Here is a 72,089-nt window from a genome sequence, read left to right on the forward strand (position 1 = left end):
TTTTTTAATTAAATGTGTTTATTTTGTCTGGTCAAACCTACACAGAACATCTGTTACAGTAGAATCAGTTATTTGCAATGTAAAAATTACATCATTCTTATACAACAATATACATGGAAGTGTTCATCTTTGGTTTCTGACATATATAAGCAAATACACATGACATCAATAAAAGTCTCAAGAGACTGCAACATCCTCAAAAAAAACCCAGATCTGAACAGCATTACCAATATTATTTAATACATTTCTAGGTATAAGCATAGCCCCTGCATTCTATTCATTTTTCTTTTACCAAGGAGGCCACCTCCAGCATCGTATGGTCTATTGTCCCACCAATGATTGTATATTAGCCTTCCCTCTGTATAGATTGGAGATATTGCTTCAGGGGTTCCTAGAAGTCCCGGGGTCTAGATGCTTGGGACATTTCCTCCGCATAGGTCTCCAGAGTTTCTTTACAATAGGACATATCTGTGAGCCAGTCTTTGAACCTAGGGGGGCGTTTACTGCCCCATCTAATAGCAACGCGGCGTTTAGCTAATAGAAATGCTACAGCCAGAAATTTCCGTCGAAATGTAGGTTTGAGCCTGTATATGCCCAATAAACACACCAGTGGAGCATTTGGTATCAGCTCTGCTAACATCTTTGTGAGCGCTCCCATTATATCTTGCCAGTACCTATGTACCTGTGGGCATGCCCATGCTATGTGCAGAAAATCTGCATGTGGCACGTCGCATCTATAACATTTATCATGGGATCGCAGGCCAAAACTGTATAACTGAGTCGGGGTATAATAAAATTGGTGTAGAAATTTAAAGTGTATTATTCGCAAATTGCAGTTTGAGGTCATGAATTGCAGCTGCGTACAGTTATAGTCCCAGTCCCGTTCATCAATGTTATCTCCTATTAACACTTCCCACTTGTGAAGTGACCTGTTCGCGATCCTGCTCTGTTCTGACTGTGACGTGGTGTATATGCGTGTAACTAACTTTTGGCAAGTAGGTGCAATCAATAGTGCCAGCAATGTCTGAAAAGTCTGCGGTTCATCTGGAAATGAGGTATAGAGCTCCCTGATCGCTACTTGTAACCGCAAATTGGCAAACATCTTCAAGGGTGTATTGTGTATACTTAACGACGGGTCATCGCTTTGAATGAATCTACCATGTGAGAAAACGTCTTTCATTGTGGATAAGTTCATTTCCCCCAACAATTTCAACATTTTTTCTCTTGCGTGACTGATATTTTTGGGTGGTTCTCGATAGGGAGTGATGGGGCGTAAATGGGGAGTTTCACCGCCCGGCATGCTTGCGTGTACCACGCTCTTGAGGTGCAGTGTACTGTTTGGATCGTGTCTCTATTGGTGAAGGACTTCGGGGCTGACACATAGGCTACCAGAGGGGTTGGTTGCACACTATCCCGTTCCACCGCTACATGTGGTATATACGCATGTGGCCGAAGCCAATAATGTGCGTGTTGCACTTGTGCACAATAATAATATAATTGTAAATCTAGGGCCCCAAAGCCTCCCATGTGGTACGGTTTTGTTAGTATGTTCTAACTTACTCTAGCCTGTTTTCCCGCCCATGTTAGCCGCTGCATTGCTGATCGCAATTTAGAAAACATCACCTGTGTTAGCCAAATGGGAACATTGAGAAACAAATACAGAAATATAGGCAGGACTATCATTTTTGCAGAGCTATCCTGTCTGCCATCGAGAGGGGAATCTGTATCCATCTATCAATCTGCTCCTCCAATTTGGTCATCGCCCTACCATAATTTTCCCTGAGTACTAGTTCCGGGTCCCCATGTATCCATATGGATACATACCCAGGTATTTTACCGGATCGGTTTGCCAGTTCAGGGAATAATCTAAGTACGGCTGGGTTGTTGCCAATGTAAGGGGAATAACCACCGACTTATCCAAATCTATTCGCAATCCTGAATATTGTTCAAATCGGACATATTCTCTTATAAGGTTATTCAAGTGTATGTCAGGATGTCGAGTGAAAAGCACCATATCGTCAGCATATAGTGAAATGCTGAGGGGGCGGAGGTGGAACTGTAATGCTGCCTCTGAGTGTCGCTGACGAATCATACACATTAGGGGCTCCAGAATCAGCATGAACAAAATAGGTGAGAGTGGACAACCCTGTCTCGTCCCCCTGCTTATACTAATGGGGTTAGACGTGTGTCCGTTAATTCTGATTAGAGCCGGGAAGCCCATTCTATGTAATACTGTAAACATATACACCCACTCCATGGAATCAAAAGCTTTTGCAGTGTCCAACAGGGCTGCTGCTGCTGGTAGCTCTGGATCTAGATGGTGCTACAGTGCAAAGATGGTGCGTATATTTTGAGTGGTGGATCTGGTTGGTACAAACTCAGCTTGATCAGGCAATACCAGCTTCTCCTGTAGTAGCTGTATTCTGGCAGCAATGACCTTCGCTAGTATCTTTACATCGATATTTATTAACGATAATGGACGGTAAGAGTCACATTTGGTAGGGTCCTTGTCTGGTTTGGGGCGCGCCACTAGAAGTGCTTCCCGTAGTGAGACAGGAAATCTACCCTCTTCATATGCCTCTTCATACATTTCGGCCAAGTGTGGTATCAACAAGTCCTGGTAAGCCTTGTAGAACTCCCCAGGGGGGCCCATCCAGCCCGGGACCTCTGTTATTGGGCAACGAGTTTATTGCATCTTTAAGTTCATCTTTGGTTACATGAAGATTTAGGAATTTGCGGTGGGTGTCCGATAGCCATGCAATAGCCACATCCTGTAAATATTGGTCGATGTCCGTTGGAGTGGTATTCGTTCTTTTTTCATAGAGTTGGAAGAAATAGGCCTTGAAACAGTTCAGAATGGATGGGGTATCGTAGAATGTTTGATAACCTTCATCCGTGATCTGTGTTATGTAAGATGCTGTGGGTGTCAGCTTAATTTTACTGGACAAGGCACTGCCTGGTCTATCGCCCTCCCCATAGTTTCGCGATGTATATCTGCGTGACTTATATTTTATCTCATCAGCAGCATATTTTTGGTAATCATCCATCCGCTCCCATATTGTCGCCAATAAAGCAGGATTTTGCATGTTGGTGTGTTCTCCCTCCAGTTGTCTAATATCTCTTTCTATCATTTTTAATTGTTGCTGAATGTCCTTCAGTATCCCAGCATGTTTACTAATACAATGGCCTCTAATTGTAACTTTAAACGCTTCCCATAACGTCCCTGCACTATCCACCGACCCTGCATTTAAATCAAAATAGTCTCTTATGGCTTGTAGTAGCTCGCTGTGGAAGACCTGATCTAGAAGGGCACTCCCCTGCATCCTCCAAGTGAATTGCCTAGGTATGTATGTAGGGACCTCTAGTGAAAGGCCGACAGGAGAATGGTCCGATAGCGTCTTGGGTAAATGTTCTATCGTTTTTGTCCATGTACATGCATCTTGTGTGAGCATCCAATAATCTATCCTCGACCATGTGTTATGTGTTGTCGATGTGCATGTCCCCTCCTTACGTCCTCTATGTCTCAACCTCCATATATCAGACATCGCCCACACCTCCATGCCTTCTCTCAAGACTTTGGCCGCTTGCTTACCATACCGTTCGTTCCCAGTTGACCTATCTAGGGCTGGGTCTAGACACGTGTTGAAATCCCCACCCCATATTATTGTTGTACTTGGCAAGTCCCTGAGTTTGGAACATGTTTCTGCATAAAAACTGGGGTCAACGACATTTGGGCCATAGGAATTAATTATCGTCAGTACTGTACCTCCAAAATTCCCTTGTATTATAACATATCGGCCTTGGTCATCCTTAATAGTGTGGATAGGTTGGAATGGTGTGCTACGCCTAATTAACAGCAGTACTCCTCTAGCATACGTTGAGAATGAGGAAACCATACGGTATGTTGCCCATTTCGTGCCCACCCGTGTTTCATTGATGGATGTGAGGTGTGTTTCTTGTATACATGCTACATCTATGCCATGTCTATCAAAATATGCAAGTACTTTGCTTATTTTCTGCGGGTTTTGAAGTCCGTGAACATTCCACGTTATAAACGTTAGTTTTCGGGTACTGGAGGTAATGTCAGCCATTCCTGTCATCACTTATATCGAGTAAGCACCTCCACTGCCAAATCCAAATGTGGAGAAAATCCTGTGTTTGCAATATGTCATTGTTGACCAGACTTTTTCTACCTTCCCTCTCCCCTCCCTCCACCCACTCCGTCCATTCCCCCTTGACGGAGCCAATTCCAACTTGGTTTGCCATAAAACCCAACTGTCCCTCCCTCCCTCCCTCCCTCAGAAAATAAAATTAACCCCAAAAAAATATAACCTGGTGTGGAGCACACAGAGGGGCGAGAACTTCCAACCCATTTCCTGTGGGCTATCCCGCATGGACGGACACCCTATACACTTATATACCAAGAACTCAAAATAACTTGTCATACCTACACATTATTAACCAATAAGACATTTGTCAACAATTACGGTACGTCGTAAGGAGCCTAAATCTAACCATGAGCTAACATGTTTAACATTGCAATGTTATAGTAAGGTACATTCTTATGCAGTCATCTGACTTATCTGTAGTGTACTTAGCGGTTTTTGTCCCACAGCCATTCTCCGGCAACGTGCGTTCCCAGTCCACAACCAGAGGTGATACACTCCATACTGTAGCCGGCTGCTGCATACGTGCAACTGTTTGTTGTTGAGTAGTGGACATCCCCCACTCCCTGCAGCAACTCCTCTTGGCCACTGATGCCGGGCTGCACTACCATTCAACATTGTTTTTCCCATTCTGAAGAGGTTTACCACTTACATGACCAGTTTGTAGTTATTCAATGTCAGATGTAGTAGATTATTCATCCTGATCTCCTCTTGGGGATTTTCTCCTCAGGCGGCGTTGACCTTTCTGTTGGATACATTCCAGCACATCTTGAGGTTCAGTGTAAAACTTCCTCTTTCCGTCATCCGTGACCTTGAGTCTAGCGGGGTACATCATGGCATATTAAATATTCAAATCTCTAATTTTTTTCTTCGCCTGGCCAAACTTCTTCCTTGCTTCTTGGACAGATGCCGTAAAGTCAGGGTATAGAGAGATATCCATGGTTCAATTTCCCTAGCTCTCTGCCCTTATGAAGCGCTGCGTCATGATCCCTGTAATTCAGCACTCGAGCTATGATCGGTCTCGGTCTTGAGCCAGTCGGTGGTTTTGGTGCCAAGGATCTATGCGCTCTTTCAATAAGGAATATTTTGGAGAACGTCTCCCATCCCAGCAGTGAGATAAGCAAGTTCTCGATGTAACGCTCCATAGGCCCTGTATTTGTAGTTTCCGATATCCCCGTTAGGCGAATATTGTTTCCGTGGAATCTCGCTTCCAAGTCCTCTGCCTTCGCAGCTAGGGCCGCCAGGTGCTTATCCATCTTTCCCTGCTTCGTGTCTATCTGTACTTGAGCATCTTCGGCCTCGGAGATTCGACGCTCAGCCATATCCAGCCTTTCCGTGTGTTTGTCCAGGTGTTCTGACATCCTGTCGACCCAGTACGTCAGAGAGTCTATTTTACCATCAATATTCGTCAGTGCTGCCTGGATCGTGGTGAACATGGCCTGCACATCGTCGTTTGTGACTCCTCCTCCCGCTCCCGTCGCCATATGCACCTGCTGCTGGTCCTCAGCTCCTTGATCCGATTGTTTCTTTGCTTGTTCAAATGTAAGTTTGGGCTGGCTCGTGTCCGCCTTGCCCATTGTGCCAGCTGTGCCCTTCTTCTGTGCCAGGCACCACAAACTGGAAATCAATCGCAGATAAGTGCTCAGCAGAGCTATTACAGAGGCTGCATCAGTGTTGGTGCATACCCGTTATGATATGCCGCCCACTGCGTGAAATGGGGGGAAATGTGGCAATGTAGTATTGGATTGTTGGTACATCATGAAATACTGCTATGTAATGTGGAGCTGCATTCCATGTGTGTCAGTTACCCCAGGGCCCCTGCTGTATGGGCGTGTGTCTTCTCAATCAATAACACACTTTGATAACTTCAACTTGTGTGGAAGAAATCGCTACAGGTGTCCTACAAGAGATAAGGTATTACCCACATCCTTTTAGTGCATAACTACAGAACTACATCTGCTGTTATGCTCCCTTAGTTTCATCATCTGTTTGCATAGCAATGCCCTGCCTGGGTATACCATTTGAGTGTGCCCAAGAGATAAAAAAAAAATACCACGCAATACATGTCACACAGATTGCACAGTACCACTGAGTCCACTAGCAAACACACTTTTCTTTACAGTATTTTCACAGATGGGTTCTGGGGATTCTTAACATTTGTGAAATTCATATCGAAAACAATTCCAGCATTAGGTAATTAGCATTGCACAAACACCTGAAACATTTACCCTCTGCCTCGTGTTCTTAGAATACTAGCTATTATTATTAATTGATATTCATCATGCCAATAAGTTACTGCTCATTTGTGCATATGCATTTTTAAAAATTTCAAGATGTGTTTATGTACTTTGTGGTTACTTGTTGAACTCCTTAGAAACACCATCTAGCTTTTCTTTGGTTGATGTTTGATGTTAATTATTCATATCTATTGTTTGTTTGTTTCAAAGATGTATCCCATAGTGCACATATACATTTTCAAGGTTCCAAGAGAATACATTCATGAAAAATGAATTCACCAAACCCTTTACCCTTATTGTGTACTGATAACACATTCTATATCACAATTGCTCAAACATTTGGTGTCAGTTGCAGATTTACACATACAAATAATGAATACACAGATACAGAAGACTGGTTGCAGTTGAGATGGTTGTTGGTTATTGGTTATTCAAGTTCAAACATCCAATATATCTTATTTTCCAAACCCCAGGTGCTACAAAAGGGGAAGAGTGGCTACTGCAACACTCCACGACAGGTATGTTCCACACAGTTTTATTAGACACCTTTGAGTCCTCCTCTGACATTGTAGTCCAAGATTGAAAGTTCTTCCAACTTTCTTTTAATTCAGTAGGTTGTAGTTCTGCTCTGCTACCGCGATGGAGTAAGGACGTTGATCGTCTCCAGTCGTATAAATTACGCTATGCCCCGGATTGCCTGATTCATTCAGCCAACTCTTGCCACGCATAAGGGCCTGAATATTACATTACATGGATGGTCTGGGCACCACCGTCATGGTTTATATCTACTGAATAAGGGGATTTGTCCTTAGTTGGTCCTTGCCACTTTGCATGCATTGGTGTAACCAGGTGTTGGACTCCAATAGAGCATTGCAAGATTGATGAGGGTCACTTCACCTGTCCCCTTGCCCTGAGGAAGATCCGCATGGCTGAGGTATTAAAGTCCCTCGTTTTGCTGATAAGCCGTATCGAATCGTCGACGCTATCCCCCACCGCACCTGGACCAATTTCCCCTTCCCCATTACCCCTGTTTACAGCCTTAAGGAAACTCTCCTTACATTTTTAGAAAATATAATTCAAATGAATAATTTGCATGTGGCCAGGTTGCATCTAACTGTTTATTGGATATTCGTTCTGTACAGTCTTGTAAATATCTGCCCTTTACTTTTCTACACACTTTGAGCTCTCTTGACTCCCTTATATACACTTGAATACTCTTTCTTACACATTCCCTAGAACATTCTCCTACCTTCTTGACTCTCTAGTGATTGTTCCTTTAAATGACAAAATAAATATATTGTAATAATACCTAGTGGTTTTTCTGCACATTTGTTTGTTTTAATTATTTTCACGATTTACAGACCTTTGTGAGCTGATTAATGTAAGCTCAAATAAGTTGATAATTCTGCTAAACTAACTCTTCCTCGAATAACTGGTCCAGGACCATTGTTTCTTTATAATAGTAGTTCTGCTCTGGGCAACACATGTTTCATCATCACTGACTTCTTTACGGCTAGAAAACCATATGATATACAAATTTACATTTATGCATTTATCAGCTTCCACATTAAATTCCATCCATTATGTTAGCTGTAGCATACAACCAACTAAAAAGTCCCAAAGAACCTGTATGTGTGTACACAAATATGAGAAAGCTGATTCCAGAAGTGGGAACAGGGAACTGTGACTATAACGTACTAAAGTTAGCTGGATTATGAAGTTAAGAACTGTTGAACAGGGTCTGAATATTGACCAGAATCTTCATTACATTTTATATGACTAAATCAATCCCACTGTTAATTGAAGCAACAGTTCCTTTTCAACATCACTTTAATAGATCATTGAACGGTATAGAAAAGAGAGATATTGAAGTTCAGTATTAATTTTAATTACTTGAGTATGGCAAATCCTGGAATTTATATTATTTATTTTGGAAGTAGTTGTAACTTCAAATTGTAAATAATAGATTAGGAATATGACACACATACCTTTGATGGTAATGACAATCACAGGAGTTTGACAGTTTTCTTAGAGGTTTAGGATTAATAATGTACCATTTTAAAATGGTATCCGTTACTTGAGGGGACGTCTTATAAAAAGAATACCCTCTGACAGTAGTGTATTACCGTGTTAGAACTGTAAGCCTTTGGGTATTTTTCCCTCAAGCTTTTTGCCTTCCTACCATTACATTTACTGAACTTCTTTTTGCTGGCATTAGGACTCTGCACATTTTATCACTGCTAACCATTTCTAAAATGCATGTGCTCACTCATGAAACATGGTAACATTGGCATAACCACAATTGTCATATTTAGTATACTTGTAAATCCCTAGTAAGGTGGGTCTACATGCACCCAGTGTCTATAATTAAATGCTTCCGATGGGTCTGCAGCACTGATTGCGCAACCCACTTAAGTAGTCCTCTAAACATGTTTCAGGTCTGCCATTGTAGCCTGGGTGTGTAGTTTAAACTGCCATGTTGACCTGGCAAAATAAACCTTTTGCCAGGCCCAAACTTTGCTTTTTAAAACAGGTAAGTCACCCCTAGTGCAGGCCCTGAACAGCCCAGAGGGCGGGGTGCAGTGCATTTAATAAGTCGCACATGTACTTTTAAGTTTTACATTTCTTTGTAGTGAAAAGCTCTCAAATTAGTTTTCACTACTGCAAGCCCTACCTCTCCCATTAGATAACATTAGAGTTATCTTATTACATTTAATATGCTATAACTGTCACATGGAAACAGACAACCCAGTCATGTTTGATGTATTTGGAATTGTAATGAAAATACTATTGCATGGTAAAGGCAGATTTTAAATTGCAATTTCGAAAATGCCACTGGAATCAAGCTATCCTGGCTGAAGAGGGGTGAAACCCCGAAACCGGTCCTACGATGCTTGTTTCCGGTCCAGGGAGGACCTGGCTTAGCAGTTCGGCCTGGACTGTTCCCATGAGGGACAGGGGCAAGACTGATTTGAATATAGCTAGGTCTAAACTGGGGTGGCATGGTGAGCAAAAGAATGATGGATTTAACCCAGATCTCTTGACTGGGGGTGAATGTTTTGATTTGTTCTGCATTCCGTACATCAATTGTGTGTCTTTTACTTTTAGAATGTTGGCATTTTTGTGGAGTAAACATTTAGGGACAGAGCGCAGAGCTGCACCAAATTTGTCAGTGCCACGCCCCAACATTGGCCTAACAATGGGAGGGCTGAGCTGGGCATAGCCCTATTTACACTTAAAAAGGCTGTGTCCTGCCTCCACACAAAGGGCTGCATACGCCCTGTAGTTACTCTAGAGCCAAAACAGGAAAGGAAGGATGCCTGTGCACTTCAAAGATAATTTTTAAAAGCTTTTCCCACGTTCCAAAGGAAGGGCACAGGTATAAATATTAGAATTAAGACACAAACTCTTCAGTACCCATCTGGACCTGTGGATAGTCTGCCAGGTAGAAGGACTGCTATGCTTTGAGGGGACTTCCACTCTGCTGAACTGCTGCTCTGTAGAGCTGCTGTCCTGCTGTGCTGACCTGCTGCCATGTGCCCTCTTGTCTGGATGAGATGAACTGGACCTGCATCTGTTGTACCCAGGATTCCAAAGTGGCTCCAAGGGCTAGTTGGCATGCCTCCTGACTAAAGCCTCAGGAACTTGAAGGCTTCAACAACCTTAAACCCAGCATCTGGACTCTGCCATCTGTGAGTCCTACACTGCCAAGTGGTGCGAGCCTAGTCCTGGACCCTTGGAAGTGGGCCTGAAGGTGCTCTGCAAGCCCATCTGTGGACCCAGGATGAATAACAAATCTCCTCTGCTGTGTGTCGCAAACCTAAATGAAACCGTCACACATGCAAAGCTTTCCCAATGCAGAATCTTGCATCTCCTCATTGATGGCTGCTTGGACAACATCGCAGGTTTTCTCATCACAGCCCTTAAATCTCCTCAGAACTGACACATCGCCCCGAATTCAAGAAGCATCTTCAAACCTGGACTTTGCATCGAAAGCCTCCATGAACGGCATCCTTGACAACGACGCAGGACCTCGCATCGCAGCTCCACATCTCGTAACCATGCCTTGCTTCGGCTTCACATCACATCTTCGGCACAGACTCTTGCAAAATCCTGAAAACCAGGATTTAAGGTACTTTGTTCAGCAGGCCTGAACTTGTGATTTTTGTCCTGGTCCAGTGCAACCAGATACCAGAGTTGGTGCTTTGTGCTTCTTTGGCACTCTTTTCACTTAAATCTTTAAAATTGCATATCTCTAGTATGACTGATCTGATTTTTGTAATTTTGGTCTTGTTTTATTTAGAAAACATTACTCTTTTTTTCTAAACTGGTGTGCAATCCTTTTGTGGTGTGTTTTGACTGTGTTACTGTTTGAAATGTTTCACAAATACTTTACACATTGTCTATAAGTGAAGCCTGACTGTTCTGTGCGAAGCTCCAAGGAGGTTAAGCACTGGTTAGTTAGGAGTTTACTTGTAACGTCACCCTGACAAGGCTTGTGGTTGCTGCTTGACCAAGGCTCACTCCCTAGTCAACCAACAACCCAATTTCTTACACACAGTTGCTAAATGATTGGAGTATTATAAATATACATACATTTATAAATATAACAATAAATATATTACACAGTAGTCTCCTGAGGCTTGAGCCGGGAGGTAGTGTTTATGCTCATCTATTTCCTTAAGCGCGTGCTATTCATCGCACTGTGATTACCTTACCTTACTTTTAATTTGTTTTAATCTCGCCGCATTACCGCATCGCCTTACCTTTGCTACTGATTTGGGTGGCTAAGGTGAGGGAAGGAACCCTACCCGGTACTCCGGCTTCATTTGCGGAAGTCGGGCCGCCATCTTGGGTGCAATCAGGTTAACGCACTAGCTTTTTGTGTCTGCAGTTACAAAAGTGGATGCAACCGCGAGCGCATCACAGTAGTCTCCTAAGGCTTGAGCCGGGAGGTAGTGTTTATGCTCATTTATTTCCTTAAGCGCGTGCTATTCATCGCACTGTGATTACCTTACCTTACTTTTAATTTGGTTTTAATCTCGCTGCATTGCCGCATCGCCTTACATTTGCTACTGATTTGGGCCGCTAAGGTGAGGGAAGGAACCCTCCCCGGTACTCTGGCTTCATTTGCAGAAGTCGGGGGGCCGCCATCATGGGTGCAATCAGGTTAACGCACTAGCTTTTTGTGTCTGCAGTTACAAAAGCGGATGTAACCGTGAGTGCGTCACAGTAGTCACCTGAGGCTTGAGCCAGGAGGTAGTGTTTATGCTCATTTATTTCCTTAAGCGTGTGCTATTCATCGCACTGTGATTACCTTACCTTACTTTTAATTTATTTTAATCGCACCGCATTGCCGCATCGCCTTACCTTTGCTACTGATTTGGGCCGCTAATGTGAGGGAAGGAACCCCCCCCCCCGTACTCCGGCTTTATTTGCGGAAGTCGGGGGGCCGCCATCTTGGGTGCAATCAGGTTAACGCACTAGCTTTTTGTGTCTGCAGTTACAAATGCGAATGCAACCGCGCGCGCGCAGCGGGCGCGCCTAAGGCAAGCCCGTCTGCGCCCGTCCGCACCTGGATGTCGCCAGACGCCAGGCATGCTGCCGGCTCCAATTCAGAGCGGTACAAAAGGGGGTGGTGATAGAAGGAGCATCAGAACCAATCAAACACTCACACCCAGTCAACAGATCTGGGTTTCGTCCATCACCACCCCCTTTTGTACCGCTTTGTTCGCCATAAGTTGGCAGGGTATGCTCAGACGTGAGTCCCATGCTCACTTTGCCACTGGATTCAAGCAAGCCTGGCTGAAGACGGCTGAAATGCCAGAAACCGGTCCTAGGAAGCTTGTTTCTGGTCCAGGGAAGGCATGGCTTGGCAGTTCGGGCTGGACTGTTCCCATGAGGCACAGGGTCAGACTGATTTGCATATGGCCATGTCTGAACTGGGATGGCAGAGTGGGCTAAAGAACGGTGATGGATCAAACCCAGATCTGTTGACTGGGTGTGAGTGTTTGATTGGTTCTGATGCTCCGTCCATCACCACCTCCTTTTGTACTGCTTGGTTCGCCATAAGTTGGCAGGGTATGCTCAGACGTGAGTCCCTTGCTCACTTTGCCACTGGATTCAAGCAAGCCTGGCTGAAGACGGCTGAAATGCCAGAAACCGGTCCTAGGAAGCTTGTTTCCGGTCCAGGGAAGGCATGGCTTGGTAGTTCGGGCTGGACTGTTCCCATGAGGCACAGGGTCAGACTGATTTGCATATGGCCATGTCTGAACTGGGGTGGCAGAGTGGGCTAAAGAACGGTGATGGATCAAACCCAGATCTGTTGACTGGGTGTGAGTGTTTGATTGGTTCTGATGCTCCGTCCATCACCACCCCCTTTTGTACCGCTTTGTTCGCCATAAGTTGGCAGGGTATGCTCAGACGTGAGTCCCTTGCTCACTTTGCCACTGGATTCAAGCAAGCCTGGCTGAAGACGGCTGAAATGCCAGAAACCGGTCCTAGGAAGCTTGTTTCCGGTCCAGGGAAGGCATGGCATGGCAGTTCGGGCTGGACTGTTCCCATGAGGCACAGGGTCAGACTGATTTGCATATGGCCATGTCTGAACTGGGGTGGCAGAGTGGGCTAAAGAACGGTGATGGATCAAACCCAGATCTGTTGACTGGGTGTGAGTGTTTGATTGGTTCTGATGCTCCGTCCATCACCACCCCCTTTTGTACCGCTTTGTTCGCCATAAGTTGGCAGGGTATGCTCAGACGTGAGTCCCTTGCTCACTTTGCCACTGGATTCAAGCAAGCCTGGCTGAAGACGGCTGAAATGCCAGAAACCGGTCCTAGGAAGCTTGTTTCTGGTCCAGGGAAGGCATGGCTTGGCAGTTCGGGCTGGACTGTTCCCATGAGGCACAGGGTCAGACTGATTTGCATATGGCCATGTCTGAATTGGGGTGGCAGAGTGGGCTAAAGAACGGTGATGGATCAAACCCAGATCTGTTGACTGGGTGTGAGTGTTTGATTGGTTCTGATGCTCCGTCCATCACCACCCCCTTTTGTACGGCTCCAATTCAGAGGCGCCTAGTTATACCAGGGAGCTTTTGTTATCTATTGGTCAGCGCATAAATCCCTGTGGTCTGTACCCTAGTACAGAGATAGAAGGGCCTTTTTGCTGCTACAAGTGTGGTTATAATTCTTACCCTTCATTGCCCATACCACCTCCAGCCTCCACCAAAATCCCTCTGAAAATTCTATATTTAAATGTGTGTTCTCTAGTTAAGCACTATAGGGAGATCCATGACCTTATCGAGAATGAATCGCCCGATGTGTGTTTTATTACCGAAACTTGGCTTAATGAGGACACAGTGGCAGAACCTGGCCTTGCACTTCCTATGGGGTTAAGTACCCGGACTCTTAATAGAGGGACTAGAGGTGGTGGATTGGCTGTTATTTTTAAATCTCACTTCCGCTGCACTTTTGCTAAGGAAGACCTTGCAGGGTACGAATGCGCTTGCTTCACCATCTCATTTAGTGCACACTTTTCCTTTTCTGGCCACCTAGTCTATCATCCCCCTGGTTCCATATCAGAATTTAAAACAGCTATTATTGAGGCTGTTCACTCTCTAGCACTGAAAACTGCAAATTGTACCCTCATTGGCGATCTAAATATCCATTTTGATTGTCCTTCGGATCCGGAAATCAGCACTCTGATTGCGGATTTTGCTGCCTGTCAATTAAGACAGCTGGTAGTGGGTTCCACCCACACGGCTGGATACTTACTTGACCCAGTTTTTTCCAACATCCCCTCTCTTCTGGTCAAGACTCCCAGCCCTGTGTGCTGGTCCGATCATCATCTTATAGCCATCACCCTCCCTCCTGTGGAGGGAGTGACCAGAGCTCACTCTGGGGCTACCTTTAGATGCTGCTGGCACAAACTTAAGTTGGAAGATCTCCTTGCCTGTTTGGCTTCTTGCCCTCCTACTCTGGATACTAGTCCGGAGCAATCGTATGAAACAATCTGTGAGTGGATACTTCAGGCACTAGATACTCTCATTCCTGCCAAATGGTTCAAAGACCGCAGTTCCAGTTCCAATTCTTGGTACACCGACTCTCTAGCTGTCATGCGTACCACATGTAAACAGCTAGAACGAGCCTGGAGAAAAGACTATGACCTCACAGATAAAAGGCGGTATCGGGACGCTATCAAATGTTACCATAAAGCCATACATTTGGCCTGAGCTGCCTATCTCGCCAACAAGATAACATCCAGTAAAAACCCTATGAAATGTATTTTTAATATACTCAACAATTTCAAAAGGATGAAGGATCCGCCCACCTAAACTATTAAATCAGAACAACAATGTGAGGATATAGCCACCTTTTTTGATCAAAAGGTAGAAGCTATCAATAAATCCTTCCCTAACTGCTTCATGGACCTGGTGACCCCTATAATATCTAAACCTAACACCATATTGACAGTAATACCCTCCATCTCCCTGGATGAGTTTATCGCCCTGAGCACTAAAGTCAAATCGGGCTCTCCTCATGATCCTATGAGGCCGGCCCATTTCAGAGACTGTCTACCCATACTTCTTACACCTTTATGGCAGACGATTAATTCCTCTTTCAGCACGGCAATGGTTCCTTCGGTTTGGAAGCAGGCCAAGGTGCTCCCCCTTTTAAAAAAACCTTCATTGGACCCCATCAAGCCGGAGAATTTCCGACCTATTTCTCTTCTGCCCTGGGTCGCCAAAATTGCGGAGGCCCATGCCAATAAAGTCCTTTTGGACTTCCTGAACAATAATAAGATCTTAGACCAATCCCAGAATGGTAGTACCAAAACAGCGCACCTAGCAGTGAGTGAACACCTGCGGACCATTCTGGATGAAGGTCAAACGGCGGCGCTCATATTGCTTGACCTGAACACCGCGTTTGACACGGTCTCCCACCAGATCCTACTGTGCCGTCTAGAAGAGGCAGGGGTAGGCGGCTTGGCACTGGAGTGGTTTTGGTCCTTTTTGTCCGACAGATCATTTCAGGTCTTTGCCCCTCCCTTTGCTTCTTCCATCCAGTCAATCAAGCAGGGGGTCCCCCAGGGCTCGAAATTAAGCCCGGTTCTGTTCAATCTTTATGCTAAAATGAGAAGAGAGGGGCCCCGTACCACAAAAGGGGGTGGAGCACCAAGTAGACAAAAGTCAAAGAGAAAGTTCCCCTTTTGGCACAAATGAGCTTCTATCCACACATTCACAACTACACCCAATCTGTCACCAGGATAAGACACCAAAGGTAATCCCCAGTCAGGTTTTCATATGAAAAAATCAATGTATTTTATTAAAAATATAATCATGTAGCTTCACACAATCAAAAATTCATACAACACAAAATTAAAACAGTTAAAAACATTAAAAAATATTCAATATGATGAATACTCACCAAAATACAACATAGGGAGAAACAGTAAGAAAAAATGTTTTCTTATCCACAGGAATAGGGAAGCATATGATCAAGATCAGCTATTTTCCTAATTGATTCTCTCAACATTCAGTAATTCGGAAAACAGATGTCAATACAATCTATAATCTCCCTCCTAGACTTGCGTCGACGCGTTTCAGTGGAAATCAAAAGATAAACAACCACCTTCTTCAGGACAAATATTATATTCTCCCATGGAGTCAATGTACAATCTAAATCAAATAACAAAATATAAACATTAAAAACATTTCCAACATTATTTCATTCTATTCACAATTAAAAAATCGCATTTTACACCCCACACTATTCGAACATTTAGCTATGCAGAGAAATCTTGATTCCTGCCATTGAACCTGATGCATACATTAAAAACTTTATAGTAACAAAGTGTTATTCTCCTGGTGATTTCACACACAACTCACTCAGCCTCATTCATTAACACTGCAACCAAATCAGATTATACCATACAGTCATACTTCTATTGTGATGTCAAATTAATCATCGTATCATCAATTATTGTACCTTATATATGGGACGTAGTAAAGTGGTGAATACTCAAGGGATCCTTGCCTCCTCGTATCACCTCACCAATGTCATACAATGGAGTCACACACAGATAGATTGACCCATCAGTCTGAAGGAATTAAAACACTTATGATTTAGATAGAAGTTGATGGCAGAAGTTGCGCAAGACCATGGTTTGACCATGGTCTCCTATGCTGATGATACCCAGATGGTGGTAACCCTCTCCGATGATCATGCTTGGGATGCTACTCAGTTCCGGAATGGTCTAGAGGTGGTCGCATGCTGGATGACTAAGAACTGTCTCCAGCTTAACGGCAATAAATCTGAGGTGCTGCTGGTGGGGAAGGACAAGGGGCTTTGGAGTACACAGTGGTGTCCTTCATCCCAGGGCTGTGCTCCAACCCCTAAGCTGGTGGTAAAGAATCTAGAGTTCTGGCTCGACTCTACTCTGGGATTTCAAGATCATACCAAAAAAATTGCTGGCACCTGCTTCAGACTCCTACGGGGTCTGAGGCCAATATTAGGGTTTTTTGATTCTGCCACATGCCAACTAATAGTCCAGGCGACTATGTTATCGAGACTCGACTATGCCAATTCCCTTCTGTTAGGTCCCAATAAAGCGGAAGTGAACCGCCTTCAACGAGTTCAGAATACAGCCGCACGAGTCTTGCTCAGACTTCCGAGAACGTGTTCCACGTCGGACGCTTTACGCCACCTTCACTGGCTACCCATCTCTAAGAGGATAGAATTTAAGACTTTGTGCTTAGCTTTTAAAATTTTAAAACTTTCTATGCCTGAGATCTTATCTAATCTGCTGGTCCCCTATGTCCCTACCCGTCAGCTACGCACAGCCGAGCAGATCCTGGCTACTGTTCCTCGAGTGAAACGGACCAGGGCAGGGGGCAGATCTTTCCGTTTCCTGGCTGCTAAGTTGTGGAACTCCCTCCCTGTGAAGATTCGACACTTAGACTGTCTGCTATCCTTCCGTAAGGCCATTAAAACCCATCTATTTCCCACAGCCTAACCTGGCTCTCCTTGGAAACTGCTGTCAGTGCCGGGACGCCCCTTTGCTGGGGCAGCTGTGCGCTCTACAAATGGCTATAACATAACATATGCAATTTGTCATTTAAGTTGGATTTCTAAACCCGAGCTAAGAGGGCGACCACATAGAATGCCATGCACATGGAGCACTATGGAGGTACTGGGATTACTGATATTGATGAACGGAGCCAAGTGGAATTGAAATAATAGGCCTGAGTTGCTTGTAATAAAAGGTAACTCTACAGTGGCTAATTCTGGGCCTCAGGTGTTTGCTAACGAGCATCCCCTTGGCAACCAGCCTCGCGATCGTCAGTTGATGGTCAGCTGCTCCCCGCATAGTCGACTCTCTGAATTTTGCCATGAAGCCTATAGATTGATAAATATCTTGTGAAGCCCCTATAATTAGCCATAGTACTCGAGGAACCTATATTGAGCCTAACATAAAAAAAAATTACAAAAAGAGAGGGGACACGTCAATGGCATTTGAAAGGGCAACTCTAACTACTTAACCGCTATTCTGCCCTTCCTACTCTTAAGAGTTTGTTACCGTTCTCTCTTATAATTATTTAAAAAACTATGTATATGCCTGACTGATTCAGAAGAGGCTAGCGCCACTATTCCCAATTTTGATAAAGAGAGCTTTAGATTAATGTTGCAAAGGGAAATGAGGTCATGCATGTTAGAGACCCTAGGACAGGTCATTCCTCCTAAAAGACCTCTTCCTACTCAAGAAGAAGAGGTTAGTGTGATTCCGATTAATGACGATTCTGAATTAAGGGGTAAACCAATTAAAGAAAGTAGAAATATTGAACTAACTACTCCTCTGAGCACTGGAGGTCCTGGCACCTCTTCAAATATGGGAGATCTTAGCACCTCAAATGTGAACGGAGGTCCTCACACCTCAAATTCCCTGGGTGTCCCTAGCGACACTACATTTGTGGGTGCCCATGGCGGCACAAAATACATGGGTGTCCCAAGCGGCACAAATTCTCGTAGTGCTCAACATAACATGGGTGATACCCCCTTTAGCAACAATGACGAATTTTCTGATGTGCCTGATGTGTACATCCTAGATTTGGATGAAGAAGATGATGACTTCTACAATACAGAGGGAGATGTTCCGACATCTTCTAATGATAACATTCTTGACCCCTTAGGGGAAGAAATGTTCTCCCCCTTAAACCTGAAGCACCCTAGATCTTCGGAATGGTTCCCTCAAGACCACGTTTCAAAATTTATTAAAAAATGGCTTTGTAATCTCCTAGAAAGGGAAACTAGGAATATTCTCAGAGCAGAATGCTCGAGGCCTTCCATTGAAGATAAGACCTGTCAGACTCCCAACCTGGACCCCGAGCTCATAAAATTTCTTTTTAAGCTCGGTCGTGACCCTAGAAAAGGCATGGAAAAATCCCTTAAAGGTTGCCAGGACCGTGTTCTTGACGTCCTTGGCCCTCTTGCAAGAATACTTGACTCTGAAAAAGAGAGCCATGTCCGTGGCATCCCCCTCAACACTGAACGTATTAGAGGCTGGAGCCAGAGAGCCCTTATTCTCTTAGGTAATGCTAACACGAGCCTTAACGCCGAAAGGCGCCTAATAATTCTTACTAAAATTAATCCCAAGATTAGCGATATGGCCGACAAAGAACCATCTAACAATCCAAGAGGCCTCCTTTTTCGGTGAAGACCTCATTAAGTCGCTTGGCAAATATGTTTCAACATTTAAAGCCCTAGACAAGGCATAGCAAAATATGAAAAAGGTTTTTAACAACAACCTTTTTGGAATTGCTGGAAGAAGGGGCCTTTCTTCCAGCCGCTTTAACCAGAGGCCCTATCAAAGATCCCGTGGCTTCGGACACGGATATCAACAGTTTAACACCCCTATCTTCTACCCCCAGCGTGGGAGAGGATCACGTTCGAGAGGATTTAGATCTCGTGGCTCCTTCAGCTCCAACCCTCCAAGTAAGTGTCCCTCCCCTCCCTCCTTCCCCTTCTTTCCCCTTAAAGGTGGGAGGCAGACTCAAAAAAAGATTAAAAAATTGGAACTTGTTAACTCAAGATCGGTGGGTCCTAAACACTGTCAAGGGCTTTATGATAGATTTCATCCAAATATCCTCTCAAACCTCCCTCCCAACAGACATACCTCTCTCCCTAGACAAACAAAAGATAGTAGAAGAGGAGATATCTTCCGTGCTCCTAAAAGGCGCAATAATAGAGGTGCCCTTGGATACTTTAACATTTATAAGTATGTTATTTATCGTAGAGAAAAAAGGCATAGGTTGGAGACCCGTAATAAATTTAAAACAACTCAACAAATATCTAGTCTTCAGACATTTCAAGATGGAGAGTATCCACCTCCTGAGAGACCTCCTCTTGGAAGGAGACTGGTTTGCCAAACTGGATTTAAAGGACGCCTACTTCACCAATCCTATGGCAAAAATTCACCAACCTTTCCTCCAATTTTTATGGAAAAATCCTCTTTATCAATTCCAGGCCCTTCCTTTCGGGCTTTCCTCTGCCACTTGGTGTTTTACCAAGGTCATGAGGACGATTGCCTCTGACCTAAGAGAAAGAGTTATCCGCCTTATCATATATCTCGACGACATTCTGAAAATGTCACAGGACCTTCAACAAATTCTCCAAGACCTGAAAACCGTAGTGAATCTACTAGAGAGTCTAGGATTCATTATAAACAAAGAAAAATCTATCCTGACTCCCTCCAAATCCCTGGAGTTCCTCGGCTTCACTGTGGATACCTCAAAATGCCTGCTTCTTCTCCCTTCCACCAAAATAACCAAGATCAAGAAAGAGATAAGACATGTCTTGAGACAAAAAGACCTTTCACTGAGGGAACTAGCCAGACTTCTAGGACTTCTCTCCTCCTCTATTCAGGCTATTTTCCCAGGGCCTTTGAATTATCGGGCCCTACAAAGAATAAAAGGAAGAGCCCTAAAATCCGGTCTCTGGTACGAAGATCGAATTACACTGGACCAGGAAGCCCAATCTGAACTAATCTGGTGGCTAGACAATCTAGAAGCGTGAAATGGCAAAGCAATCTTTGGTTCAGAGCCAGATTTTGTTTTGGAATCAGATGCTTCCCTCCACGGTTGGGGTGCATGCCTTCTCAATCAGAACACAGGCGGGATCTGGTCTCAAGAGGAATCTTCTCACCACATAAATTATTTGGAGCTTACAGCTAGCCTCTATGCCCTAATGAGCTTCAAACATTCTCTCCAAGGGAGGTCGGTCACCTTAAAGATGGACAACATGTATGCGGTTGCTTACTTCAATCGTCTGGGAGGTACCAAATCTGCCAACCTCTCCAACCTAGTCAGGAGACTTTGGATGTTTTGTCTAGAGCACAAAATTGAGCTCAAAGCAGAATACCTTCCCGGGAATTCGAACTTCTCTGCCGATTGGAATTCCAGATTCCTGTTAGATCACAGTGACTGGAAACCAATGTTTTCATTTTCAGAAACCTGAACAAGATCTGGGGCCCACTGGAGATAGACCATTTTGTGAGCCGATTAACGTCACAACTCGAGAAATATTTCAGCTGGATGCCTGATCCCGGTGCCCTTGCAGTGAACGCTTTCCCGCAACCCTGGTCAGGAATCAGTGCATATGCATTTCCTCCCTTTTCCATGATCTAAAGGGTCTTACAGAAAGTGAGACAAGACCAGTTCTCCCTTGTCCCGATAACTCCGTTCTGGCCTTCTCATGCATGGTTCCCCACCACTCTGGAACTTGCATGCAACCCCCCTTCCTAATCCCTTCACAAGAGAATCTCCTTACAGACGTAAACGGAGATTTTCATCCCCTAATCCAAACAGGGAGTTTGAACCTTCTTGCTTGGAGAGTGTCAGGAGATCCAATGAAATCTCAGGGCTTTCGTCATCAGTTGCAACTCTCCTCAGAGAGTCTTGGGCCTCAGGCACTCACTACAGATATAACAATATTTGGAAATTCTGGGTTCGTTGGTGCCTGGAAAGGAACTTGGATTCCCTACAGGCACCTATCGTTGATGTAGTGAACTTTCTGGTCGAACAATTTGATAAAGGTTTAAGCTATAGGTCCATCAATTGCTATAGATCTGCCATCTCCGCTGGCCATATACTCGTCAATGGGAAAACGGTAGGTAAAAATGCCATTGTTTGCAGAGTAATGAAAAGTATCCGGCTAAGAAGGCCTCCAAAACCCAAATACGATACCCTGTGGGATGTAAACTTAATCCTGGACCTTTTCAATTCATGGCCAGATAATTCCCTTCTGAATAGGAAATTCCTTTCCTTCAAGCTTGCTACACTTTTGTGTCTTATCTCCTGTCGTAGATTCTCTCACGTCAAAGCTCTGGAGATCTCTAACAGATCTTATAACATCTTTGGGGTTAAATTCGATATTTACAGAAGAATCAAAACCATGTCTGATTCAATCATCTATCCACGTTTCGACCCTTGCCCAAAACTTTGTGTGGTTGAATGCATGCGAGCATACGATCAGAGAATGTCTAACCTTCATCCTGCAGATGAGAAACAACTTCTCATTTCCTTCATTAAACCTCATAAAGCTATAACCTCAACTCCCATTGCTAGATGGGTTAAATCTGTCATGAATTTAGCAGGTATTGATTCAACAAAATGTCAAGCTCATTCTGTTAGAGGTGCTATGGCTAGTAAATCTCTTTGGTCTGAAGGTAAGTTGGATGACATTCTTAAAGTGGCCGACTGGTCGAACGCTAGCACCTTTGCACGGCACTACTGCAAGCCTATCGAACATATGTCTAATGTTGTGTTACAAAGCTACCAACATGCATAATGTAGCCTCCGTTCTTGTAATGAAATTGCGATTCTCATATTAACATGACTAGAGAATCTGGGTTTCATTAAAGACATGGAGGCTGACATTATCCCTCCCATCTGATTCCCTAGGGTTTGGTGATTTGCTCAACAATACGTATTTGTTTATATTTATACATGTGATGCTTTGAAATAACTCTTATTTCTTTATTTATCTAGTTGTTATTTTCTTTGCTTGTTCTGGAGACATTTACTGCTCTCTCTCTTTCAGGTAACCCTTCTTCATAACCGCCCGTCGCTGTGGTTTTCTCCTCGTTTGGTTACGTCCTTCTTCACACCTCCACTTGGATCCTTTAGACGCTTTAAAGGTCTTCAAACCGAAATCTCAGAGGTTTATCTCATCTCTGAACTTACTTATTTCTCCTCGTCATTTAAAAGAGGCAGATTATTGCTAGCTCATGACATTTATTTTCTTTCAATGTTCTTTTCTGGAACCTTTGCATTGTGATGTATGTGGCTGCTTGGAGACTGCATTAAAAGATATTGCATAATGCCAGCCTCCGTGTCTTTAATGAAATCCAGATTCTCTAGTCATGTTAATATGAGAATCGCAATTTCTGTAACAATAGGTTTAACACATGTTGTTTGGACTATTTGTGTTTTATGCCTTACCTGGGGATAGATGAAAAAACTGAAATGTAACATTGTGAATAGAGGTCCCAGATATTGCTTAACATAATTGGACTGATACGATGATAACTTTTTTTGACTTACTAACTTGGGAAAATAGATCTGTAAAGTAATTTTTATCAAGTTACACTGGGCAATCTTGTGTGAGTTAAAAGAATAAGAAGATGCACACCCGACGAGGTGCTTAACTTATGGATGGTTCTTTAACAGATAAATTGCAGGAATTTGAAAGAGAGAGAATTTGATTTGAAAGCATTACAAGACATGAGTATGTTAGTGCAGTATGAACTGAAAGAACTCATAGTTTTACACACTCCATTAAAATCATGACTATGGCTCTTGTGTCACATTGGGGTGTGGTTATTAAGGGTGGGCGTAGTTCACGAAGTAGCACTTCGCGAAGCTACGCAAAGTGAAGTTCGCACTACGCGAGCTACGCGTAGCACTTCGCGAACTGCGTAGTAACATGTTCGCACTGTGCAAGATGTTGTTTTCAATGATTGCACAGCGCGGACAAGCAACCGGCACTGTGCAATCATTGAAAATGGCATCTTGCACAGTGCGAGCTGTAGTTTTCTGCTGCTCAAGTAGATTTTTACTCGAGTGGCAGCTTTCTCAACGCGAACTGGTAGTTTCTCATCGCGAGCGGTCGCGAGCATACGCGACCCCTCGCAATGAGAAACCTGACCTCCTCGCGTTGGGAATCTCGCCGGGAGGTTTATTTTCCATGCTCGCGATCGCCAACTTGATGTTGCTGATCGCGAACAAGGAAAAAGTCTCGCCGGGATGTCATTTTGCTTGCTTGCGGTCGCCAACTTGACGTTGAGGACCGCGAGCAAGCTAAAAATGACCGCAGCACTACGCAACACTACGCTACGCGTGTTCGCACTGTGCTACGTGAAGTTCGCGTAGTGCGAAGTAGCGTGAACTTCGCAAACTACGTGAGCGTAGCGTAGTGCTTTGCCCAGGCTTAGTGGTTATGTCACAAGGTGTCTATAGTTAGAAGTTATATTGGCTGTTTAATATTATTATTACAATAAGAAAGCACTGCGGCTCACCTCAGTAATGTACAGGGTGACAGATTTAGTGTAATCCATTATGGCAGTCTGCGATGATCTGCAGACACTTCACCACTTGGATGTTTTGTCTGCAGTGATTTTAAGAAAACCTCCCTTTTCCTCAATGCTTCTTTTTTGTTACAGGGGTGTCCTCCTGTGCTCCTGTCTCTTTTTTTTATGTCAAGGCCTACTGGACAGTTCATCTGTCTGGTTTGCTAATTACTTCCTGGGGACATTAAGAAAGCTACCCTGGAAATGCATTCCACCCATTGCTTAATTGCTTACCATTGGCTTTATGTCTTGCAACTCAAACTTGCTTGCATTATATTTGCCAGCTTTGTTTGTTTTAGGCTAGCCAACTTGAGTTTGTTCCTTCCATAGCTCATACTCTATTTAAAACCAGTGCTCGATTTCTGTAAACAGGCCTTTAAATCTTGTTCTTATCTTGTTAAATTTGCTGTGCTGAGGTCAATTGCCAGGCACTGCCTTCCAAGGGTGAATGGTGTTTACTTTTCATTCCCTGACTTCAAAGTGCCAGGATTAATGTGATAATCATGCTGGATACTGGAGGTTTGCTGGATGAAAGCCTGTACAATGTCGTTTTTAGGTCGAGCATGCAAGACCTTGTGTATATACCTTAGTATATACTTATATGTGTATGTTTAGGTCGAGCATTTGAGACCTCTTGTATATACTTTAGTATATACTTATATGTGTATGTACTTTGTGGGCTCTGAAGATCAGCCCTAGGACTTGTCTGTTTCTGCTTAGGAACTTTTTTTCTGTTCAACTACCTCTATTTAACTGTCTTGATAGAAAACCACCACTAGAGGTCAGTAAAATACCAGAATTGCTTTCTTCTTGTTCAACTGCCTCTATTTAACTGTCTTGATCAAAAAAGACTAGTAGAGGTCAGTAAAATACCAGAATTGCTTTCTGCTTTGGGACTTTCTTTTTTAAATTTTTTTGGCAATGCCTCTATTTAACTTTCTTGATGGAAAATGACCAGCAGAGGTCAGTAAAATACCAGAATCACTTTAGCATTCTCTAGATTCCAGTCCATAGAAATTGTCTTCCACGAGCACCCGTAGGCAATAATATGTTTTTCAAATGTTGTATTTTCTGTGATATGACCACCGAAGGCCCTGATTTTATATTAAAAACAGAGCTTTGGACTATACTATTTCCTGCTGAAAGGCCACTACACTCTAATCTATGCCAATGCAGTCTACCACATTCTACTCTACTATGTGCCACTGCGCTCTACACCACTCCAATCTAGACCACTCCACTCTACACCACTTCCTCTACCATGCTCCGTTATATGTTATTTTACTCTGCAACACTGCACTCTGTGGCACTGCACTCTATGCCATTACACTCTACCCGGCACCACTCCTCTCTTCCCTGCACCACTCCACACCTCTTTACTCTACTCTGAAACAATCTACTCTAGACCACTGCACTATACTCCACCCTACCGATTCTGCACCACACCACTCCCTCTGCACTGCTCCATTCTACTACACATTGTCCATTCTACTCCACACCACTGCATTCTGCACCACTCTACTCTAAACCACAGCATTCTCGGCTAATGCACTCCACACCACTTTACTCAAAACCAATGCATTCCATAAAACTCTATTCTACACCACGACACTCTACGCCACTATACTCTACAACACACTATTCTACACCACTACACTCTATGACACTGCATGCTGTACCACTCTACACCATTGCACTCCGCGTCACTGCACTCTACACCACCCTATTCTACTCAGCACCTCTGCACCATTACTCTCCACACCACACCACTGTATTCCACAGCACTCTACTCTGCAAGACTGCACTCTCCGCCATTCTAATCTGCACCACTGCACTCTATGCCACTGCACTCTACTCTGCACCACTCAACTTTATGCCACTCTAATGCACTCTACGCCATTGTACTCTATGCTAAAACACTTTACGCAAATGTACTCTGCATCACTCCACTCACTCTAATCTACTCTCCACCACTACACTCCATGACACTCTACTCCACTCTACTCTGTGCCTCTGCACTCTACCCTTCACCACTGCACTCTACTCTCCACCACTGCACTCTTCGCCAGTTCACTCTACTCTGAACCAATCTACTCTGTGCCATTACACTTTACGCCACTCTACTCCACTCTGTGCTACTCCACTCTTCTCCACTCCACTCCACTCTATGCACTACAATCTCTACCACTGCACTCTAGGCCACTCTACTCTACATCACTGTACTCTACATCAAGGTGCCCTACACCACTTTAGCCAAAACCAGTGCATTCTATGGCACTACACTCTATGCCAATACTCTCTGTAATTTATGCCACTTAACTGTAGGCCACTTTACTCCACTCTACGACACACCATTCTATGACACCACTCCTCACTATACTCCAATCTGACACTCTACTTCATTAAACTCTACTGCACTCTATGACATTGTATTCCACTCTATGTTACAACACTCTACTTCACTCTACAACACTACTCTGCTCTGTGATGCTCTATGCAACTTTCTCTACACAACCCCATGCCACTTAACTCCCCTCTATACTGTGACACACTACTCCACTTCGACAATCCACTAGATACCAATCTACGCCACTCCACGACACTCTACACCACTCCACTCTATGCCATTCCACAACACTCTATGCCACTTCACTACACCACTCTGCGCCACTCCACTCTATGCTACTCTACTCCACTCTATACCCTTCCACTCTACTACACTACTGCACTCTATGCCAATCTACTTCGTTCTATGCCACTCTACTCTACAACACTCTGCTCCACTCTATGCAAGACTCTCTTTGCCACTCCACTCTGATCTATGCCATTCCACTCTGCACCACTCTACTCCACTCTACTCCACTCTACGCCTCTCAAGCCTACATCACTCTATTCCTCTCTACACCCTTCCACTCTACGATACTCTACTCCTTTCCACAACACTACACAACACTGTGCCCCTCAACTCTACACTATTGTATGCCACTCCATAACACTCCTCGGGACTCCACAACACTCCACTTTACAACACTGCAACGCCACTCTCATTTACACCACTAACTTTTAGCAATCCTGTATGGCAGTCACGCTGGTGTACTACATGGCTAAAACATATTGTCAAAATCAATAGCTCTTGCATATGCGAGACCTATTGGCTTTGCCAGTGCTTGTCTTTAGAGGGGTAGTACCCTGTACTTTTGCTTCCCTTTGCCACCCGGTTGGCATTTCAGTACATGCCTCTGGTGCACAGACAGTGAAACGTCCCTCTGCGCCAAGGATGCGGCTGTAAGGCTGCATCCTCTCTGGAATATACAAACGGGAGCACTTTGGTGTGAATTGAAGGCTATAGATGTAAGAGTTTACAAATACCACACAATTTTCAATTGTGCTATGCTACCTGTATTCCATTATTGTAAATCCATTAAACTACCAAGTCCATCCTGTAAAGAACAATAGGACCTATTATCAAAAGAATTTTCTAGGGCATGTCAAGTAATAATCATGTGGTACTCATTCGTACTTTTGAATGCATTTGTTAATCGGCCCTAAAACATCTAAAGTAAAATTGTACCGTTCAGGGAATATTCATATGCATTCATCTGCATTTATAAACAAATAAGAAGGACTGTACCATCTTTGCATCTTTATCAATACATCTACTCAAATTATGTACTCTAAAAAGTTATGGGGTCAATTCGCAAACGTATTTGAGGGTAGGGAAGGAGTCCGAAGTTTGTGAATGATAATCTGTTATGTAAGTATATGTATACGTTTGGCATGGGCAAGTTGGCTCAAATCGCTTTGAACCTATCTAAGCAACAGGTATCTAAATAGTTTAAATGATTCAAACCATTTGGAAAATGTCACTTGAAATGGTTTGAAAGTTCTTAACTATTTGTAGCAGGTCGAAGAGATAAATGCAAATATTGGCTCGACCTGGAAAGAACTCTGGGCTCGAATCACATTTCTATTGACTAACTTAAGTGGAAATTTACCTGAAAGAATGTGCGAACACTGAGCTCCTTTCTGCTGAATAAACCACCTTATATGAGTGGAAGACTGCATTTCTAAATGAAAATTGTGTTTAACTGGGTTGTTCATTACTACAGAAGTAGGAAAAGCCACATACAAATGCTGTACTCTATCCATTAAAAATTAGTAATACACATTTAAATACATTGTTTTTCAATCTATAAAATATATTTCTGACTTTTTAGGATTACTATTCCATTTGAATGTATATATAAAATCCCTAAGAAGTGTTTAAAGGCAAGGTGTGGTGGTAGCTGCCTCAAAGTACGTATAAAGTAACTGCACCTAAATGTTATGTACTCAAAGTGTGGAATGGGATTCTCGTTCCACATCTTGCAGCGAAATCCAACAGGCTGAGGGACTCCATGGTGCGGTGGTCTGGGATAGTCTACAGCCTATCTGTACTGGAACATCCAATAGCAGCTGGTGTCAAGGAAAAGTGGTGAGGCGGGAGGATGGGTGGACGACAATAACAGCACATAAAAAACTAAAAACACTATCTGCCCCCCACCGCATCACTGTACTTCTGCTCCTCTGCAGCACAGACTCCCAGATCCCCTACGGCCAATTCAGATGCTGCTGCCAGATTTAGCATAAGTGGGCTGGATCTGCGCTCCCAAGGGGACTGGGACCCTGTGCTTGCTGTCTCCAACCAATCAACGCAGCTCGGATTGGAGACATTTCAGTGGGCATGTTAGTTTCAAGCCAATCAATCAAACATTTGTATAGCACACTAATCACCCGTGAGGGTCTCAAGGCGCTGGGGGGGGGGGAGCTACTGCTCGAACAGCCAGGTCTGGAGAAGTCTCCTGAAGGTCAGCAGGTCCTGGGTCTGTCACAGGTGGGTGGGGAGGGTGTTCCATGTCTTGGCGGCGAGGTAGGAAAATGATCTGCCGCTGGTGGTTGTCCTGTGGATGCGTGGAACGGTGGCGAGGGCGAGGTCATCGGACTGAAGGTGGTGGTTCGAGGTGTAGAAAGTGAGTTGTTTGTTGAGGTATGCTGGACCGGCTTTGTGGAGTGCTTTGTGAGTGTGGGTGAGGAGCTTGAAGGTGATCCTCTTGTTGACTGGGAGCCAGTGCAGATTTCTCAGGTGGGCTGTGATGTGGGTGTGGCAGGGGATGTCGACGATGAGGCGTGCGGAAAAGTTCTGTATGTGTTGTAGTCTTTTCTGGAGTTTGCCCGTGGTTGCTGCGTAGAGACGTTGCCATAGTTCAGTCTGCTGCTGACAAGGGCCTGGGTGACCGTCCTCCTGGTTTCGGTGGGGATCCATCTGTAGATCTTGCAAAGCAGGCGGAGGATTTTGAAGGAGGAGACGGTGTTGACTTGCTGTGTCATTGAGATCGATGAGTCCAGGATGAACCCCAGGTTGCGTGCGTGGTCGGTGGGTTTCAGTGTGGCTCCCAGAACGGCCGGCCACCAAGAGTCATCCCAGACAGAGGGGGTGCAGCCGAGGATGAGGACCTCTGTCTTGTCTGAGTTAAGTTTCAGGCGACGGCCTTCATTCCTTCGTGGAAGTTGGTTTTGGCAGTGGTGGGGTCCTTGGTGAGTGAGAGGATCAGCTGGGTGTCGTCAGCGTAGGAGACGATGTTGAGGTTGTGTGAGCGGACGATGTTGGTGAGCAGTGCCATGTAGATGTTGAAAAGGGTTGGGCTGACGGATGATCCTTGGGGCATGCCGCAGGTGATCTTGGTGGCTTCAGATTGGAATGGGGGAGGCGGGCCCTCTGGGTTCTGTCGGTGAGGAAAGAGGTGATCCAGTCCAGGGCTTTATCGCGGATCCCTGCGTGGTGGAGGCGTGTGCGTAAGGTGTGGTGGCAGACGGTGTTGAAGGCAGCCGAGAGGTTTAGGAGGATGAGGGCCGTGGATTTGCCGTTGTCCAATAGGGTCCTGATGTCATCGGTGGCAGCGATGAGGGCAGTTTTGGTGCTGTGATTGCTGCGGAATCCGGATTGGGAGGGGTCCAGGATGTTGTTCTCCTTGAGGTAGTGGGTCAGTTGCCTGTTGACGATCTTCTCGATGACTTTCTCTGGAAACAGGAGCAGGGAGATGGGCTGGAAGTTCTTGAGGTCCTTTGGGTCCGCTGTGGGTTTCTTGAGAAGGGCGTTGATCTCGGCGTGCTTCCAGCTTTCCGAGAAGGTGGCGGTCTCGAAGGAGCTGTTGATGATCTTCTGGAGTTGGGGTGCGATGATACAATTTGCTTTGTTGAAGATGTGGTGAGGTCAAGGGTCGGAAGGTGGCCGGGAGTGGATTGTGTTCATGGTTTTGATGGTAACGTTGTTGTTGACATGGGTCCAGGAGACCAGGAGGTTGGTGAGGTTGGTGGGTGGTGGGTCTGCGGTGGCGGTCAGGAGGGTCTAGGTGTTGAAGCAGTCGTGAATGTCTGTGATCTTGCGGTGAAAGAAGGTGGGTAGGGAGTCGCAGAGGTCTTGCGATGGTGGGATGTCATTGGAGCAGGAGCTGGGGTTGGAGAGTTCCTTCACGATGTTGAAGAGCTCTTTGCTATTGTGTGCGTTGTTGTCGATGCGTTCCTTGAAGGAGGTCCTTTTGGTGGCTCGAATGAGTTGGTGGTGCTTGCGGCTGGGGTTTTTGAGGGCTGCGTGGTTGTCCGGTGTCTGTTCTTGGCGACACCTTTACTCGAATCTTTGGCAAGCCTGCTTGGATTCCTGGAGGTTGGTGGTGAACCAGCTGGCCTTTCTGTCAGTGCATCTGTTGGAGGGTTTTTTGATCGTGGTGAGAGTGTTGGCGCAGTCGCTGATCCATTGTCTGAGGTTGCAGGTGGCTTTGTCGGCGTCGGTGGTGTCGGTTGGTGGGTCTTGGGCGAGGGTGGCGATGAGCTGGTCTTCGGTGACCTTGTTCCAGCTGCGGTAGGGGGTCTGTTGCGGGTGGTGGTGCGTGGTGGGTTTCTTGAAGGTGAAGTGGATGCAGTGGTGGTCGGTCCAGTGGAGCTCGGTGGTGTGGCTGAAGGTGACGTGGTCGCAGGTGGAGAAGATGGGGTCAAGTGTGTGTCTAGCTGAGTGGGTGGGGGTCGTGATGAGCTGTTTGAGTCCGAGGTTGGCAAGTGTTTCGAGCAGGGCAATGGAGTTGCTGTTGTCGGCGTTCTCGAGGTGGAAATTCAGGTCTCCGAGGAGGATGTAGTCTGTGGAACCAAGAGCGTGCGTGCTGACGATGTCGGTGATGGAGTCACTGAACTGTAGCTGGGATCTGGGGGGTCTGTAGACGAGGGTTCCTCTGAGGGTGGTGTTGGGGTCGATGTGGATCTGGAAGTGCAGGTGTTCGGCAGCGCTGGGGGTGCTGGTTGAAATTTTGAGGGTATTCCTGTGGACAATGGTGATTCCTCCTCCTAATTTGTTGGTGCGGTCCTTTTGGGTGATCTTGTAGCCGTCCGGGATGGCTATGGCAATGTCAGGTGCCGAGGAGAGGTTCATCCAGGTCTTCGTTAGGAAGGCGACGTCCGCGGATGCTGAGTTGAGTATGTCCCAGAGTTCGATGGTGTGCTTGTGGACGGAGCGGGTGTTGAGTAGTATGCATCTGAGATGGTTGCGTCCTGCCCTGGTGGGTGGGGCAGGATGGGCAGGTGTTCTGTGGCTGGTGAAGCTGCAGCTTCGGTTGGAGAAGGGTCCGTGAGTGAGCTTTGGGGTGGCCTGGAAGCAGTTGGGTGATCGTCCAGCATTGAGTTCATGGAGGAAGTGAGCGTCGTAGCGTCGTTGGATGTCGGGGCTCTCGCGGGGGCCAGGGGGTCTGGCGCTGGGCGTGGTCCAGGTGCAGATGGGCGCAGATGGGCTTCCCTTAGGCACGCCTTTGGCGCGCCAGTGGCGTGACCGTGCAGCGGCTGCCATTGAGTAGGAGAGGGGGCGGGACTGGAGGTGGGGAGGCGGGAGCTGGGCAGCGACGGAGGGAAGGCTGAAGGCGGGAAAGCGGGCGGCAAGTCAGGAGTAGGAGACAGCTGACTGTGCCCAGAGAAGTAGAGTCCAATAAAGCTAACAAGAACCAAAAATAAAATAACTGAAGAGCTGGGGAGCGAGTCTTCTAGCAGACAGGGAAGGCCAGGGGGTGCTGGAAAAAGTAGCGGTGGCGGCGGATTGCCAGCGCGAACCCAGGAGGTGGGAAGTCCTGCCGCTAAAGCAGGGAAACGCTACGATCGGAGCGGAGTGTTGCCTGGACCTGTGGGTTTGGCCATCCTAAGATAGCCAGCCAAACCCACATGCGCACTTGAAGCATTGCCCACCAGTCATTCTCCATAACTGGCATCACGATGGCCTCGCCCCCAAGACTCGGACATGTGAAGAAAAATAAAATGATAATAAACCTGTTTTATTATCATTTTATTTTTCAAGTTTTGCATCTGCGGGGCGAGGGGGGGTGGGACCTCCTCCGCCATAATGGAGGAATCGCTGCTGGTAACATCAACTGGCTGATAACATGTTTTTCCACTGGGCACAGATGAGTGTGGTTGAAATGAGATGGCCACAAGGAACGAGCACAGCACAAGACTACAATTGTACCATTTTTGGGTAGCATTTGACCATTTAACAGGACTACCCTTTAACATGATGCATGTATTAGCGTAAATATATGAATGTATGTGCCAGTGTACTAATTCTCCCCCTCTGTTCTTTCACTTGGATTACCTCTTATACACTCTAACAGCAGGTGACATAACCTGCATCAAAATCTTTAGAGCCCCCTAAATCTGTAATGCTACTGGTCAGGTCTGTATGCATATGTTTGTTTTATGTGTATGGACCACCCTACTGTTTTGGAAACCTCCTACATTTAGTCTTTGTTGTATCAATACTGGCATTTAGCATGCCTCAAAGGGCGAGAAGGGGAATATGCAACAAATTGCTTCAAGTGACTTGATCCTCAAACCTTCCGCTTCTGGTCATCTGCTTTTTTTGAAAACACAAGGCCATATCAAATATACGGTGCTATCTGCTAAAAGCTTAAGCTTGGACCGTTCTATATGCTATTCATGCCCCCCTCCCTACTACAATCCCTTTGAAACTAATAGTGTTAATACATCCAACCCAGGAAAATATTTGGACATCCAGCCAATAGACAGATTTAATCCACCCCAAGAATCTGGCCCAAATCCTTGCTGACAGCAGCAGTATAGAAATTGTGTGCAAGTTGTAAACAAAACTTGACTAGGAATAATTGAAATAACAACTGAATATCTTTTGTGATCCACCAATGACACCTGCCCACCCGGCAAGAGTCAGTCACAAAGTACTCCAGCTAGTTCAGTATCACATATGGCACAACCCAAACCCCAGTAAAGATCAATACCTTAAAGAATAGGTACAAATATAAAAACAAGCAAGTCAGTGACGTTCTCTTGGGTACCTGAAACATAATAATCATCAGTGTTTAGAAAATGTATAGGTGTTGGAAGGGCCTGAGGAATAAAACTTCAGCCTGGCGAACTGAAAAGGTGGGACCTGTAGAATGTTAGGGGTGAGTGCTGTGTCATTCATCCTTATCCCATACCCCCACCTGATTGCAGGCAGGAAATAACCACTGATACATACGCCTTGGTAATAGGAAAAGAGTCAGTATCCGAAAAATACTGCTGTGGGGTACAGCAACATGGAGTCCGTGGCCATTGTGGGGTGGTGCCAGTACATACAGCAAGATATTCCAAGAAGCGCTGACTCAATGCAGGGAGTTCAAAGCAGCTGAAAATGAAATGGCAGCTGCCTTCACACTGCAGGTCTGCAGCATAGCCTGCCTGCCTGCTATCTCTCACTCACAACCTGCACACCTGATGCTTATTAGTAGTTAAGAAAAGGCCTATAAAAAGGCATAGCTACAGAAGGGCACAGTCTCAGCAACTTCCACAGTACAAGATGTAATTTTCTATGAGTGCATCTTTTGACCAGTTTTGTTTTTCTGACTTGACTTGTTTGGTATTTAGACTTTGGACTAACCTAGTTGCAGTTCCTGCCTGAGTCTCTTTTCTTCATTATGAGAGTTCCTTTGGGTCTTGGTCACCCCTTTCTACCTCTCTTCTGACTGATATTGTTGGGATCTCTTACACTCCTGATCTAGCGAAGCCATGCTTGAGTTGTTCCCTTTGACACCACACACTTGTACTAATGTCAGCTTCCTATCATTCGCAAGAGGGATTTATCACAATTTCTCTGAAGTTGCTGCTAGGGATTTAGATTATCAGAAGCAGGACATTGGAAAGTGTGTTGGTGGGACTAGGGTGATTTATTAAGAACATGGGATCGGGTTGTATTGATTATTGCCCTACTCGCATGTCAGCTCCCTCAGTATCGCTGCCATCGGCTTACCTATCGCTGGAGCAAATGCCTTACTGGCCAGTCTGATATACTGGTGAACAGTAGTCCTTAATTAGATAGGGAGGGGTAAATCGGTCATCAGTGCTGTTAGACCTGGCATCATTTCCCATGTATTTTTGCCTTTTGCCTCCTGTTATTTTCCTAAGTGTTGGACTTTGTTTTGCTGGTCTAGATGCTTTGGGCACTATGCCACTGCTGTTCACTACCAAAGTGCAAGTCCTCCCTTTGTAAATTGTTGTTATGGGTTGGTGATTCCATAATTGGCATATTTGATTTACTAGTCAGTCCCTAGTACAGTGCACTGTGTGTTCCCAGGGCCTGTAAATCAAATGCTGCCAGTAGGCTTGCAGTACTGATTGTACCACCTACACAAGCAGCCTTGTAACAAGGTCTTAGGCCTGCCAATGCAGAGCCTGTGGGCAGTCTAGTACTGCCATGTACCTTTTCGTACATGTCTGTCACCCCTAAGGTAGGCTCAATGTACCTCTGGGGGGAGGGTGCAGAGTATGTGAAAGGTAGGACATGCCCTGGTGTTTGTGGCATGTCCTGATAGTGAAATACTGCCAATTGCGTTGTTACCTCTGCAAGGCTAGCTGTTCCCATAGGATAGAATGGGGAGTTTGCTTATCACATATTATAAACATAACTACATCGGGGAATAAAGTAGGAAAATAAAGTTTAGTATGCCTGAACTCTGAATGTTAAAATGCATCTTTTAGTGAGGGTGATTTTTATATTCTGTGTTTGAAGATACCATTTTTAGAAAGTAGGTATTTTCTTGCCTCTCCATCCAGTGTGCCTCTGCTAGCATGTGTATTGACGATCTGGCATTGGAGTGACAGGGACTGGGGATGTGCAGTGGCACCTGAGAGTCTGAATGAGTCAGGGCTGGACTGAATAGACCTGGGTTGCATTTTGAGTAGGGGGGAGATTTCCTTTCACCTGAATGGCTTGGCTTGCCTTCCACAATGCTGTCTCCACCTCCTGCCAGGAAGCTGCACCAGAGAGGACAGAACGGGTTTTGTCTGGGCACAGGACTTCTCTGCCACCAGAGAACAAAGGCTTGTGCTGTATATATATTGGGGCCCAGATCCCAGAGTTTTAGATCACATTTGGACTTCAAGAGGAACCTGTGCCAAGGAGAAGGGCTGGAGAAATTGGAGGAGTACTGCACCTTTTCTTTGTGCTGTCTGGGGTTGGCCTGCAGTAGCTGTTTCTGCCAAAGAGAGGAACTGTGTGTGCATCCTGCTTGAAAAAGTATCTCCACTGGGTTTGAAGTGGAACTTGCCCCCTGTTCACGAGGTCTCAGGAACAGCAAAAAGAGAGGAACTGTGTTTTCACTTTATTCCTGCAATTTAAAGGCACAGCAACTATTTTTACAGGATTGTATTGTGGATTTTTGTAATGTTTCAGCTTGTTTGGTTTAGATAAATTTTGCTTATTTTTCCAAACTGGTGTGGTGTCCATTTGTAGTGTTTTCAGTGTGTTTCTCTATGCATGCACAAATGCTTTACACACTGTCTCTGAGATAAGCCGGTCTGCTCATGCCAAGCTACCAAGGGGGTGAGCAGGGGTTATTTTAGAAGAGTATCCTCCTTACCCTGACTAGGAAGAAGGATCCCTACTTGGACAAAGGTGCAAACCATTGCCACCTAGAGACCCCCATTTCTAACAAGTGCAATAGTATCTAGGAGTACACATATATCATATAATCCCCAATATCCTAGGGGCAACATAGGAGCGACTGTGGCGGCCTTTTGTGCTGGTGCTGCCTTTTGAAAATTGCTCCTGATTTCGGTGGATGGAAGGATAGCAATAGATAATATGGTGGCACTGCCCCGCCTACTCCATCATTTCATCACACTCCAAGTAATTGCACACGGTTGTATCTTTCAAGAGCTAGAAATGATTTTGATTGTCCTGATCAGGGGAAAAGGCAAAGGACGGATGGCACTGCATAAGTTGCAGTGCCTTTCCACAGATGGGGGAATGGGCACCCCTGACATTGAGACCTATTACGTGGCAGACTGAGACCTATTACTTGGTGGCCCAGATACAATGGAATATGCAATGGTTTTAGGGGCTATGGGATATAGAGGAGGTTCCCTCCTGTGATTGCACCCATGCCGACTTTGTTATGGACCCTATTACTTGATCCATAAAGGGCAACCACTATAGGATGGAATGACCTGGCTGTGATCTGACACTGTTGGCTGAGAGCACTGCAGAGGACCCAAACACATATACCCTATTGTCCAAGGCTGCCACTTCCAGCTTTATTTATGCATACACAGGGGATTGAACAGGACTTGCTAGCAGCGGGCATAGACACATTGGTTGCATTATAGGGAAATGGGGAGTTACGCTCTTATGAGGACCTGAGAGAGGAGATTCCTGCGGGCAATTCCTACCTTATGGTACCATGATCGCGGTGATGAGGAAATGCTTGGGGAGCTGGGACACTGAACCCCAGACGCACAGAGGTTGCCAATTCCTTTATGACACTGCGGACACTCAAAGGCTGGTGTCATGGCTCCATGGAGCCCTCCGGACATACGCAATATTGCCGCTTGTTCCACTGAAAGATAAGTGGGTGGCAGACTTGGGGACTCTCATATGTGACAGCAAATAGACCAAAATGTTAGCGGTAGCCCCCAAAATATCCAGAAATTCTTGCTTAAATCTCATACATTACTACATTTTACATACAGTATAACCTCACACCTCAGTGACTGAACTCCTTCTTCTTCACACTTCCCATGAATGCCCTAGATGCCACTTATAAGGGCCAGGTATTCTCCACATGATATGGAGCTGCATACACTTGACCTCCTATTGGACAGAGATACTATGCTTGCTGACAGATTTCATGAAACGCTCACTAGAATACTCCCCTAAAATGTGTATATTGGGGATTTTTCCCCATCGGGTTAAGAATAAGGTGACACCCAGATTTATTGATCTGGGATTGATATTAGCCAAGTGGGTTATAACAGTGAAGTGGAAGGCTTCTGCCGGACTGCAGGTAGAAAGGTAGGCAGCCGACATGCTTAGATGAGCTGACTAGAAGGGGAGCGCATTGCTTCAGAAAGCCTATAAGAGTAGGAATACAAATTGCTAGAGCCTTGGGAGACGCTAGCTGATGCACGAAAAGAGGGGGACTCTGATGATGGGAATAATGCATTGGAATAAAGACCCTCAAATCCACTGGGATAGCAAATGGAAGCTAAGGGAGACTATAGGTCTGGTGGCCTTCCAATCCTAAAATAATGTCCTAAAACCAGGGAGTGTTAACAAGAACTTCAGAATAGAATACAGTGACGGATCAAACCATGTGGAGGCCCCTAGGCAGTCGAAATTCTGGAGCTCCCCCTCGCAAATGATCTCCTAATACCCAATGCCCCAGATGTTTTTACAAACTGACAGCTATCAGAAGTTGAGCTTTAAAGAGACAAACTGTTATGTGACTCTGAAGTCTCTGGTTTATGTACTTTAAGTTGGGTACATTACAATAATGCAGTCTTTTCTCAATAGAGACTTTAAGGTAAAGTTTGCGAGTCTTTCAGTTGATTCATTTTCTCTAACTTTTGACAACAATATTTAAGAAAGCTTGATTGTAATTTTGTTTCAAGATCAAATCATATTTTGATCCGTTGTCGTTGCGCCTCTAAAAAGAAGTAGGGCCCATAGGCCGATGCCTACTTTGACTATTTGGTGACCTGGAACTGTACCCAAATCAATGGTACTCATTTTATTAACCTCAGGGGGATGAAAGGCTAAGGGAACCCGCCTGGATTAGAACCTGAGACCATGAGGTCAAACACAGGCCCCTACAGTGGACGCATTAGTCCACTAAGGCACTAAAGCCAGCTGACATCACAGTACAAAGGAAGGGAAGGGAGGTGTGGATGGTTGTTTTGCCAAGTTATGTTGATTGAACACAGAGTTGCTGAAGCTGTTCTCTGAGTGAATGACTCCCCACTATTACTCGATCACCGCAAATAGGGCAAGCACAGAATGACTTCCAGTATGCCCCATGGCCACTTCTATGGATATTTGACTGTGCAAGGGCGGGGTGAGGGGTTTTTCAGAGCATGTGTTATCCTAATGTATTGTGTTCACAAAGCTCTTACTTGAAACCCAATAAAATCTGTTTACAAAAAACAAATGCTTGTTGGGTCTGGATAGGGAAATCAACAGATGAAGAACTATAACTACATGATCAGGCCCTGTAAAAAGATATAACACTCTTCTAACAAGCTACAAGAAACGTTTACAGCAAAGTAATTAAACTTGAAAGTTCTTATAAAATATCAGAAGCTGCTTGATTCTTTTTTACAATTATTTCATGCAAAAAGAGGGCATAATATAGAAGGAATTCAAATGAGAACCAGGCAACCTCATATTAGAAAATCAAGTCTACATCACTCTGTTGTTTTCTGTATTGCATGAGATGGACATTTCCTTAGAACCATGTGACAAATCCTTTTTCTACCATCTAAAAATCTTGGGCCACATTTTCCCTTTCAATATTTTCATGCATTCATCTGCTTTAAATGGGATTCTGGGGACGCTATCCTCCTAAGTGTATCAAAATTTGGATTGTATTACACATATTCAAAATGCAGCAGCCAGCTTCTTACTCATGGTGAAGAAAGTAACTTTTGAGTCACCAACGGCCTCTCCACTGGTTACCAGTGAGACAAAAAGAGTGAAATGTAAGAGTCCCGCATAATCCTTGTGCCTATCAAGGTACTGGTCCTGTCTTTATTCAACAAAAAATCCCCATATCAGATCTACGGAGATGTTTTTATTCTGCATCCACTGAGAAGCTGTCAATTCCTAAAATCAAACTCAGGAAATGGGACAACAAAGTGTATGCAGAGGCTGAAGCTCAGGTCTTGAATACCATTCACTTGGAGATAGGGCTGCATCCTGCTCTATAATTTCAGAATTAAAGTTAAGACCTTGGTATTCAGTTATAATCGTCTCTACTATATAATCGTGCAGAACCCAATTAGCTTGGTCAGGAAGCTGCTTGGCATAAATAGACGCCACAAGACTGAATATGTGCTTAACAAATACTAGCTAGTAATATATGGGATCAAGTAACAACTGCTGTACATTTTAAAGATATTGCAAGTCTCCTATGATTTTCATGAACACATAGAGGAACAAACCCAAAGGCCAAATTCATTATAAGGTCATTGAATTTGAATGTGACTTGCAATATCCTTATAATGTATGGTAGGGAGTACTTTATTCCTCACAATATATGGTCATACCATAAAGCTTCCCATAAACCAGTTAAATCCTTGGCGCTTGGCCCTTTCATGTGAAAACGATAGGATGTTTGTAAAGATAAAGACTAAAATCTGAATCTTTACTGCTAACTTAAAAGCATCAAAAACCAGCTAGGCATTTGTTGCAAAAATATATTAGAATCATTTAATAGCCTGAATTAAAAAGAAGAATGTTGTAGCTCAAAATGTGTAGAAATATGAAGAGAGATTCTTTCCTATATTGACTCAAAGTATGGAACAATAAACATGTTGCCGTAAATATGTCCCTTCTACTTATTACTGTTTGTCAAGGAAACGTGCAGAAAAGTACAGAAGAAGGAAAAGTTCAGCTTTAATTGTGCTCTGTTACCTGCCTCTCCCTCCGCTGCTGGCTCTATCAGAAGACATTGTGATGTCAGAACTCAACTGTAATAAGTTTTTATCTTCGCAGGTCTCTACGCTTCTCTACCTGCAGCCTCCTCTGCAGTGCACTGCCATGCAAGGATGTTGCACCCCGAGGCTGTTTGCACACATGGGGCCTCATTTATGAAAAGTGATGCATTGTTGCGTGAAAACAACGATGCGTGACTTTTCATTGCGCCCTCCTTGCGACATGCTGGATGCGTCATATTTACAGTATGACCATCTTGTCGCAAGGAGTTACAGATACATAAGTATTTCTGACGTATTTGTAGGCGCAAAAATATCGCATTGCTGGAGTGTTTCATAAAAGTGACGCAACTCCATCAATGGGTCATTTCACATGGGCAGGTCCAATTTCAAATGTGCCTGCGTCAGTCTTACACCTGCTGTGAGGCAGGTGTAAGATATTGATGCATTTGCGTCCTAGAAGTGATGCAGCATCACTTCTACGAGGCTTACTTGCGTCAGAATGCCCGCCCTGCATACATTATACCTGACGCAGGTATAATGTAGTTCAGGGGTTTACAAAGTGACGCATCTACCTAGATGCGACATTTTGTAAATACGACGCAACATGGCGCATTTTTTACGCTGCTGAAGCGTCACAAAAAGTGACGTAATAGCGGGGCAAAAGTGGCGCAAGAGCTCATAAATAAGCCCCATGGTTTTCCCCAGAAAAAAGCAGGAGCATTTTGTTTGAGCCAACAACTCGCACGACGGTTTGAGCACATGAGGTAATAAGTGAATTACCGTATTATCCCCCGCTCCAATGTATTGGTATTTACAGGGTGTGCTCTTTACACCTGGGTTTGCGTGGAGGAAGGAATAAGTCTCCAAGCCGTTGCACAGGAAGCAGAAAGTCCATGTTTGGTGAGCTGCCTTTCATGCACCTCGCCACTTCTAGCTGTCATACCCTGACAGCAAGACACAGATGTGCACACATCACTAGAACAACCAGCTAAATGTAAAGGAATATGAGAGTCGCCTTAAGGCAAATTCCTTCTGGCTCCAGGTAATGCAGGATTAACCTGGAATGTAAACTGACACTGCTACAGAAACACATCTCCTTGCCAGCCTTTATGTAACAGCATTGCTGGTTGGCACATAAACAGCAGCTGCTTCTCTGGCTGACCGCAGGCATATAGGCTTGATATGCACGCTGGCGTGCAGATACAAATGAGATACTTTCTATATTTCCCCAAGCATTACACTTTTAATGTTAGGCATTCGGGCCTGAACAGCCTATGGCGTGGTATGATATGAATAAACAGTTATGTGTATGCCAGGCATTTTCATAAGTGGTGAATGTGTGCTACAGAGTTTCAGGAAACAGTAATTACCAGTGTCCTTACTAGCTCTTCTGCAGGACGATATGAAGCCTCCCGGGAGGCATGTGTTTTGTAATATAAGGCAGCAGCATCTCCCCACACAGAAAACTCCTCAGGCTGACGAAACAAGAGAGTGTGTCACTGACTCTTCTCTCGGATTGAGAAGTGTTGAAAAAATATTATAACTAAAATATGATAAATAGCCCTGTCCTTCACCTTGAGAAGCTTTTTTTTCTCAGCTCAATGAAATGCTTACCCCAGGAATGCATTCTGAGGGCGCAATGAGGTTTTTAAATAAAGTTATTGACACTGGCACACTAATAATGAGAATATATTTTACAAGAACATATGTAGTTGTATTTAAAATGTTTCTCATGAGGTGTTTCCTTCCTTGTACATTTCTGTTCAAGGTAATTGCATATGATTTTACAGCTATATATGTTTATGTTAACTCAGGCAACACCATACTTTTTATTGCATTAAGACACCCGCCCCTGCTTTTGTCATGAGTAACCCAGAAAACACGCAGATGACACAGCACTGAACGCACGACTTGTTTGTGCTTCACAAAAATGTGTTTGAAGCGTTTGAAGATGAAATTCGAGTCAGACAAGCATGCTGACATTTTGACTAGACCGATGACAAGGGAGATGTGTCTGTCAACAACCCTGAAGCTGAGGAGAGAAGTTACAAAAAGATAATTCTTTGCTGCGAAACGAACCGCGCCGAGCGGTCGTTATCTGTAAGAAGACGCCATGTTCCCAAAATATAACCAGCTTTGTTGTCTTATCAACACACCCTTGCACGCCTGGGAAGAGGACTTTGAGATGGTCACAATGGACAGTCAGACCCTGATAGTATTGCCTCTGCTTTAATCACTCATAGCTTTCTGAGAATTCCAGAATGATACAATATTGACGAACAGGTCTTTCTGAACAGCAGACGCTTTTGCAATAACTTGAGCAGTATTTACAAGCAAAGCAAATGAGAAAAAATGTACAACCACAATTTCAAGTGCAGAAAGTCCAAGAAAAATAATTTGCACATGCATTTATTAAAATGAACAATGCTAATTTGCTCATGCTCAAATGCATAACCTCTTTGAAAGGCAAAACATACTTATGTTAGTTTGCCATATTTTTTTGCTTTGAAAGAATTAACTGTTTACACACCAGCCTAGAAAGAAGTAGATGGAAGTGGATCACCTTTCGAAATGTCTATGGTCAGAGATAGAAAGCAGACATGGAACGCATACCCTTCCTTGTCCACAGTGAGCTAAGTATAGGAAGATGCTCCTGAGGAAAATAATGAAAACCCCACACGTAGAAGTGCTAGGGAGTGAGGGGTGTAACACAGGGCCCTGCAACGCAGGGGCCCAACCCTCAAGCATCCCCCAAATGCCTTGAAAGGGGGTCCCATTCAACGCAAGGTCAATGAATATTCGTGAGATATGGGAGACTCAGTGGCCCCTCGTCACATGCTGCATGGTGGCCACATAATTTCGCGTTATGCCAAAGAATGAAGTGATGCCAGAACACTTGGTAGAGAACTTTCCAGACAAAACTATTACACTCTTCTCCTGCTTCCAGAATGCACAGAAAATCAGAAACAAGAAACTAAACCAATGCCAAAGCTAGCTCAGATGAGGCAGCACCACTAAGAGAAGCTTGCTGAGGTTGGCCGAAGGTAAGATGAGCTAAGGCGAGGCCTTGTGTTGTGAAGAGAACCAAAATGGCTACAGCAGGAACTGGGATTGGTACTTAGGCCAACCATGTTCTAAAGAAAACTTTACTGTCCTTCCTATAAATGTCCTTTCACTATAACAACAAAAATTCTCTTCTCAGATTTGTGGAGTGCATATGAAAAGTCCGTTTCACAAGGTTTTACCAACAGGAAGTCTCACACAGGCTGGTCTAAGAGCTCCACTGGCTCCTTATCCATGAGTGAGCACTCTTCAAACTCCTCATGCACACATCTGAGGTAATGGGAGCACACCGAAGGTAAATTTCAATCATTTAGTTCATGAACGCTTGTTTTTGGTTCTTGTACATGATATTTATTGGTGTTGTTTTCAATTCCCTTGACAGGTAGTAGGGCTAGTTTACGCCTCATGTAGTAGCAACCTGTATGAATAACAATCAACACGTCTGTCGCTTGGACTTTTTCTAGACTCAGATAGTCAAAAGTAGCACTCTGCCACAGTACATGCATTGTCGGAGGATCACAGTATTTGAAGGTAATTGCATGCCTGGGGGCTTAGTTCTGCTGCTGGTGCGTCACTTTTATGATCGGAAAAAGTGACGCACCGGCGGTGTAAGAGGCTTATAAGTAAGAACCCGGGGGCTTATTTACAAGCCCCTTGCGCTGCCGGTGCATCACGTTGTGTGATGCACCAGCGGCGCAACCTGCTGCGTGATATTTACAAGCACACGTAAAGCCACCGAGCGTGGCTTTACGTGTGCTTGTAAATATCGTCCCTTTTCACGCAACACTTTGCATGTTAGGGGCCTGACCTGGGCATTGCTGTGGGTGTTCCCACACAAAACCCATGTGTCCTGGTGCATTTCCAGATTTACAAGCATTCGTAAACCTGGAAATGCGTCAGAATGCTACTCCGTCCCAGGGGTGACATAGCGATGGCGCAACGAGCAGATGTTTTCATTTCTCCTTGTTTTTTCCCGTTCTCAATGTGTGCTGCATTCTACAGCACACATTGGAAGAGGAAATCACCTCAATAGATTGTTTTTGTGCAGGAAGGTGCCCCTTCCTCAACAAAAACAATCTGCCCATGACGCAGGTATCCCTGCGCCATAGTGCAAGGGTGCCTGCGCCGGTGCATGGCAGCAGTTCGTGCGCCAGAGCAGGAAAAAACACAGAGATGCAGCATATTTTTGAAAATATGTTGCATCCCTGTGCTTCAAAACTAACGCAGCGCGGTGCAGCAAAAGGGCTTGCGGCACCGCGCTGCGTTATTTTCTCGTAAATAGGGCCCCGGGTATATTGCCGAACCCATGAAGTCGATTTTTCCTCTGATAGTAGAATCATATGATATTGCTGCTAAATATGTTTGCTGTTCGAAACAGGAATGGTGATCTGAAACATAGTCCAAAATGTTAATAAACATAACATTTGAAAACACTAGGATTTGTGATTATGGTTTAAATGGAGGGAAATGCCAAAAGTTATGTGGAGAATCACGTTGTAAAAATATAAATTAACCAATTCCAAGTATAGTGCAACTAAGATAAAAAGAAGTAACAACAGATTTAGATAGGGTTGTGCAGTCTAAGGTAACTCTTGACAAGGTTCCTATAAGGAAAAGTAGCACACTGCGGCAGTACGTGCAGGGATAGAGGGGACGATATTTGAAGGTAGTTGTAAGCTGCGGGTATTAGGGATAGAGTAGAATCAATTTTACGTATGATACTAGAATCATATGAGATTAGCGGAAAATATGTTTTTTATTACAAACCTGAAAAAAGTATCACATGAATGATAAAGGCACAGAGCGATGTGGAAAAAGATTGATTGACTATGATTTGAGAAGCCAGCATAATCTACTTACTGTTGTGGTGGTCCGAAATAGAGTCCGAAATGCTGCTTTCCTAAGGGAGGTTTTATAATGTTTCTTGCGGCCAATGGAGGAGGTGAAGATCATTTATATGAAATATAATTAATTGGAAATCGAAGAGTGTGGTTGGGATATAAGGGTAAATGAACCTTCGTGTTGGCAGATGATTACTCACTTAATGTTCGATTTATGAGACGAGCAGGCTAGTAGGTTGTGCATGACGTCTGTCCGGTCAGTGATAAGCAGAAGGAGGGCAGGTACAATGATCTGTTAAAAGGAAAGAAAGGAGAGGGTGGGGACATACATCAATACATTGAAAGGACAGTATAGGAGTGATCAGGGTCTACTGGCGAGGCACACCGTGGATGATTGATAGACATAAATGCAGTGTCAATGCATAGTTTGTATAGCTATAGGGAAGAAATTGACTAAAGTGTGGACTTTGGAAAATGAGTTCCTGGCCGGAGGCCACTGGACGAAAGCCGGTGTGGTGTGAGCGACAGCACCTCGTGGCAGTGAAGGCCATATATGTTTAGAATAGAACCCACTGTTTGATGAGGAAGTGACAGAAATTTGTAAATGATAATCCGAAGGATTATTGTGGGTCTAAAATTATGGTACAAGGTAATAAATGAGAGGTATTATTGGATTATTAAATGGTAATCATTAAGATTATAGTTTCTCAATATCGGTTGAAAATTAAGTAGTGGTGTGAGGGAAAATGAGATCATAGAGAGTTGTGACGGTACTGACCGGTTGTGAATGCTGGGTAGCTGCAGTTCTGGGCGTGAAGTGGTGCAAAGGACGACAAAATGACATGCTTGCCCAGAAGTGTAGGAGCAGGATGCAAGGAATTGGCCACCAGTACGGAAGACACCTGTCACGGTTGAAGAACAATGGGGAAAGGGCGTGTATGTTGATGATTGTATTTGTGTTGCAATAGCATTCAAGGATGACTAGATACAAAGTAATTTATTAATTGGGAGAGGGCGGTGATAATATGTTGTTAGCTGTAAAAGAACTAGACAACAAAACGGTATTACAGGATGTATGAAAACTGTCGCCATATTGGAAGTACAATTATGGTATGTATTATGTGACAGAGCTTTTAAGTATGATATAATGAATTGTAACAACGCAGATTTCTCAATGATCCAGGCAATTCAAGGTCCAAGTAACAGGTCACCTCTATCGTTCTCATGCTATCTGGCCATCATGCTATCAAATTGGAGGTTTAAGAATGTTATACAAGGCACGCATTTATCCATCTCCTTCACAACTTTGTGCTTCACTTCCATAGTGCACTGCTTTTACTCCTCACCTCAAAAATGATTTTATTGAACTGATATGATCTATTTAGGTTATCAGACTTGGTTGCTAATTTGAAAAGTCTGACAATTCTTTTCATCTTCTTGTGTATTAACTGTTCAGCACATACGGCCATCTTTTACCGACCTACCTCTGTAATGGGACGGAGATGACATTTTGGTCCAAATATACTGTCCTTAATGCAAGGGAGCACTGTGTGAAAAATTGCAGTGCTGTGATTCACAAATGACAGAGAATAATGCAGCACAACATCTAATAAGAATCACCAGCTGATTGTATCATCAGTGGTGTTTGTCCTAAATCTGCTTGTTCCGCGTCATGCAGAGCCGTGCACTCTGGCACAAAGGTGACTCTGCACTGTCTAGGGAAGGCTTTGAACTGGGGGTACACTCTTGATTACAAATTCCTGCATATAGACACCAGCACAGACGTCTGACATGTAGGATGACTGCTTTAGAGTAAACAACAATTGGCATATATAGTATTCCAAATGATATACCTCTTGACCCCAAGACATTAGGATTTTTGGCAAAGCCAAATCACGGTTTTAGCAAATCTGGCTTTGACCCAAAGCCTAAGGTTTTTGTGCTTTTCCACACCAGATATGCCCACTTGCATACATTAGCAAAAGGATGGCTCAAGGGGGATGGGCACAGCACGAAGGTCAACATTAGCGCAAAATGGCTTTTGAGTTGGAAAGTTGATCCGTCGCTGATGTTTGTGACACTTTCTGACACTTTGCATCGCTTAGCGTTGCACAAGCATCAACCCAACCATGAGTAATCTGCCCTTTGACTCAAGACAATGGCCACTCTATTTAAAAAGTGACGAATGATTACTTGATGGTGCAGGCCAGGTACCCCAAAGGAATAGTATTGGATTTCAAACTTCATACCATTATTACTGGTGTCTGATTTTAATGAAGTAATCATTTTGAGAATCTTGGCCAAGGCCACTCTGATCGAGAGTGCCATTAATAGACCTCCTGCAGTGCTGCTTTCACAATGAGGTCTTATTGAATACAACAACGCAATCAGTGATTTGCTGTAAATTGTGACCCTTCACAACAGCTAAACATTGAGCTCTCCTGTTTCCATGGATCACTATTTAGCACCCAAAGGGTATGACTTTTTAACTTTAAGGTACTCGTGAAAAGGTGATAAAATATCCTTTTGACTGTTTCCTGCTATTACACTACATCTCTCAAAAACGTTATGGTCACAGCAACATTTGCTTAAATCCTTGCAGGCATAATACTTTAATATTTTTTAATGCTTTTCCTTGTTGGTGATATTTACCTCATCCCGATACCAGTCTAAGGGACTTATTTACATGCCCCTTGCACCGCCGGTGCGTCACTTTTTCCCATATTAAATGTGACACACCAGCGGCACAAGGGGTTTGTAAATAAACCCATAAGATGGTAGCTTCTATTCCACATCAGAAATACACAATGTACTTCTGAGACGGTTACCTGGCCTGCACCTCAGTAGTGCATGCCAGGTGACTCGCAAGACTGTTATAGTTGAATGCAGCTCAGTGCTTAATTTGGGCTTGTGTTTTCCAGGGCTCAGCACCAACACTGAAACTTATGACAATCTGCCACATGGTGATGCTTTTTTGTGTAACTTAGATATGAGTACATCAATTGTTTATTAATTTAATGTACATTAAAAATCACTAATACCTGCCGCCCAAGTGATTCTTTTAGCCTGTGGGGCCTGGAATAGTCTGAACTGTCACACTTGTAGAAGTTAGATGGTTATTAGTTGAGTTAATACTGTCATTGGCAGCGCTGGCACGGGCAATAAGTGGTGCAAACTACAGTGACCTCCTGAAGAGTGCCCTGGCACTAATGTTTTTTTTTTTATAAATAAAGCAATGGTGCAACCAGCTTCCAGAAAATGCAATACAGCCACATCCCTTGCTGTAAATTTGAAAACTGTTCCTGCATTCACGTCATGAATGAAAATTGTATTTTGCTCCCTTCTTCATTAAGTGATTGTGGACATTCCTCTGATGTATGTGGTCATCTATATAAACAACTGTTTTAGGATGCGGCCTATTTTATGCTATTTAGTATTTTTTAACCATTTTTGGTCTCAACTGCGACCAGTATATAGCAAAATGGGTACACAAAATGGTACATGAATTTGTATCTGTTTTTTGTTAAGATGAGTTCTCATGAATACCATTGCCTCCACCATATTATATCATATGCACTTTTAGGCCTTTGACTTTACTACCACATCTTCAGACTTAACACTGTGTGCAGTCTTCACATCTAAGGGGTTGATCCAGATGTCAGTCTGAAGGGCTCCAAATCGGATTCAGGTTTGCCAAATCTGATCATGAGCCCTTGTTTCCCACCAACTCGTTCCCGGTTCCGAACGACCAAGTACGATGCCTGGAACCTGTTAGGGCTGACCGAATCGGTTCTGAAAGGCATTCGGACAGGTAGAGCCTTTCCGGAGCAGATTCATACAGTTCTATAGACTTGGTTTCCGAACGCGCGAGTACGATGACCGATTCGGACAGCCTTTACGATTCAGTTTGCCCAGAACTAAATGGCTGCCGAATCAGTAATCGGGGGCCCGTAGCAGGCCCCCCTTCACCTGAGGCCCTCCGAATCAGGCCTGTGGGAGTACCCAAAGGTCTCCTCCTCCCTACCATGCACAGTGTAGCATGCACCATATGGTGCCTACCACAGGGTGCACGTTAATCCCCAGCCACCTCTTTCTTCAATGGGAGCCTGTGTTCTCGTTCTGAACACAGGCTCCCGTTGAAGTCAATGGGAGTCCGACCGAATCGGATCCGGATGCATACGGATGCTTCGTACTAGTTCGGTCAGGCTCCCCTGATCCGAGTTGTACGGAAAGCATTCCAGAACCGCTTTCTGAACGAGATCGGAATCGGGCCCTAAGTCATTACATCATGATCACGCAGCAGTAACATTGTGACTCTTTACACCAAGGATAAGACTTCTTGCCTTCACATTGGGACTCCTATACATCTCAGGTAATTAAAAAAAATATATGTTAAATGTCTGAAAATGATTTAATATGAATATATAAGAATAATATATATATATACATATATTTGTATATATGTGTGAATGGGTGTGTGTGTATATATACATATATATGTATATATATATACACATATATATATTCATAAATTCACTGAGGCACATAATCACTCACTTATGCAGTAAGTCACGCACCCACTGAATCATCCATATAGGCACTTACACACCCACTGATTCATGAATACACCTTGGTATATATATTTAACACTCATAAACATTTATAAAACACTCACAGTCACTGAATGATGTCATCAGTGATGTCATCTGTGATGTCATCTGTGATGTCATTGGAGATGTCATCAGTGATGTCACTAACCATATCACGAGTGATGTAATATGTGAGGTCTTAAGCAGTGCATTGTGGATTGTAAGTTATAGTTATCTAAGCTAACTGTAACTGCTGAATTTCTCTGGTTTCGTACAAGTGAAATCTGAGGCTAGCTATAATGTCCCTGTAACCTTTGTTTTTTCAGTGAATTCCTATCATTTTTTTACTGTTGTTTCCTAACTATAACATCCCTGCAACCTTTGCTTTTTTAAGTGAATTTCTAAGTGTTTTTAACATTTATTTCCTAAATGTAACCACTAACCTTTGACAGTGAGTGTGTGAGTGAGTGAGTGAGTGGATGAGTGTCTCAGTAAGTCTGTGAGTGGGTGTGTGAGTTTCTGAGTGGGCCTGTGAGTTGGTGTGAGAGTGTCTGAGTGGGTCTGTGAGGGGGTGTGTGAGTGCCTGAGTGATCTCTGTTTTGCCCTCTGTTGCTCTGTTTGACCTTTTCTGCTTGTTTTTCGGCCCTCTTTTTTGCCTTTCCTACTCTGTTTTTCTGCCTCTGCCTCTGTTTTGCCTTTCCTGCTTGTTTTTCTGCCCTCTGTTTTGTCTCTTTCTGCTGGTTTCTGACCTCTATTCTGCCTCTTTCTGCTCGTTTTTTCACCTTTATTTTGTCTCTTGCTGCTTATTTCCCACCTTTATTCTGCCTATTTCGGCTCATTCCGCACAGTTATTTTGCCTCTTTCTGCTAATTGTTGCCCTTTATTTTGCCTCTTTCTGCTTGTTTCTGATCTTTATTCTGCCTCTTGCTGCTCTCTTCTGACCTTAATTCTGCTTTTTTTTCTGCTCATTGCTGACCTTTATTTAGCCTCTTTCTGCTTGCTTCTCACCTTTACTTTGCCTCTTGCTGCTTATTTCTGACCTCTGATTTGCCTCATTCTGCTTGTTTCTGACCATTATTTTGCCTGTTTCTGATCTTTATTTTGCCCCTTGCTTCTCATTTCTGACCTTTATTCTGTCTCTTTCTGCTCATTCCCCACATTTATGTTGCCTCTTTCAGCTCATTACTGACCTTTATTCTGACTCTTTCTGCTCATTGCTCACCTTTATTTTGCCTCTTTCTGCTTGTTGCAAACTTTTATTCTGCCTCTTTCTGCTCATTTCTCACCAAGGTGCTCATTTCTTGTGCACAGGCTGCCCCAGGGAGGTGTTGGTCCCTGGGGCTGAGAACCCCCCCAGGAACTGGGCAGTGCAGCCCATCTCCAAAAAGAAATATTTGCCCGCAGAGAGATGGTGGTCCCCGGGGCTCGAGGGATCCGTGCAGCCACGCCAACAGTGTTTATTGCTCCATGGAGGCATGGTCTCTGGGCTGAGGAGGTAGGCCCCATGTTCCCCCTCCTTTATTATTTAAATAAAATCCTGGGGAGGTGGTGTCAGGGCCACAGGTGGACTCCTGGGCCACAGTTAGGAGGACAGGGTATTCCTACTGTCCCCTCTTTTCTTTTTTCGTAACCGTTTTTTGTGGGACTCAGCTGAAACTGAGTCCCAAGGATGGCTGCCAACACTTCCTGGTTGAACTTTACTATCCTATATGATGCCTTTGCTAACTCCACTCCCTGTTTCATGGGGTGGAGACATGTAAGTCTGCTTTAGGTGTGTACTTTTACATGTTTATTCCCAATTGGCTCATTCAGTTCTCTAGTAAGACAAGGGTGTGTTGGAGCGGGAGGTGCCCTAGTGGCATGAAAGTTAAAAGTCATATGTGAACTGCAGTGTGAATTAGCATCACCAGCATCTATGACAGAATTACAGGGCTCCAGAAAACACCATTGTGCTCTAGCTAGACTGCAGTTTTAAATACACTACAGGGACACATGGGAAGGAAAAGGGCTTTGCCATGTTGAGAAACCTACTTTACATATTACCTACGTCACCCTAAGTGTGTCTTGTATGTCACAAAGCTAAGTGCTTAATATATTTTTTTTAAAAGGCATGTGTTAAATATTAAGGAAAGTATGTAGCCACAGTGAATATTTGCAAAACACTATTGTCCTGATTATGAGTCTGGCAGTTCGAGGACTGCCAGACTCGAGGTGGTGTGAGGTGGCAGTCCAAGCACCACCGCACCTGTGGTCCGACCTCCGTATTAAAACTTTGGCTGTCGGACCACAATTGCACCACCACAACCACCAGGGTACCACGTTCCCTGGCGGTCCCAAGGCGGTAAGGGGCTCAAAATATGCTGGTGGTGCTGCTGTGACATCAACCATGCATATTATGAGTTTCAGGACCGCCAGCAGTGTCATGGAGGTTCTTCCTCCATGAAACTGCTGGCGGTCATGAAACAAAGGGGCGCTACAGGGTCCCATGCATGGGGAAACACGTCATGTTCCCCTGTGTGCATGCACCCCAGGCTCCAGCACGGCATGGATTTCACAGTCCATGCAGCGCTGGAACATGCTGTGGTGGTCCAGCAGCAGTGCCTTTCTAAGACATACATAGATGCCTTTGAAAGGCACCACCGCAGGAATGCCACGCCACTCACCTGCCAGACCACAAAACGCTTGTCACCTGGTGAGCGGGTAGTGGCCCTGTTTGGCCCTGTCCTGGACCACCAAACTCGTAATCGGGCTTTTGTGTCACTGTGTAGGTAAATGCACATTGTCCATGAACAGGCCCAATTGTCCATAAAAAGGTATTTCATAACTCAGTCTGAGAAAACCCTAGAAAAATAATTCAAAGATCTTTTCCACTTGATTGGGGAAGTAGAATTTTGGTTGACTTCATGCAAAATCAAAACACAATTTTTAAAAACTGTTCTTTGTGCAGCTGGACAGTGAACTGGTTTAGAACCAGTTTGCTCAATAGTCCTGCTCCAAAGTCAGGAATAAACATGTAAGAATATGTTTTAATAACTGGCTTCCTGAAAGATACATTTATAGCCTCTAGGAGCAGGAGAACTAAAGGAATGTCAACAGTGACCACTTCGCTCTGATTAGTCATTTGTGAGCAAAACTAGAGGTTGTTAATTCTCCTACATTCCACCCAATACATCAAACGACCTCCCTGAACACATCAGAGCCTCCTCCGCACTTCTTGAGTTCCACAAGAAGCTGAAGACCTGGCTCTTCCTATAAGCACCTTGAGACTACACACCTACACACCTTGCCCCAGAGCCTGGATACGCTCTTGTGTGATTAGTGCACTATACAAATCAACATATAACAGAATATAACATAACATAACAGGGGTACCAAAACAGTTGACAACACAAAGTGCTGCTTTAATTGCTCTTCCCTTTGAATTGGATATCCCAAATGAGAAGTCTTAGGAACTCAGACTATTCATTCTTAGAGCTACCGAGACTCACTGTGCGGGAAGGAAACCAGTCCATTCCTGAGACAGTGGGGGATTCCTCATCTCTTAATCAGAGTGGCTGCAAAGAGTACACTCTTCTTGCAGCGGAAGGATCAATTTGGATAAAAGACTCTGATAGTTTGGCAATAAGTTAGGAAAGGAAGTGCTGAAAATGGAAGTGGATTTTCCATGGAAAAGTTGCCAGTATTAGCTGTAAAGAATTGCCCAAATACTGGCTATTACCAGGATAGCACCGGCACCTGACCACCACCTCCTCCAAACATTTCTGGACCTCTGGAGAAATATCTTAAAGAATAAAGATTCTGCCTGGCTGCTGGGCAAAGGAGCTTGAAGGACTCCTCCTGGCACCCAGTTACTGGAACTGCTTTCCAAGAGTCAAGTGGTTGGTATTCTGTTAGTAAATGGGACTCCCATAAGGGCTCCCTACTCTGAAGAAGGTCAAGTTGACCACTTGGGGCTGGTCTCTGGCAGACCCTATTTAGAGAGAGATTTTGTGCCTAGAAGGCATCCCTGAGGACCTGAAGGCTGTAAGAGAGACCACTTCCAAGGGATAGGGGCACGGTGCTGAAGTTACCCCAGGAGCTGCACATCCTAACTGGGTAAGTTTTGGGTGTGTCCACACTGACCTTTTTGAATCAAACAAAAAGCCTTCAGGACCTCTACATGAATCTACATGACCTTGTGGCGTTCGGCCTGGCTAAAGCATACAGCCCTGGACCACTGGAGGATTTTGAGAGCCAAAATAATTACTATGTAAAACATGTGACTAGGCAAAGCAGCCGATCTACCCTGTAGCAGAACAAACTCAGTAGCAGCATAAACCTGTTTCTTCTGGTTCTTCAGTGGAAGCTCAACAACAGCATATCCATCTTTTAGGGGCCTTCACAAATCCTGCTAAACCCTATTGAAAATGTTGAAAAGCAGAAACGCATCTTAGTCCCAAGGTACAAACTATGTATGGTGAGACATCTTAATTTACCTGCCTCTGCTCCTTAGCGACAAATGTCAAATCACATGTATTTTCTGGTCTGAACACCATTTGGGCTTTTCGCCTCACAACTTATATATCTCTGGTTTCCCTTATGTAATTTTGATCAATCTTGTGTTTTTTGCTTATTAAGTATTTCAGGATTTTTCTAAATTAGTTTTGAATGTTATTTCTCTGGGTTCTTAACTTAAATATTATTTCATGCTGCCTGACCTAGAATATATTTCTATGGGAAATTACTAGCTGGCGGTGCTGCTGTAACAAAGAGCCGAGCAGATATTCACTTAAAACACCTTTGTGACCTAACCAGAGCATTTATAATGTTGGTAGGGGTACATTAAAAATCTATTTTCAGAAAATAGCAACTACAATGGCAGAATAGTTATATTTCCCTGTGTGGTTCTAGCAAGATGATTAACTTCTGAACTTGATAACAATTATGTTTTTTGTTGTGCTCAAGATCATAAAGCAACCTTCAGCGGTGCTCCAGTTAGTAGAGTTGACCTTAGTACCTTTCAGTTATGGTGAGAATCATTGCATTCATTATATTTAAACTACTAATTTTGATTCCATTGTAAATGTAGGACAGGATGTTCACATATGTGTTTTGAGCCACTCAGGTAGGAGGTAAGATTTATTATGTTAGGCCCTTAGGTTACAGTTATAACCACAGCCTGATAGCTCTGGCTTTGGAACCATCCTCCCTCCAGCTGCAATCAACCAGCAGGTTTCACTCAGTACAAACACACACATTTGATGCATCATCACGTTTTCACTGGATCTACTCTTAACATTCTACAGCATGTCCACTCAGGCTATGCATACACGGGGAACAACCTTTACAACGCAACTTTTACAACGCACTACCTTTACAACGCATTTTTTACAACGCATAATCCATTACAACGCATGACATTACAACGCATGACACTACAACGCATTTTTAAAAACTACCTTTACAACGCATTCCATTACAACGCATACTACCATTACAACGCATACCATTACAACGCATAATATTACACTACACTATCCAACACTTACCCTACTGTTGCACCCCCTGGAGTTAGAATAGTAATTTTTACCCCTATACTATCCAACACTTACCCTACTGTTGCACCCCCTGGAGTTAGAATAGTAATTTTTAACCCTATACTATCCAACACTTACCCTACTGTTGCACCCCCTGGAGTTAGTATAGTAATTTTTACCCCTATACTATCCAACACTTACCCTACTGTTGCACCCCCTGGAGTTAGAATAGTAATTTTTACCCCTATACTATCCAACACTTACCCTACTGTTGCACCCCCTGGAGTTAGAATAGTAATTTTTACCCCTATACTATCCAACACTTACCCTACTGTTGCACCCCCTGGAGTTAGAATAGTAATTTTTACCCCTATACTATCCAACACTTACCCTACTGTTGCACCCCCTGGAGTTAGAATAGTAATTTTTACCCCTATACTATCCAACACTTACCCTACTGATGCACCCCCTGGAGTTAGAATAGTAATTTTTACCCCTATACTATCCAACACTTACCCCACTGTTGCACCCCCTGGAGTTAGAATAGTAATTTTTACCCCTATACTATCCAACACTTACCCTACTGTTGCACCCCCTGGAGTTAGAATAGTAATTTTTACCCCTATACTATCCAACACTTACCCTACTGTTGCACCCCCTGGAGTTAGAAAAGTAACTTTTACCCCTATACTATCTAATACTTACCTTAAATGCAATTTAATATTATGTGTTGTAATGGTATGCGTTGTAAAGGTATTATGCGTTGTAATGGAAATGCGTTGTAAAGGTAGTTTTTAAAAATGCGTTGTAGTGTCATGCGTTGTAATGTCATGCGTTGTAATGGATTATGCGTTGTAAAAAATGCGTTGTAAGTGCATGCGTTGTAAAAGTGTGCGTTGTAACGTCATACATCCGCATACACAGATACAGCATGTCACTATACCATACCCTTTCATTAGGCACAGACCAACTGGACATGCAGACCACTACATCGTCCTTTTCCTTTACACACGAGACAGGTGTCAAGCGAAGCAATGATCATCCACTAAGAAACTCTCAATTCTTCTCTCATTCCACAAGGAACACACAAATATACCCAAAAGGACGACAACTCTGGATGGTGCATACACATCATATGGAAGGTCTCCTGCAAGAAATGTAGACAGCCCCCAGATTGCAGAGGCTGAACTTCTAAAAACTCAATATTCAGCACTTCCTCTGATGCCACAAACAATGACCACAATCCACACCAGATGAAACACATGCCAGAAATACAGTCACCAATGTACTCCGACACTAGTTCCATGTACCTGTCAGATCCTCTCCTTGGTACAGAATGATGACTGTCCCAGACCAAGTATGGGTGAAACAAAAACACAAAACATCTTACTGTACTGTACAATGTACTGTACCTCACATACCACGCATCTTTTGAAACATATGCAGTGATGACTATCCCAGAGCACATTCAGGCAGAACCTGTGACTTCATGCCTCAACACCAAACGATGCTACCTTTCCCCATGCTTCCTCTCATGATATGGTACTCTTCTTCTCAACATTTGCAGCACCACAATGCATGCCTCTTTTGACTGGATACTCCTCTTCCCCACCTTCAAAACACTACAGTTCTGTACATCCCCAAACAATCACAAAGTATAAACCTTTGTTATAGGGTCATACTACCTTCAACTTTCTCAATTTGCCATACAGAATGTTGTATTTCGTAGTCAAAGATGTGCATTCACACAACTTATAGGAGGGTGCCCTAAACCACCCCAACCTGCCTTGCACACTGAACCTTTCAAGAGCATATACTTCAATTTTGGAACATGTCAGGCATGAAAACACATTTTTCTCCCCAAATACAATAAATGCATGTAAAACAATTATAAATGTGCTTACTAGAAAAAATTAGCAATTCAAGCATTCTCCTCCGACTTTAACATAAATTAATAGAATTCTCCTCCTCTCCAGGTAAAATCTCTAAATCAAAAACCAGACTAGAAGTTGGACTACACAAACTCCTTCTTTAGCTTGCACCACTCAGAATGTAGAGAAGTACTGCAACATGCTAGTCTTTTCTCTCACCAGTCATATGATGAGGACTACCAGCAGTCCTTCTTCTGTCTTGACCACACTGAAGAGAACAGGATACTGTCCACATTCCTACTTTTTACACATCACTGCTGGAATGCTCTTGTCTATGTGCTAAGTAAAGATTGGCCAATTTCTTCCCAGAGTCAACCAAGATATACCTGGCTGAGGAGCCCTAACTAGGGAAAAACAGGCCTTGGGTTGCTTGTGTTCCAGTTCAGTGAAGCCCTGGCCTAGCAACTTAGGCTAGAATATTCCCAATTGAGCAGGGTCAAGAATGATTTGCATATGGCTGGGTTCAAACTGAGGTGGCATGGTGTGCAATATAATGATGGACTGGGATGTGACAAGAGTAATTACCAGCGGCTGAGATCAGGCCCAGCATGCTTTCAATCACTTTCTTGTATACTTTAGTGGGTCACCCTAATTGTGAAGGTATGCACAGACGTAGTCCCATGCATACTGTATCACTGAAACCAAGTTATGCATGGCTGATGAGTCCTAACTAGAGCGATACCGGTCTTGTGTTGTGTGCGTTCCTTTTCAGGGAATATCTAACCTGGAAATTCAGGCTGGACTGTGCTCAGTGGAGCAGGGTCAAGACTGATTTGCATATGGCTGGGTCCACTGAGGTGGTATTGTGTGCAAAATAACAATGGCCTAGGATGCAGCCCTGAGTAATTATCAGTGGCTGAGATTAATTCAGGCATTCCAGCCCCCACTTTTTCTAGTACTTTCAAACAAGCGCCGCTTTGTAGAAGGAATGTGATTTATAGTCACAGAGTGATAGCTCCTGTTAGGGCTTCAGCTGTAATCTGCCCCTAAGCTTCACACAGCACACAGACACCAACATTCAATACATCATCACATTTGCACAGAACACTGTAAAATCTCCCCTTGAGAGGCTGCCTACACCAAACCGCCTTTGTGCCTCTTCCACTGCAGCCGCACCTGAATCACCTGAGCTATGACTGGCACGCCTTTCCGTACCGTCGGCAACTAGGAAACTGAAATTGGGCAAATGCTGCCACGCCTGGTACTGCTGAGTGTCGTGGTCCCCGCACAAGACAAAGAGAAATTGTGTCACTAAACCGCATTAAAGGATAACGCTTATGCCATAACACTTCCTAATGTTACTGAGAAGACTGTTTTAGTCGAAAAGGTCTTCTATCATTACCTCGAAATAATTATTTGCATACAGTCATTCTCAGTAGTGTACAGGTTAGCCGCAAGCACTCTCCAAAGGACGTCTCATCTTTCTGACCCCTCCTTTCCTTTGAGGGTCATGGGAGGTATTGAGCACGTCTGTGAGCGGATGTATGACGTTACAACGCGCACTTTTACAACGCATGCACTTACAACGCATTTTTTACAACGCATAATCCATTACAACGCATGACATTACAACGCATGACACTACAACGCATTTTTAAAAACTACCTTTACAACGCATTTCCATTACAACGCATAATACCTTTACAACGCATACCATTACAACGCATAATATTAAATTGCATTTAAGGTAAGTATTAGATAGTATAGGGTAAAAGTTACTTTTCTAACTCCAGGGGGTGCAACAGTAGGGTAAGTGTTGGATAGTATAGGGGTAAAAATTACTATTCTAACTCCAGGGGGTGCAACAGTAGGGTAAGTGTTGGATAGTATAGGGGTAAAAATTACTATTCTAACTCCAGGGGGTGCAACAGTGGGGTAAGTGTTGGATAGTATAGGGGTAAAAATTACTATTCTAACTCCAGGGGGTGCATCAGTAGGGTAAGTGTTGGATAGTATAGGGGTAAAAATTACTATTCTAACTCCAGGGGGTGCAACAGTAGGGTAAGTGTTGGATAGTGTAGGGGTAAAAATTACTATTCTAACTCCAGGGGGTGCAACAGTAGGGTAAGTGTTGGATAGTATAGGGGTAAAAATTACTATTCTAACTCCAGGGGGTGCAACAGTAGGGTAAGTGTTGGATAGTATAGGGGTAAAAATTACTATTCTAACTCCAGGGGGTGCAACAGTAGGGTAAGTGTTGGATAGTATAGGGGTAAAAATTACTATTCTAACTCCAGGGGGTGCAACAGTAGGGTAAGTGTTGGATAGTATAGGGGTAAAAATTACTATTCTAACTCCAGGGGGTGCAACAGTAGGGTAAGTGTTGGATAGTATAGGGGTAAAAATTACTATTCTAACTCCAGGGGGTGCAACAGTAGGGTAAGTGTTGGATAGTGTAGTGTAATATTATGCGTTGTAATGGTATGCGTTGTAATGGTAGTATGCGTTGTAATGGAATGCGTTGTAAAGGTAGTTTTTAAAAATGCGTTGTAGTGTCATGCGTTGTAATGTCATGCGTTGTAATGGATTATGCGTTGTAAAAAATGCGTTGTAAAGGTAGTGCGTTGTAAAAGTTGCGTTGTAAAGGTTGTTCCCCCTGTGAGCAGCTACACCTGCCACAAGGTTTGCCTCTGTCATTGAGTCACCCATGAAGAACTAGCCTGACGAATTGTAATGTTAGGTTCTTTTGTTTCCTTTTCCAAACAAAAGAGCAGCATTCTTGTTTTCATTTTATTGATTTGTATGTTGCAACTATCGGTTATGTTTTGATCCACTTCATAAAATATACGAGAGGGCTTTTACAGTGTGTGGAAACGCAGTGCGCTTCCTGTAAATCACTAGATGCACGGGGCACATGGAAGGATGCGTTGCGGCCTTGCTTGAAGTGTAGGTCTAACATTATGGACCATATCGTTCGAGTCTGTCGGTGCTAGGGGGTGCCAGTCACGTATTTGTTAATTCGATACACACTATGCGTCAGCATGAGCGGTAGAGGTTGTAATTTTGATGACAGGATATCTTATTTGCTTTCAAATTGGAATTGACACGTCCAAGGGCAGTAACTGAATATGTTAGCCTTGGCTGTCTAGAAGGCATGGTAGCCTGACACGCAGCAGAATACTTTTAATGTTTGATGTTTAAGAGACATCGGTGAGAGTTTGAAGAAACAAAACAGAACAAAAGCTCGACTTGGACTCCCTTAGCCCTTGGGCACAAGCGGATGCAGTAGCTGAACTCACTACTGTTCACTTCTCGTAAAGAAACTCTCATTGGTTGTGAAAAAATATAAAAAAGGATTGGTGGTTTGAGTGACAAGCTCCGTGTTTCAGATGATGGAGATCAGTGCCCCTCTGCAAAACCTCTCAGTGTACAGTATTTGTACCTCGACAAACCTTAGATAGACAATGAATTATACGACCTGTTTGATGCTGTAATTGTACATTTTAGTTAGTAATGACAGAAAGGTACTGTGCTTGTGAGTAATGCCAAAGTCACTAGCAAAAGGTAAATCCCGTCCTTTATTTTTCCAAACACTTTATGGAATGCAGAGTACACCATATATTATGCAATCGGTGCAAACCAGTCCAAATATGCTAACCATCTCACACAAATGATGTTCCCAAGACAAACTCGTGTCAGATATATGCCGCAATTCAGATTACCATATATGTCTAAGGCCCCGCTGATTTAGAGTAATAAAGTAAAATTTTTCTTGATGTCTTTGGAACAACCACTGATGAAAGGAGAAATCTGAAACAGAGTTCAGGTGACTAGGAAGAGGGCATCATATAGAGCGAGGCTAAGGCCCTCATTTATTGGTATTTGGCGTAGAGCAGCACAGCAGCTCAGCTTGCTGCTCTGCCCTATGCCAAAGTGAAAGGGAAGGATTTATGCAATACAGTGCATTCCTGTCCTTTCCCCCAGCGCTGGTGCCGTTTGGGCAGCCTAGCACCAACGCCAACACAGGCACCCTTGCACCATGGTGTTGTCAGCAGGATTGTTTTTATACAGGAAGTTGCACCTTCCTGCACAGAAACAATCCTAAGAGCCGTTGTCCTCTTTCTATGTGTGCTGCAAAATTCAGCATGCATTGAAAGAGGACAAAACAAGGAGAAACTAAGTTATTTCATCCCCTTTATACCTCACCTCAGGAGGTGTAAGGTTTTGGTCCTACCCCAAGTTTACATGCTCTTATAAATCTAGGGAACTGTCAAAAACCATGGGTGTTGCATGGGAAAGCCCATTGCAACGCCCATGGAACGCCTCCTAAGCGCAGAGTTAGGCACTGCAGCAATTACGCTGTCTTGCATCACTCCATATCTATGAGGCCATTCAAAGCCTAAAGTGGTTGTGTGAGTGACTGTATGGGTGTGTCACTGTGTGAATGGGTGTATGGGAAAGTGAGTGGGTGTATGAGTGGCTGCATGAGTGAGTGAGTGGGTGTGCTGTATGGGAGAGAGTAGTTGGTGTGTGAGTGGCTGTATGAGTGAATGAGTGGGTGTGTGAGTGGCTATATGAGTGAGTGAGTGGGTATGTGAGTGGCGCTGGGGCATCCAACGCAGCAGTCCAAACGGTATATGCAAGACAGTCTGCACACTCACCCCCCTGCTGGAGCACCCAATCAGGTGTTGTTTGGAGGCCTGGAACAGGCGATGCTCTGGATCCAGACCCTGCAACAACAACAACAGAGGCAGATGAACGTTAGGCTGACCTAGGGATTCAGGGACGTCACACAAAAGATGACTGATAACCAGTGCTGGCTGGAAGCTAAATTTGATGCTCTCACAGATGCCATTGGTGATCTGTGCAAAGAATTGGCTAAGGAGACAGGGCAGCACAGACACATGGAGCGCAGCAAGGGACACAAGATGGACTCCCTGACCAGGGCCATTGGGAGGCTAGCACATGCAACTTCGCAAAACACGAAGCGCACACTGGGTCTCCAGGTGGAGATGGGCCACTACAGTGATGATGTGGCACGCAGCCTGCTACAGATAACTGCAGCAGTAGAGACACTGCAGACAAATATGTATGCCACTAGTGGTGCTACAGAGGGTGCTGACAGTGAGGTTTCCAGCCACAGTAGCGTCTCTGCTGCTGAAACAACAATTAAGCATAGGAGCAGCAGCCGCCAGGCTGGGATTCCAAGTGGCAGCTCTTACCAGGCTGGACGTAGAGGCAGGTAGTGATTTGTGTTGAGTTTCTGCACAGTCATTGCCCCACATTTTCTTCAAATTCTGTGATGATGTAACCATAATACAGTTACGCATTTGTTTTAGCACAGGTTTTGTGATGGACAGGTTGTCCTGATTTTGTTTGTGCAAGCTAGCACATTAAAGCCCAAATTCAAAGTTGAATTCACAATTTGTACTGTCTTATGTAGAGGGTAGAGTGTAATTACTTTAGACATACCTTTAAAAATAATTGTAAGCTATTTGGTCCCTGTGCCTTCTCCCCTCTGCTGCAGAGCGGCCATCCCACTGCTGTTGGGCAGGTGGTCCTGGGTCCTCATCCTCCGGGTCTGATTCAGTCACATCCCTGGGCAATCCACCCATGCAGGTCATGTTGTGGAGCATGACACATGTTGCCACTATCTTGCAGACCATCTCAGATGCATACTGCAGGGATCCGCCACTCTTGTGAAGGCACCTGAAGCGCGATTCTAGGATGCCAAATGTGCGTTCGTTCGCTGTCCTGGTGCACCGACGTGCCCTGTTGTACCACCTTTCATGTGCGTTTTTGGGAGACAGGTATGGTGTGAGAATTCATGGCCACAGGGCAAACGCACTGCCACCTGGTGAGAGATATGTGATGGTGAGACAACATGTAGACAGACATTTCAGTTCAAATACATGCCAGTGTGGAGGACAAGTGCATTCAGTACTTAGTAGGTATCCAGCCACCTCTTTCTAATTTCTGGTATATGCCACTGTGTCTGAAGATGTATGAGTCATGGGTGTGCCCAGGAAATTTGGCAACAATGTCTGTGATGATGTTGTTTGCGTCACAGACAACTTTGATGTTGGGGGAATGTGTGCTTTTCCTATTACGGAACATGTATTTTATGCGGGATGGGGGACATATGGGCACAAGGGCCCTATCTTTCCCCCCTTGACCCATGGAAACTTTGCTATTCTATAAAATTACAGCTATGTATTTTTAAGTTCCTCCTCATCCCTGGGCAGGAAGATGTGTTGATGTGTGAAGAAACCAAATCAGGATGTCAACAATCCCAGTCTATATCTTGTCTTCTTTTCCCCGCCAAAATGGTGGAAAAAGCCATGAACACTGAGCTTTCTCTATTTATCCAGAAACAAGATCTTCTGGATCCATCACAGTTTTGGCTTCAGAAGCCAGCACAGCACTGAGTTGGCCCTGATTGCAGCCACAGAATATATAAGAAAAACACTGGATAGTGGAGACAATGCTGCCTTAGTACTGTTAGACCTCTCGGCAGCATTTGACACAGCCTTATTATTAAAAATCCTTCATTCCTTAGGCATAAGGGGAAATTCCCTTAAGTTTCTGCAATCATTTCTTTCAGAAAGAGAACAATTTGTTGAATCTAATGGCCATAGCTCCTCTTCCTTTACACTGCCCTGTGGTGTACCGCAAGGAACAGCACTAAGTGTAACTCTTTTTAATCTATATGTAACACCATTAGCGGCTCTGATTAAAAGGTTTGGTTTCTCAGTAGTCTCTTATGCTGATGACACCCAGATCGTGGTGTTGGTCATAGAAGATGTTGAGAGGACTGCCGTCTGCTTCAGGCGATTGCATGAAACAGATTGGGAGTTGAATGTCGTATAACTGTCTGAAGCTAAACTCGGATACAACCGATGTTCTACTCTTTGGCAATTGTCCATTGTTCTGGTCTACCAATTGGTGGTCACAGGAACTGGGAGCCATCCCGACCCATGTTGTCAAAGTGAAAAACTTGGGGGTTCACTTTGATGAGAAACACTCCTTCACTGGACATGTAAATGCTATCACCTCCTCATGTTTTCTAATGGTTAAATCACTTAGGAAAATATTCTCCTTTATTCCTCTGGATTTGCGTAAGATGGTGATTACTGCATTCATCTTTTCTAAAATTGACTATTGCAGTGGGTTGCTCCTAACTGCTCTTAAAAAATCTCTGCTCAAGCTGCAGATGGTTCAAAATGCGGCAGCTAGATTACTTCTGGGGATACTAAAATATCAGTCGGTCTCCCATACTCTTCCCTCACTCCACTGGATTTCGGTAAAGAAGAGGGTAGAGTTTAACCTTCAAGGCCCTTCACTACGAAGGTCCAGAATCTATTAGACAACCCTTCCAATGGTACACCCCCTCTAGACCTCTTATGAAAATAAATGAAATGAAAGGTGTTGCTTGTATAGCGCATCTGTCACTCCTAACGGAGTCTCCTGGCGCTGTAAATGACAAAGATCAGCTGTGTAGATTGAGACCTAAATTAGGGACAGGCAGCAGGCATCAGATGTTCCAAAGATCCATGTATTTAAAGACTTTCTGAACTGCTCTTCCTGTTCAATTGCTCTGAGTTCCTTTGGCATGCAATTCCAGGCTTTTGCTCCCAATACCGTAGATGATTTCCCTCCTCTGGTTGTTAGTTTGAAGCCAGGCACTTTAAGCAAGTTTGCAGCACTAGATCTAAGTGTTCTCGCTGTAATGTATGGTTTGAATTTTGTTGAGAGGTATACCGGACCCAGGCAGCGGTATGCTCTGAAAGTCATCAGCAATAGTTTAAACAAGATTCTTTTATGAACTGGGAGCCAGTGAAGGGTCTTTAGGGCGACAGAGGCAGATGCTCTACGAGGAAGTCCTAGGACCAATCTGGCTGCTGCATGCTGAACTACCTGTAGTCTCCTCAAGGTGGCTTTATTAATCTCTGCGAAAAGACTATTGCAGTAGTCCAGCCGTGATAAAATAAGAGCCACTGCCACTGTTTTCCTAGCGGCCAGCGGGATCAGGTTGAAGAACTTTCTCAGAGTTTTGATAAGGCCAAAACAAGTCCCTGTTACCTTTAGGACATGGGGCTTGAAAGAGAGGGAAGAGTCAAACAATACCCCCAGATTGTTTGCAACCTCCACCGTTGATGGGGGGGCTGCAGTGTTATCTGGCCACCAATCCTTTGGTTGGAAGGAATTGTTTTTTCCAATCGGTACTATTTCATTCTTGTCAGTATTACAGCAGAGATGATTATTTTTCATCCATTTGAAGACTGCTGTAATACAAGCTTTAAAATTTTCTTCGGCTTCAGTGGAATTCTTTTACAATGACAGGATCAGCTGGGTGTCATCAGCATAACATGTAATTTCGATCCCATAAGCCGAGATCAGCGAAGATCTTCTTCTCTGGCTAATTTGGCTGTGCCCAAAATTAAGAAATCCTCTTTGGGAGTCAAGAGCCTCGCGGTGGCAACATCCAAATTATGGAACTCAATGCCTCATAGCCTGAAGTACACAACCAATCTGCTGACCTTTCGTAAGGGCCTTAAAACATGGCTGTTTAATAATTAGCCAGTTCTGTACTGTTCTCATGGTCTCTGCTTCCCCTTCCATTTTTTTGTCTTTTTTCTGCCTTCTTTTATCTGCCAGAATCTCTCAGTGTTTAAACACCCATGGGTAGTAGAGCGCTTTATAAATCATAATTTTATTTCATTTCATGTATGTGGTGTAGCATGGCATCTAGGAAATTGTGAAAGAAATGCGGTAGCGCACTCTGCGGCACACCTCCGGCCACTGCAATGACATCTTGGACGCTACCAGCGGCCAATAGGTGGAGGGAGCACAACACCTGCACATGCGTGAGGATTGCATTGCTGCACAGGGTTCTGCTTTCCAATTGTTATGTTATGTTATGTTATCCGGATTTATTGAGGGTACAGCTGCCCCAGCAAAGGGGCGTCCCGGCGCTGTAATGGACAAAAGAAACCGGACAACAAGCAGTATCAGGGAACACGGCCATAACAGCTCTTACAAGTCCAAAGGAAAGAGGAAGGTTTTGATGGCCTTCCTGAAGACTATCAGTTCATCAATGGCACGGATATGAACATGAAGAGAGTTCCATAGCCTAGCAGCAAGTACGCTAAAAGAGCGGCTACCGGCCCTGGCCCTCTTAAAACGCGGAACTGTGACCAGGTGAAGCCCTGAAGATCTTAGAGGCCGTGGAGGTACATACGGTAAAATAAAATGCTCCAATATCTGGGGAGAAGAATGCTTCAAGATTTTAAACGAAAGACAAAGAGATTTAAACTGAATCCTCTGAACAACGGGGAGCCAATGAAGTTTATGGATAGTTTTTTTGGCCGAACAAAATCTCGGCAAACCAACCAGAGCCCTGGCGGCAGTGTTTTGAACACGTTGGAGTCTGGAAAGTTCGGCCACATTGGCTCCCAGCAAAAGAGAACTCGCATAATCCAACCTAGACAAGAGTGTGGCTTGTACAATAAGTTGTCTGGTTGGAGCATCAAAAAATTTGAAAATGGGTCTAAGTCTACGTAGAGTCCCAAAACACATGGCAGCGGTTTTCTTCGTGTGGGAAACAAAACTAAGTTTTGAGTCCAGCCAAACCCCTAGATTTTTTACCTCAGTGACAGGAAGAGGAGTTGGACCAAGCTCAGACGGCCACCAATGATCGCCCCAGAGATGACTCTGCCTGCCAACAATGAGAACCTCAGTTTTTTTGGCATTCAATTGTAGGCAGTTATCAGTCATCCAACGGGGCCACAGAGCTAATTCCCTCACGAAACTTAGCAGCCTCAAGGTCGGATGCCCCACTTATTGCAACCGCCAGCTGCGTGTCGTCAGCGTAGGACAACATAGTCAGGTTCCAACGCTTGGCGACAGCAGACAGCAGCTGCACATAGAGATTGAAAAGTGTGGGGCTAAGAGCTGACCCCTGTGGAACGCCCTGTGCAATAGGATAGGGTTTAGATTGAAAAGGAGGAGTAACAACCCTAAAAGTACGACCAGATAGAAACGATCGAAACCATTCTAGAGCCATGTTGTCGACACCAGCCTCAACCAAACAATTTAATAAAATGGCGTGGGAGACGGTATCGAACGCGGCGCTGAGATCCAAAAGCACCAAAGCCGCCGTTTGACCGGCGTCGACTAGAGTGCGTAGATGATCGACCATTGAAAGCAGCGCAGTCTCAGTCCTATGGCCAGATCGAAAGCCGTTCTGTGAAGGATCTAAAATATTAGCAGAGTGGAGATGAGTGGAAAGGATAGCGTTGACATGGGCCTCGGTCAACTTTGCCACCCACGGAAGAAGAGATATGGGACGGTAGTTCTCTAACTTTAATGGATCCAGGGCAGGTTTTTTTAAAATAGGCATCACCTGGGCTTGTTTCCAGCTGCCAGGGACAGAACCTGACGTCAGAGATAGATTGACGAGGTCACGTAGAGGAGGGAGACACAGTGACGCAGATTCTCTAAATCGGGCAGGTCGAAGAGTGTCCATTGGCGAGCCTGATTTGACTTTCGCCGCAATTCTGTTAAACTCCTCCATTGATAGCTCTGGGAGAGAGCACAGAGACATAAGGGTCTTCGGGCTAGATTTCTGCTTCTCCTGAGGTGCAGATGAGCCAGGCAAAGAGCGGTAAATAGCCTCCACCTTTTCTACAAAGAAGACGGCCAAGTCCTCACAATGCGAAACAGAGCAGATCTCAGCGACTGGGGCTCTACTGGCTGTAAGATCCTTAAGCACCTTAAATATTAATTTAGTGGGATTGGTGCTAATGATAAATTCACGAGAGTAGTAAGCGGCCCGAGCTTGACATACCGCTCTATGATACTTCTTGATCTTAACAAGATACAGCTTTTTCCTGGCAGGCAGATATGACTTACGCCAGGCTCTTTCTGCTTGTTTACATGATTTTTTTAGGAGCCGGAGTGAATCATCATACCATGGGCTAGGATCAGCACGACGACATTTACTCTCGACAATTGGGATCAGACAGTCTAAGGCTCCAGTCAGCCAGCTACAAAAAAGATCATAGCCCGACTCCACATCGGAAAAAGGGCCAAGCGGATAGAGCCCAAGAAGCTGGTGAAAATCTGCAAGCTTTAATTTTTTCCATGGGCGTCGAAAGGACACAGGCGCAGTTGCTCTATGAGGGAAATCCTCAATTATAAGATGCAACTCTATGAGATAGTGATCGGTCCAGGCCATCGGCCTGGGAGATAGCACTTTAGCCGAGGTTAAGTTGGAAAAATAGGGTCCAAAATATGTCCACCAACATGAGTGCAATGCTCAACCAGCTGAAATAGCTGGAGAGCCTCCAGATCGGCAATGGTGCTGCTGACCGTGGGAGAGAGAGGAGCATCAAAATGAAGATTTAAATCGCCAATAATACTAAAATTGGCAGCCCCTAAGGCTAATGCGCTCACAACTTCAGGAAGAGCTGACCTAAAGGCAGCATCCGGGCCCGGAGGTCGGTAAATAAGTAGCCCCGAAAAAGTAAAATGAGGACTAATAGAGATACGAAAGTGAACCCTTTCGCAACCTGCGATGTCTAAGGCCTTCCAAGTACATGAATAGCAGGATTTTACTGCAGCCGCAATTCCACCACCTCTCGAGTTACGATTATGAGTAAAAATCGCATACTCAGAGGGGAGAGCCAGATTAACCGCTGCTAAAGCTTCCTCATGCAGCCATGTCTCTGACATAAAAAGAACATCGGGAGCTTCCTCCGTAAGTAAATTATGGACATCCAAATGATGTCTAACCAGCGACCTCACATTGAGGTGACAAATCTTAACATCATGAGGGATCTGAGAATTATGCTGCGGAGGAACAACGCTATCAGAGTATCCCAAAGAGGCTGGCCTGTAAGCGGAGATAGGGACGGGGAGTGGGAGTTTAAAAACACGTAGGGCACTGAGAAGGGCCGGATAGAGGATGTAATGAAGTAGAGATGCAGGGCGTAGAATCGCTTGAAGGACTGGTTTAAATAGGGTGTCCGCGTGTGTAGAAGACCGCTAGACCGCTCAAAATGGCGGCCCCACACGTCCCAAACACCACTCCAAAATGGCTGCCTAATCCCCCTACTGACTGCCACCTACCAGGACCGGACCCGCTAAAACAGCGGTGAAACAACAAATTTAAATGCAGGTAAGAGGGAGGAGGGAGGATGCCCTATATTAAGAACAAGGAAAAACAAATTAAATCAAAACGTAAATACTAAACTAGGTAGTTTAAAATACAAGCGCGAAGCGCCTTCGCTGCAGAGCACAAAGCGCGAGTCCTTAAAATGCTCTAATGAGCCAGGTTACCTTGTCCAATTGTGGCTTCAAGGTGTCTATGAGGTCTAGGATGACAGTGCTACTCAGCCTATATTGGTCATAAATCTCTTCTTCTGTCTTCTCAAACAATGTCCTCTCCTGTCTCCGTCTCCTCCTCTGAGCAGCCAGTATCTGCATCCTCCTCGCTATCACGTACAGGGCAGCTATTGTGGAAAGATTTCTGATGCATTCTGTGTCTGTTTTTATAGGATGGACCTGGTTACCACCTGATTATGGTTAGTAGTAAATTGCATGTGCAAAAGGTCTTTTTTGTGCATTTTCGCTATTTGTAAATGGTCTGAATATTGAAATTAGCGACTCTCTAATTGCGAGTTGCTATTTTCTGACCATAAATACCGGTCGCATTTATTGCGAGTTGGTATTCATTTGCATCGCAAATTTGTGTTTTGTGACTGGCTGTCGTACATTACGTATGGCCAATTTTGCATGCACAAATTGGTTTGTGACCGATTTTGCGCTCGCAAAATGGTTGTACATCTGGGCCTAAATTCCTTAGTGGAATTATACGAAACTTATCACAAAATTTTGCAAAATTAAGCATAATTGTGTTAAATGCATCTCACACTCATAAGATTACCCGAATGGTCTATTCTGGTACAAATGCAACTCAAAAATCTAATTTTTTGTTGCTTTCCAGTTGCTCATGTTCAAAGCTCTGCTGCTCGTGATCAGATCTGTAATTTTAGTTCGAAAATGATCCGAATGGTCCACTCGGTTAAAAAGTCTACCTGAAATGTTTGTTGGTCGCCCACATTGAAGGAACTGCCCCTCGCTTTCATAGCACTGGTGTTCACTTTTGAATTTGAACTTTTGGGGTAAACAATTACCCAAAAGTTAGGCTCGGGTAAAAAGTCTACCCGAAATGCTGTTCACATTAAAAAATTACCTCTCACGTTAAAATGTCTTCCCGAAAGTATGCAATGCGATGTAATGGCACAATCTCAGTAATTTCAGATACATTTGCTAGGCAAAATTACCAAAAATCACTCTATTGTAATTAAAATTTCACCCAGGACTAGTTCTGATCCACAGCATTCCGCAGAAAAAAAGGGAACTCACAAGGGTGTACATGCATGTAGGAATGAGGATGTGCTGCTTATGACAAAAATGTGTGTGATGATGATATACCATTTTTAGTACCAATTTCATCCTCCCCATGATGTGCTGATGCTATCTTTTCAATTAAACTAAGATAAAGATAAAGCGCCTACACAGGATCAGGCGTGGTACTTACCTCAAGAATGCATGAGAAAATGTGCCCCTAAGTAGATTAAGGTTGTCAGCAAATCATTTAGCACTTTTAATAAAATAAGTCTTCTTGAGAAAGATAAAATTTGAAACCATGAAGGTTTTTCAAAATATAGTCAGTCATTCATAGAGAATTAACATAAACTCAGTCAAATGCAGAAATCAATAACGAGAACTAATATGGTCTAGTGTGCAGGGTGAATAATATACGTCTGTTCGCTAAGAATCTGGGTTAAAGTCTGCCTCACCACCAGAATGAGTGTTCTTTTATAGTACAATATACAGTTAAAATCCTGCAGGGGACATGAGGTGAGCAAAGTGATACATGGGCTCAGCAAATCACAACCCAGAATAAAATGCAACAATATTTCACACCATCCCCTAAATGAATAATAATTAGTCACCGTTCGCCCTAATGTAATTGGATGTGACAGTACCAATCTAGATTATGAAATGAATAGGCTCACTGAGCATCAAGCAGAAAGGACCTTGAACAGCAAAGTTTGAGAGGAAAGGATTCTTCTGAAGCTCACCCAGAACAACATGCTATTATAACAAGCATTGGCATAGCCAATAGAACTCGCCTTTTGGTCTTTGTAAGTGTTTAGTTATCCAGCACAATATCCTTGGTGCAACAACATCAAGTGTTGCATGGCTAAACACTTATAAGGTCCCAAAGGCGAGACCTATTGGCTATGCCTGTTTGCCATAAAACAGAAATATTTTCCTGGGAGATAAAGCCCTAAGTGTGTATCTCTAAAAAGCGAATCGGTCCTTATAAGTAAAAGGCTCTGTCAAGAAAAAAATATGAAACAAAATGAACAGTTCCCGGACTGATAACAAAACTTCATGTCATAAATACCGCATGTTGGGAAAGGGACGGAGAGCTGTTCATGCCAGGCATACCTCCCCCCCTCCCCCGGCCCCCCGAGCTCAGAACCCGCTTGTCGACAAATGCTTTCCTGACAGCAGACACCCTAAAAACACAGGAGGAAAGAAATTACACCTGATGGATAAATTAATCGTTTAAATGCTAAGAGAGGGCGACAGCTTAGGAGTGTGAGCACCTCATACTAACACCCCCTGCCATGCCAACACATTATTTCATCCTTCCAGGGTCTATCAGAGAAAGACTCTTAACTCGGGGTAGTGACGCGATACGAGAACAGTGGACACCGCACGGGTTCACCCAGGGACACTGTCTGTTAGAGATCCTTGGGTAGGAATGAGGAATAACACAGGGCATCAGATTCCCCGGTTGTTCCTCATTGCTAATCTGCCACTGTTACCGACCAGGGAGGCCTCGTTCCGGTGGGCCACGGGTGAAATGACGCCCAGGGCTGAGCAGGCAGGTTTATAACGCTACGCCTGCCCTGCCTCGGCTTATGCGAGGGGCTGTCTGTTGACACGCTTAGTGCAGGCCATGAAGGATTTGGGGGTGGGAGTGCGGTTTAGCCCCCCAGGGTGATGAGGGGGCTTTTCCAGCTCACTTGGTAAATGTTGATTTTGTGAATGGGTGTTTCCTGTTGGGGTCTTTCATTCATCTCAGCCCG

This window comes from Triturus cristatus, chromosome 6, assembly GCF_964204655.1.
Source record: "Triturus cristatus chromosome 6, aTriCri1.1, whole genome shotgun sequence".
In the NCBI taxonomy this organism is placed as follows: Eukaryota; Metazoa; Chordata; class Amphibia; order Caudata; family Salamandridae; genus Triturus; species Triturus cristatus.